General features: G+C 44.0%; 2 protein-coding genes across 3 annotated transcripts; one reads left to right on the top strand and one right to left on the bottom strand.

Annotated features, from left to right (window-relative positions):
- Positions 1 to 2,861: 2,861 nt before the first annotated feature.
- On the bottom strand, positions 2,862 to 39,620 carry LOC117048787 (isopentenyl phosphate kinase-like). 2 transcript variants are annotated; one of them, XM_033153054.1, is made up of 6 exons: positions 39,407 to 39,620; positions 8,921 to 9,038; positions 6,320 to 6,379; positions 5,560 to 5,721; positions 4,520 to 4,604; positions 2,862 to 3,256 (listed from the first exon to the last, which is right to left on the bottom strand). In XM_033153054.1, the coding sequence occupies exons 1-6, from the start codon at positions 39,565 to 39,567 to the stop codon at positions 3,000 to 3,002; spliced, it is 843 nt and encodes a 280-aa protein (XP_033008945.1). In that variant the 5' UTR covers positions 39,568 to 39,620; the 3' UTR covers positions 2,862 to 2,999. The 2 variants fall into 2 exon arrangements, with proteins under 2 accessions (XP_033008945.1, XP_033008946.1); XM_033153055.1 differs by lacking the exon at positions 6,320 to 6,379.
- A 1,227-nt stretch (positions 39,621 to 40,847) lies between these two features.
- On the top strand, positions 40,848 to 46,299 carry TMEM9 (transmembrane protein 9). Its single transcript, XM_033153056.1, has 6 exons — positions 40,848 to 40,999; positions 42,592 to 42,694; positions 43,604 to 43,695; positions 44,051 to 44,159; positions 45,072 to 45,203; positions 45,912 to 46,299. Exons 2-6 carry the CDS (start codon positions 42,629 to 42,631, stop codon positions 46,059 to 46,061), a joined length of 549 nt encoding a protein of 182 aa, XP_033008947.1. The 5' UTR covers positions 40,848 to 40,999; positions 42,592 to 42,628; the 3' UTR covers positions 46,062 to 46,299.
- The last annotated feature ends 14,649 nt before the right edge of the window (positions 46,300 to 60,948 follow it).

Genomic DNA, 60,948 nt, shown 5'->3' with positions numbered 1-60,948 from the left:
GATAACTCTTGCTTGCACCAGCATCCTCTTGGCTGCTGACCTGGTCAAGACACTCGCAATTCTCACACAACCAAATCCAGATCTTGTGCATGCTCTCTTAGGGTGTGTCTAGGCCAACAGCATTTCACACAATCTGGTGTGTGAAATTGCATGACGGGGGCAATGCAGGTCTCACCACATGGTGAGGTCTGCCCCCATTTAGCACTCCCCATTTAAAGATACAAACCTAATCTATAGAGTTGTTTTGTACTGTCCCTCCCCCTAGCCTTGTCTTGTTCTTCTTTGAATCTTTTTCCATGTTTATATTTCAAAAGTGAATTCAGTATTTATTCAGGCGTGGGGGAAATTATGTGCTAGCCTGCAACATCTAGGAAAAGGAACCACACAGAGATTTGATTCTGGGACAGGGCAGGTCAACACTGAAATGAAATGTCAACAGGGTGCTGCAACAAGAGTACACGGAAAAGCGACTTGGCAGGTCAGACACTCAATCCCTCCTTCCTCACCCACTTCTCAGAGATTCTTTTCTGAGGCCTGTAGTTCCTTTAGCTGATCTGCCCTGACTGTCTCAGCTTCTCTGCATCCTACTGGCAGTGGGACTGTGGCAGAAGCAGCACTATGTAGAAATGGCATTTTGTCTAAGGTACAGAGCAGTATAAATCCCTGCTAAACTGTAGCACTTCCTCAAAGTGTGTGTGTGTGTATGTGTAGATATATAGATATAAGATTTATATACTGCCCTTCATTAAATATCTCAGGGCTGTTCACCGGCCCATACTTTCTGGTTGCAAACCCAAGTCCTACCTTTCAGACTGAAATATGCCCAACTTCACTTCCAACTTGTTATTCTATTTGTATGTTAAAATATTGATATGCCACATTTTTTAACCAAAAGCTTTACAGTATTTTTTATTTTATTTTTAAAGCAGAACCCTATATACATATATTGTATTAGCAGCCTTGACTGCATTGCTCAGGAATTCTAAGAAACAAATGGATCAGTGCAGTTTTGAAATCGGTGGTTAATCAATGCAGTCCTGAAAGTTACAATCCACCATCTTGATTCAAAAGACTGTCCAGGTTTATCCAAACGTACGTGAAAATCTGCTGCTTGATCTCAGGCACCATCATGAATTGGGGGGTGGGGTGGGGGTTTAAAAATCAGTATAATTTTGATAGATGCAGTCTGCTGTCTTGAATCATTTTTATTCAAACATAGATGAAAAACTGCTCCTTGATCTCAGGAACCGGGGAGAATGTGGCAGGTGAGGACTCTGAGCCCAGCGTCGAACCTAGTGGGCTGTTATTCCCTCAACCATACCAGTCCAACCCCTAGCCACAACACTGCCTCCTGTGTACCTGGAATCTCATTCCATTCAGCTCCCACAGGTAATCCTCCACCTCTAAAGGAGACATCAGCTGCCAAGGTCAATTCTAAGCTGGCACTCTCTCCTCCTTGGCCATCTAGGACACGGGAGACACCACTGCTGGCATGAACACAGACACAGAAGAAAGAGTTCCTGTTTGCTTCCTCAGTCCAAATATGCACCCGCTGGCTGCGCTAAAGCCATACCTGCCCCACTCTATTATAACAGGGTTCCAGGGGCGTATCAATTGTTGCATCAATGTCTCAGCTTTGCGCCTGTTGCGCCTTTGACTCTTGCTTTGTTTATGTACCATACTGATTAGAGCATTAATGCTTTTGGTAGAAACCGTAATCTGAGTTCAGGCTCTTCAAGTAGTGTGAAACAGGGCAACAACTGAGCTAAGGTCCATCCAGTACTAAATGGAGACTCAGTATGGTGTAGTGGAAAGAAGAGTGTTGGGCATGGGCCAGAGAAACTTGTGCTTGAATCCCTGCTTGGCCAGGAACTTCACTGGGTGATCCTGGCCAAGACAAATACATTCTTCTTTTCCTTCTCAGCCTAAACTACTTCACACGATTCTCATGAGGTGAAAACAGGGTAATTGCCGTGAATGCTATCTTGCATCCTTGAAGGAAGGGTGGAATATAAATGTGACTGCTAATTATTATTGTTGTGACTAAAGACCATCATTATCTTATTCTGTTTCCAATGTTAATATGCTTTTTATTCCTATTTTGGCTATTTGGAACTGTTATTATGCTGCCAATTTTTATCTTTATTATAGTACGTTATAAATATATATAAATTGGCTTATTATTTTGATGAACTCCCTGGCATCAATCTGGAATGGAGAGTAGAAAGCAGGCTTTATTTGGATATGGGATAAAAAATCAACAAGGGATCTCCATCTCTAAGGCTGCATTAACAGGCCTGTTCATTCTGTTTTCCTGATGTTCCCCTAACTGTTACTTTCCACATTATATCTGAGCTTTCACGTGATGTAAAAGCCACTTCCAGAAATCCAGCAAAATATAGAGCAAGTTCAGCACTCGTTTCTGTGATATTTGCTATTTTAAAAAATCTGCTTTCTGTCCCAGAAATCTGGAAAATTGTCGGAGTTTTGCATAGGACTGTGGACTGGATCCTTTTGGAAAGCCGCTTGTGGAGCATCACACACACCAGGATTGCCCCCTCCCCTCAACAGCTGTTGAGGGGAGGCGGCAACCCCAATTTCTGACATTCCTTTCACACTGTAGTAGCTTCTGCTGTGAACAAGAGTGAGTGCAACACAGCAATATATAGGCACTGAAGTGTGAAAGGAGTATCAGAAATGGCTAAAACTAACACAGTGAATACAATTTCTGAGTGCAACCTAAGTCCACCGAGGCTTGTGCAGTCACATAGTTGTAAACCATTTTGAACACTGAGTTCACTGACACAGAAAACAATATTTCGCCACAGTAGAAGATGGTGCCATTATTCAATGCTAATACATTATCAGTGGATCACAGATTTAATTTAAGATATCTGACATCGACTATGACAAGTACAACAAATAGATCCTGAAGTCCAGTGGTAGCACCTCAGTTAAATTCTTCTTCCACCTCATTTAAGGCTCATGAAGAGATGTCTTCATGATTCTGCGAAGGAAAACGTTGTGCCTTCGCCTTCCTTCAGCTCCCCAGTCAAACAAGCCCTTTCAGCCGCTTCACTGTCCAGTTTGCAGATCAGAACTGGAATGGTTCCGTGACTCTGGGAAACGATATTTACAGCAGTTTGCAGCTTCAAGGACACACCTCCAGTAGTATCATGAGGCAGCACAGAACTGAGCACAGGTGGCTCCATATTTCCATCAGGGCCGACGACAATGGAATCCACAAGCCTAGCTCCTGTTCCAGAATAAACACATGGTTCAGAATTGCTACCAGAAGGATATATGTCTCAAAACACAACATGAAAAAGTCAACCCCAAAGCATAAAGACACTGCAACATGGAAACAGTTAGTTTAATCCAAGTGTTTGCCATTTCCCTGTGCAAAAGGAGGAAGCCTGGATGACATAATGGTTAGGAAGATCACACAGAAATTTAGAGGTCCAAACTGCCCCTCCTCAAGCTTTCTTTAATGACTCGCCACATCACTTAAGGTACCATTTTGTTACTCTATAAGGGCATGATTGTACTCTCTCAAGTCACACCTCTGTCTAAAGACATGTGCAAACATGGTGCATGGAGTGCAACACTAATTTTCTGTGGTGTTTTGAAAGGGCAGTGGGAATATTAAAGCAGAATTCAGGAAACATATATAATAGGCACCCCCACGCCACCATGATCTGAGCGTCATTAATTCAATGGCTTTCAAAATAGGAGGTGCAGATAGGTTCCTAAGATCTCAGAATTGGTAAGGATGAGCCTAAAATTCTCCCTCTGTTTGTCTTGAATGTAGCAATTGATTTGGGGGGGGGGAAACCAACACTTAATCCTATCTACTTTAAGTAGATAAGGTGCTACTAGAAAGAATTTTCGATTTTGTTTTTCCTATCTACTTTGTGATTGCTGCTACCATTTCTTTCTTCTGCTATCCTAGCTCCCCATTTTATGCCTTGTTTTGATCCTAGCTAAGCAGGAATCGCATACTAGACAAAAGTCTATGTAACTAATCACATTTTATAGTGTGCAGACAATTCCAAGGGTAAATGAAATTTAAGTGAAAGCAGTACAAGTTTCATGGATCATTCTAGCCAAGCGGAGATCACTCTAACAATCAAATATTTTTTCAGCAACTCTTTTAAATGTCGCCCAAAATTTGGATTGTTGAACATTTTCAAGATGCCCATTCACCTTTTGGTTCCTCCCCAGTGATTGGCAAAGTCATCTAGGATTGCCCCTGCAGCTACAATGTGAGAAACATACATTGCTTCTCAGTAAGAGGCATGAATGAAGAGCATGTTAAATCTGCTGAAAGATATATGTAGAACATAAATACTTCAAGACAAGACTGCATGAATAATTATGGTTATGCTTATTAGAAATTGCATAGTTCAATCACTAGTTCTTCATGCTGGTCTGGATACTGGCTAGATTTGTCCCTCGTGCCAATACTTCACACCTGTGCAAAATAAATTGTCCTATTTTATACATGTGTATTCTGTACCTGGGGTATCAGGTGGACAGCTGTAAATTCCACTGACATCTGTGAGAAACACAACTCGCCTAGGAGAGAATTTCTTAGCAAGAACCTGCAAGAGGAAAAATTGAACAGGGCCACGTAAATCTCCTTTATGCTGAGTCAGGTCTGTCTAGCTCAGTTAGATTCTGCTCTCACTGGCAGCATCTCCCAGTAACTCAAAAAGTGGCCTTTCTCAGTCCTCAGATGACAGAGAGGAAACAAGGGACCTTCTGTACTCAAAGCATGTGATCTACCATGGAACTACGGTTCTGCTCTAATTGTGCAACTTAAAATCTGAGGGCCACATCTTATATTAACCTTGTATCTGAAAATGCAGAAAACGTATTATGAGAATTTGTCTACTTCAGAGGAAGAGAGAGAATAAAAACAGCAAAACCCCCTGCAGTTTAGGCAATAATTTCTTTAAAACTATTTGCTGATGTTCATACAAAATATTTATGCACAGTTACAAAAGTGACATGGAGAATTATATACAACTTGTAGAATGTAAATGATCAGTTTAGGGGTGCTTATTAATGAAATCAAGAAAGAGACGTATAGCACATTAAAGACTAAGCAATGTATTATGGCATAAGTTTTGGAGGACCACAGTTTGCTGTATTCAGTGCAGTGGACCATAGTTCACAGAAGCATAATAAATTTATATGTAATTTTTGCATACTATGCACATTTTTATTCCCCTAAGGCAATGCATTTGTATGTTATTTTCACAAATATGGGCTTTTTTGGCAAATGATATCTTAGCAATGCATTTTTTTACACATTCCTCGGCTGGAGAACTACATTGCAAAATTCAGAGAAGTACAAATTTCAGAGGATGGCTGTGTTTCGGTTTGCATATGGTTTTAGAAAGTGATAGGTTCACCATTAAAAGCACATTGAATCAAATATCTTCCCCATCCCTAGCTGCCAGCTGAACTACCTATCAAAGGTGGAAATGACCTATTAAGGATAAACGCACAGTGCTATTTATTGGCATGCATGAAATTGAACTCATCTCTCACCTCAATGATTTTATCTCCAGATAAGATGCAGCAGTGCTGCTCCGAGTCCAGAGCACAATCACCATGTAAAACTGGGACATAGCCTGAGTCTAAAACATCCTTCACTGTATCGATACCAGTCTGGATGACATTCTTGCATGATGTTTTCCAGGTTCCAAAAGGCTGTGAGAGGAAGACAACAAAGGCAAACAATGCTGCTTGTCTCACTCATTCAAGACAGCCATTCCCCAAAAGCTGTTTCCTATGATCCACTGAAATAAATATAATTAAGAACCCTGGCCGGAGGTTTCAACCAAAAAGATGTGTTTACTCATGTGTAAATACAAATATAGTATCAATCCTGTTAAGAATTACAGTCTTAAATGAAGAAATAGTTTCACATTGAAAAATCCCTTGAAAGTCTTTTAGAAGTTGATGTAAGGGCTTCTACGATGCGTGTCAGATGTATAATGAGACAACTGGAGACCAGGACAGGGCCCCATTTCGGCGTAGACGCCTTCCTCAGCTCGTTTTTTTGAGAGAAGTATATAAAATATATATGGTTTCTATTTCTTTGATTCTTGAGAAGATATAGCATCTTAGAGAAAGTTTTCCTGTGTTTTCAAAAACTTTTATCTCTTGCTCCAAAAGGGGGTGCACCTCTCAACAAGTTAGGCTGAAAGAATTCACCTCTGGACCATTATTATTATTTTTAATTGCACACTCTTACCCTAGAAAAACAGTATAACCTAAAAAAAGGAGAAACAACAGGTGCCCTTACCGAAATGCCCACAGCTGGAATTCCATGGCTTACCAGTTCTTCCGTCACCAGATGGTTTAGCTGTGAGAAGCAAAAGAGTGACTTTGAAACCCCAAAAGCTTTCCTATCTCAGTTTCCTGTACTCAGTTTACAAAATGAGTTCTGTAACAGTATTCTTGGATAACAAAGGCTGGACCGGGTAAGGAGGTGGTGGCAGCAGCAGTGGTGGGAAGCAGGAAAGCAAAAAGTATGTTTCTTAGGTCTTGCCTCAGATCCTTCACACAGAACCCCATATCACCTTACCTGGTATGCAGTGCTGTTCTTAAACTGTTCTCACACCTGGACATGCAGGAGATTGTTGTAATAACCAGTAGCAGGGATATCCAATAACTGTGGATATCCTGGTTTTCATTTAGCATTTTCTTTTCTTTGAGCACAAAGGACGGTTTTTTGTTTTTGTTTTTGGCACCAAGGACATCATACTTTTTCTAAGCGCCAAAAGGCAAAAACACTACAGTAATTAGGCACACATTCACAATGCATTGGGGAGAGGGGGTTGCCTCTAGATTTCTGAGCTAGAGGGGCACACCACAGCATTGCTTTGATTCTATGCCAGGTCTATGGGACCCCCTGCCTCTGTCCAGAAGTGGGCACCAACAACCAAAGTTGGTGCCAGAAGGAACGACGCTTCAGGACCTATGTTTGGATGCTCTCGTTTCCAACACAACTAGATCTGCCTTTTGTTACATTACATATCAAAGAAACCACAGGATGCCTACAGGCATGTTTCAGGGAGCGGGATGGGGAGGGGGAGCTTGTTCTTTAGCCTTTGTCTGAAAGTAAATAGACCTCAAATTGGCTTAGAGATCTCTGATATCCTGCACACATGCTAAGCCAATTTGGGGCTTGGATGGATGAGGTTTCAGCCCTGCTCTTTAATGCCTGCTTGAATGTAATGTAACCATTTATGGCACGGGAGGAGCCATGCCAGGTACAGGCATTAGATTCCCCTGGAATGTTTGTCTGAGGCTGGACAGTGAGCAATTGCTCCAGGCTGCAGACACCTTGGACTCCAGTCAAAGTAGCATCACTGCTATGATATGATGCAATGGTTCCGAATGGAGTTATCATTCAGCACCACCCTTGACATCTTTTCCTGCTTGTTGGAGCTGGAAATGTGTTTGTTTTTGCAGTCCAAAAAAGGGCAATGCTGAAACTCTGCACAGAATCAGGATTTCTGGAATCTGCTAAATTTCAGTGTTCCTTCTCCATTATTTGAGGGTAAGGGACAAAGTACTTTGCAAGCAGGGAAGGGGAATTCTATCCATTTTAGTTTCTTTCCATTTCTCATTTTTCCAGTCTTAAGTTCAGTTCCCCACATTTTCACTTCAGTTTGTGATTATTATTATTTTAAGTCTTCATGAAAATTCATTAGCATTGTGGTATAAATTTCTCACAATATACACATTTTCGTATGCAATCTTGCCCCAAACACATATTTTTGCAGAGCAATTTCTGCTAATATAATGCATTTTTGTATGTCATTTTCACTAAAGCATGCATTTTCATGCATATTTTAGCCTAACAGATGCAATTTTGTAAGCGTTTTTTCATTGCAGAATTGTACTCCAAAATTTGGAGAAGTGAAAATTTTGAAGGTTGGCTATGTTTTTATTTGCATATTGATTTGGAAAGTGTGAATTGATTAGGTTCACCATTAAATGTAAACCGAATCCCCGTCATAATTTGTATGTATTATTAAAGTGATCTTTGTAAGTCCTGGATAGTGAGTTGCACAACACTACTGTATGTTTATTGAAGATTAATCTCCTTTAACTGCACAAACCTAAAGTACCAAGATGTGTGTGAATCCCACCTGCAAAATACAGGAGGCACCCTCAGAGAAGTGGCTTGGTATCATTATTACTCTCCATGCATTTGAAAGGCAGAAACATACTGGAAGGGATGGACTTACACCACAAAGGCATAATAGGGTAGGGATTACTTCTGAATAAGAGGCTGGCTTGAATTTGCAATCCACAGGTTACAGAGCTGAGCTCAAATTAGCCCAAGAGGGGAACAACAGATCAACGTTGCAGTAAAGTCATAGACTCCCCATTAGCACAGAGCTTCAGATTCAGATTTCTCTCTCTTAGTTTAAGCACACTTTGATCCAGAGAGCAGTGGGCTATTAACGGAACAGTGGGAGAACAGGTAGATTTCACCCTCTGTTGTTCCATGTAAGAGATTACTAGAAAAGTTTGGGAGAAGAGAGCAAGAGCTGTTTATCTCTATAAACCATCATGAATGAGAAGATCTGTTCTGCATTAAAGAAACTAGCTATCAGCCATGTGCACGATACTCTGGTTTCTCTTCAGATCGCAATCAGCTATGTGCACTGAATGTTGAAACATACTCCTAGCAGCACATCTGACAGCAACTGATTTCATTTGCTTTGTGAAATCTTATCTCGTTTAACAACTTGACTACCACACGATCTCGTCTGGTCCATTTGCCTCAGGGCCCCAGCAGGAGCTGCAGCATAGCACAGGGGTGGACAGGCGATCTGAGAACATTTACAAGGCTGCTGAATGAAGCTGTTGGATACCAGTTGCAGATTACCTTGGTGACAGAAAGCCTGGTCAGACACAGCCCACATCTCAAATTGTCATCATCAGCTGATCTTGCTGATGTCCCCGAGGCAATGCCATGTTCCTTTGCTTGGAAATGCCCAAAGGAGCTGGAATGAAAAAGAAAAAGTTGGAGAACGATGTTGTCTCTTTTCATCTATGAGGCTACTGAAAGGCTAAATGTATAGTCTACTCCTCTAAGGCACTCAGAGAATAAGGAAAGGTCTTGCCCCATGAGGGAAGAAACTGAATTAATGAAAGGCATGCTCACACTTGTTGTTTATGACAAGTCTCTGCTGATCTGAGGCATCTGCAATTCCTTTCTCATCCACCTTTGTCAGAACTATGAAATGTAGCTGAAGTGTGTGACCCATCCGTGTATAGTATTAAATGTATTGAAAGGTAGGTAAAGGAACCATGGATGGTTAAGTCCAGTCAAATGCGACTATGGGGTTGCAGCGCTCATTGCGCTTTCAGGCTGAGGGAGCCACCGTTTGTCCACAGACAGCTTTCCGGGTCATGTGGCCAGCATGACTAAACTGCTTCTGGTGCAACGGAACACCGTGATGGAAACCAGAGCGCACGGAAACGCCGTTTGCCTTCCCGGCGCAGCGGTACCTATTTATCTACTTGCACTGGCATGCTTTCAAACTGCTAGGTTGGCAGGAGCTGGGACAGAGCAACAGGAGCTCGCCCCATGGCAGGGATTCGAACCGCCGACCTTCTGATCGGCAAGCCCAAGGGGCTCAGTGGTTCGGACCACAGCGCCACCCGCGTCCCACTTAAATGTCTTGAACACCACAGCAAACCCTCAAAAGATACCTAAAACGGTGATGTGAAAACTTAATCATGTATACCAGGCAGCGTCTGAGCCACAGGCAAAACCAATATTTTGTAATCTCATGTCTAATGGCTGTATGAATTGACTCTTAATCTTTTGCACTGGGCATAGTTTACTATTATTTGTCCCGATAGGCATTGTCATAACTATGTAAGCAGTCATCGCAGCACAACAATACAAATTCCAGAGAGAGAGAAAGAAGGCCATGACTAGGGATGGATGAGAAATATGATTTAGTTCACATTTAAAGAGCATGGGAGCTCTCACTGTTGCCATGCTACCCTGCTCAACAGCTGTTGGACGGGAAGCTGAATGTACTGCAGCGGGCTCCCCACTTACACACGTTTTACTTAAATGTGTGGGGGCCTGGAACGTAAGTGGGGAGTCACCTGTATAGCTAAACAGGTACTCTGAACTGACCACTGGAAGACACTCAGGTCTAAGAATCCTGAGCTGACGTATCATTTCAGACTGCTGGTGAATTCAACCTTTTTAATATAAAAGCCTCCCCACAACGAATAAACTAGCAGAGCAAGACATAAAATGGGTTAGTATCTCCCTGTTGTGCGAGTATTTTATTTGTAAGGATTTTTTTTTTAACACGGGAAAACATTATAAAAATTGCAACTCCTCTTGCAACCTAGAATAGTTCAGTCCAGTATGCCACCTTGTAATGACTGTACCACTTTCATTCTTCTCCCTATGCAGATCAGGTATGAACTGGAGTCCTTAGAAAACCACATTCTGGCAGCACAGTACTACATTTTATTTCATATTTATTCTCTGCTCCCCGCCCCCCAAAGTAATAAATAAACAAATGATTTCTTAACTGCTCCAGTTGTCAAAAATATAAAATGCAGCATTCCTTACACAACATGCTACAGGTATGTATGGCCTTTTATAGCTGGGAGGGAGAAGGAATACAACCATAACAGGAAATGATTGTCCACCGGGATTCTTCCAGGAATTATTTTATTCTAATCTAGCCCAAACCTGATTGCAGAATCCACTCCCACGTGTGAATGTAAAGGAACACTTTCCCTACTACTGTGGTCTAAGAAATCTTAGACTGATAGGAAGAGAAGCTGCTTCACCTTTTGGAGTTTGCCAGGAGACAGTGATTAAGAGTAAAGGGTATATAGCTTGGCCTTTTGCCAGTGGAAACAGTTGACTCAGGCCTGTCCAATTTAATAATAATAAAATAAAGAAAACCAATCTTAAACACAACCTGGATGAACTAATTTGCAACCTCCTCTGTTGGCCTGAACAACATCCTGACCGCAAGATTAATCCCTAGGGACACAGAAAAAGGCAGGAAAAATGAGTAGTGTGCAGGGATCTGACAGCAATATAGATATGAAGCAGAGTAGAAATTGGGATGGGACAGGTACTAGAAATGTAATTATTTGTATGGCAGGGCACAAAGTACAAATGGCTTCAGTAAATGTGTGGAGGCTGTGGTGGATGTTGAAGTTGATTAATAGCCCAGGAGGTATAAATCAACCCATGAAAAAGCAGAATAATGCTGAGTCTCCTTTTTGTTGTTCAATTTTAACCAGTGCAAATCCACGCCTTTGAAGTGAAGATAATGGCCAGCAAACAGTTTTCCGCCTTGGGCATTAATGAAGCCCAGCAGGCTCCTGTCAATCTCTTTTAGTGGCAGATCAGGTATCCCCAGATGGTCCAAAGGACCGTCTGTGACATGTTTATCTTCATGACAGTGAATGGATAATCTCCCATTCCTTAGGCCAAGTCATGTGCTTTTTAGATTCATTCAGCATATTTTTCCCCAGGCATATCTCATTTTACATTCTGCATCCTTGAACTTCCATCTTTTCATCTAGCAACTGCTTTCTACTTTGAGGGGAACATGCCCAATTTGCAGCCCAAATCACCTATTCCTGATAGGACCAGGAAAGGAAAAAGTGCAAGAAGGCATGGCTGATGACACATTTATGTTCAAGCGAGGCCTATCCTGTATCCAGTGAGTCCATGAAAATCTTGGACAGCGCCCTTCAGTCCCTGAGGGGTCTCAAAAAAAGGTTCGGCTCACTCTTCATGAAATGAATCCCCTGCCACATTAAAAAGGTGCTTCATTTGGATGATGTCATTAGCCACAGGAAGAGATAAAAATTGACAAGAGGCAGCAATTCTCATTCCCCCACTCCCAGTTTTAAACTTAGTCCTCCACATTTCCATATCAGTGTGCAAAGCAATTTTCCTAAATATAAAGCATTTTGTATGTTACTCTCATTAATATATGTACTAATATGCACAGTTTGGTTATGCATTTTTGTACACTTTACTTGGCTAGAGAAGTGGCATTGCAAAATTCGGAGAAGTGCAAATTTCAAAAACATGGGTGTATTTCAATTTGCACATTGTTTCAGAAAGTGGGAATTAGATAAGTTCACCTTTAAGCGCAATCAAATTTTGTCTCCATCCCCACCAACCTGTACTTAGCTCCTCACCCTCAACAGGATTTTGTGCTTATGTTTCATGCTTTTGAAACTGAGGCAACACTAGGGAAGCCTAAATCATGGGCATACCTAATATAGCCATATGGATCCCCAGGGTTTTTTTCTCAGCTGTTTATGGTTTTCTTTTAAAACCATAAAATTTGCACTGGTTTTTAAGGTGTTCTCAAGGTAGAGCAAGAAGAGACGGCAATTGTAATAGATTAGGCTTTCCTAGGTGCTACACAGCTTTCAGGTCACTCCTAGGGATGCTGTGATGGATGGCCACTGTGGGTATACGGCTGTATACAAATTTAATAAATAATGATAATAATAATAGTAAGTAGGCTGTCCTAGTCCTTCCCCTTCTGTCACACAACTTCTACATACAACTAGTGCAGCAGACTCCAGCTCTGCAGAGCTGCCAACAAGACCATAGTTTTCTTATGCAAGATTTGACAGTTGTAGATTCCAAACCTCACTACGGCAGAAAGGGGACAAAATAAGCTCCTGCCTGTTTTTGTTTATTTTATTTTATTTTATTTTTAGAGTATGTTTATTAATGTACGAGAATTTTAACATACATTGTATAGTCTCCGTCAAGTATTAAATTTCCCATATAATTTTTTCCCCTTGCCGTTCCCACCCCCCTCCCCACCCAAGGTCCATTGAGAGGGTTCAAACAATAGTCCTCAGCCACAGGCATAATTTCCACCGTATGTCTTTTGTTCCAGTAGTTATTATCCATTGAAGATAGAAGTTCCATCTGGTCTATTGTTTTTTTTTAAAAAAAACCTATGTAAAACAGATTCTCAAATTTGGTTTAGACTTGATGACAATATGGAGCCACATCAACTTAAGAGACAGGAGTTCCATAGTGTAAAGGCTGCAAAGCGAAAAGTGAGCTCAGAATAGGGGAGGCACTGAAGCAATTCGTCAGCAGAATGCTCAATTCCTAACCCCTGCTGGTATAGATAATCCACACAGCACTTGGCATTCCTGAGGGAGCAATCCCACAGAAGCTGCCCTTTCACACTGCCAGCAGTAGTATTTGTTTACCGTCAACATCCATACCCTTTCCATGGTGCCAGCTCTAGTAAAAATTCTTTCACTTCAGGCTTTGGGTGTATGAACAATTTTGATTGGGAAACATATGATGACCTGTGAGATCAGGCCCACAACCCACCATACATAAACAGAAGTGGAGAAGCCAAGGGTGCGTGTGTTTGACATTGCCAACATTGGAGGTGCTAGTTTCTATGCACTGGCACTTTTGAAGGGTGAATTGGGTGAACAGTGTAAATTACCCCAATGAATGTTTATCACCTCTTTACATAGTTATTTATAAAAGAGTCTTCAGGCCCTGTAGCTTCTGGTTAATAACTGCTTGGTACATAGTCTTGGGAGTCTTCCTCTCCTAGAAAGGAAACGTCAGGAATAATAATAATATACCTGGAATTAGTCGTTCAGACTCGGACATGTTCCCTCATTCTTCAGAGAGAAGGTAACAAAATGGGTTACAGGCTGTCACTGACAGACCTCCAAACAACACTGAGGAAAAATGATAAAGGTATACCCCCAAACTGAACTCCTGCTTCTATTATTTCTACAGCAGTATCTGGGATTTTATTATTTCTAAAGCAATATACTGTCAAGCATCACTGAGCTATTTCTCAAAATGTCTTGTTATCTGATATATGGAATAAAAAGGAAGAATTTTACCAGCACCTTTTGTATTTTCCTCTTCCCCTCAAAGTATTACCATGGAAGTCTGCAAACCTAAATTACACGAGTGATTAGAGACAGAGTATTTCCCCCCCCCCCAGGCAGTTGAACTGATGTAATAGCATCATTATTGGGCACACTAGTCCTCTTCAGGCATTCACTATCTGGTTTGAGTAAATACATGAAGCGCATGCTATCTCCACCCCCACTGCCATTCCAGTTACTTTCCATGAGTTTGAAGGCAACAATCTGAACACGTTTCAGAGCCCTGGTTTTCCAGGGTTCAAAATGTACAAGGAGTCTCCGCAGGTACAGGACTCTCCACATTGCAAACTGCCAGACTCCAACTTGTGTAGAGCAAGCAGAATAGTGACAAGGCATGGAGCTAGTAGCATGTTTGTCCCCACAGTCTTCTGTTTTTACAATCATGCATCAGAACAACATAAAAGGTATGAATTCTGGTGCTCGGGTGATGTGAGTGGAGTCTAACCACTTATGTAAAACACAATTTACATCGTCACTAACCATTGGCCATGCTGGCAACATCTGGAGGGCCACAAGTTTATTGCATTTATTAATTAAAAGTACACCCCTCCCTTCCTCTCAAAGAAGCCCAGGACATAAAATAACAAGTGATAAAATGATAGGTAAAGGTAAAGGGTAAAGGGACCCCTGACCGTTAGGTCCAGTCACGGATGACTCTCGGGTTGCGGTGCTCATCTCGTTTTATTGGCTGAGGGAGCCGGTGTACAGCTTCCGGGTCATGTGGCCAGCATGACTAAGCCGCTTCTGGCAAACCAGAACAGCGCACAGAAACGGCATTTACCTTCCCGCCGGAGTGGTACCTATTTATCTACTTGCACTTTGACGTACTTTCAAACTGCTAGGTTGGCAGGAGCAGGGACCGAGCAACGGGAGCTCACCCCGTCGCGGGGATTCGAACCACCGACTTTCTGATTGGCAAGCTCTAGGCTCTGTGGTTTAACCCACAGCGTCACCCGCGTCCCTGATAAAGCGTATTAAAAACCATTCCAGTGCAGATACAGACTGAGAAAGATCTCATCTTAAAAGGCTTATTGAAACAGGAAGGACTTCAGTAGCCACTGTAAAGACAACAGAGACAGCACATCTGATCCCTGATCCCTGCTGCACAGGATCATTGATCCTTAAGCACTAATATTGAAGTTGCATTCCTATGTTTGCCTGAACATGGAAATGCAGTACTCATGGTTGGGAGTAGGAGTGTGCATACAAATCCCACCCCCTCCATGCCTATGCACATCACCCTGTGAGCTTAGTCCCCAACCTTCCCTACATTGAGTTGGAAAGGCCTGCAGGGGATTTCTACTCATGTTTGCTTGAACACAAGTAGAACCTGCTGCATGATTGGGGATCCTGATAAGCTCAAGCCAACGTGAGTAGAAGCCCCCTTGCAAATTTTCCCTGTGCAATGTGGGGAAGGTAAGTTACTGTGGGTAAGTGTGTAATCTGCACTGCGACATGGAGGGGAGCTCTGGATGCAGAGTTCGTGTGTTGAACCAAATACCTGAATTCACCTGAAGTTGGAAAGGATCCAGAATTTGGTGGCTTCAGCAAGGGAAAAAATAGTGCCACAACTCCAGAACTCCACATCCCCTTCACTGTATGTGAAAATTCATGTGCACACTGCCCTACACATAGAACAACTGATGTAGCTTATTCACTTACAAATGCAAGACTCCCATTCCACAGAAAACATAGAGTCTAAGATAAGGACTAGTGAGTCTCAGCTATTGAGGCTGATGTCATACTGTTTTTGTTTACTTGACTGGGTGGGGTGGGGTGTTTGTGGAAATACTGTGCAGATTCTATTGACTGTAACAAACGAACTTTCAGTTTAAGAGTTTCTTTCTGAATAAAGTCACAGAAGAGCTGATTGCTTAATCCTGCAAGGACATCTCCAATTTAGCTGCTAATCCTAGACCCCTCTATCCAACCAACTGCAGCCAACCCAAGAGTGCATCTGTGCCAACCCTTTCCCTTGAGAAGGCTTCCACAAAGAGGCCTTCAGATAGCGCCAGACAACTGATTCTCACATTGCCAGGGATTTTTTTTCCAGCATTAAAAAAATAGCAATGCAATCAATTACTAAGACAATGTAGCTATTCAAATGCAGATAATCTTTTCCCTTCCTGGGACCACACAGACTGTGCCATCTCAAGATTCAGCTGTGGCAGTGATTTATGCCACACGACAGTGAGTGCCCCCCATAAAAAAGTCCCACACTGACAGTGTCGGGGGAAACTTCAAGTGTTCCAGCACTGACCACTCTTTTCAGCCTCGGTCATTAAAGGAGGATTCCATTTCCACTGCTGCCTTAAGTTTTCCCAAATCACAGGAAGGTAAGGGGGGGGGGCAGATAGCAAAAACCAGAGACAATGAGCCTTCAGATGTTTAATTTTCATTATGTCTGGCAATATTGATGCCACATCATTATGAAGTTATGGGGAGAGATCACATCTCAGTGGCTGGGCTCATGCTGCAGGAAGTCCCAGGCTGGTTCCACCCCTCACATCTACATTTAAAAGGATCTCAGGTAGCAGGCAATGGGAATCATCTGTTCCCGAGACCCCCAGAGAGCTTATGATAGCAAGAACAGAGTCAGTACTGGGCTAGATGGAGAAATAATCTGACCAGGTATGAGACAGTCCTATGCTCCTATTGGTTGTTGTACATAATATAGTGCTTAGTACACACATCAGCATTACTGTACATATTCACCTTTAGCTTTTGTTGCCTCCTGATTTCCTCACATCAGCAACACAATTATCTGTGAACCGATCCCAAGCTAGTCGCTTTTTTATTTTCTTGTGTGCAATCCCATGAAGTTCTGAAAATCCCAATTCAGAAACCTACTCTGGTGCATAGGCCTCTAGGTTGCCTTTGTCCTTTCTGTATTTTCAAGAGCTGCTTGCCTTCATTTCATAGAAATACAAGGAAAGCCATAACAGCTTGAGTAGCTACTAGAACCAATCAAAGTGACCAAGAGGCTTTTCCTGTGGGCCACTCAGCAATGGGAAGCAGTAATTCTCCTGTTTATTCCATATATTCCTCCCCAAATGTTCCACTAATCATCTGAGACCCTGCTTCAGATTCCTTGGCTATCTGAGGACTACCAGACATCAGTGTGAAGGACCTTTCCAGTAGAGATGCCCATCCTGTGGAATGTCCTCCTGACTGAGATTCACCAAGCCACAATATGTTATGGTTTTAGGCATTGTTATTTAGGAAGTCCTTCAGCTAAGACCTTATTGCCTCCTCGCTGTGGCTATGTCAATGCTGCTTTCATTTCTGTTTCTCTACATTGGTTTTATGAACTGCTGTTTCTGTGGATTCTGAGGTGTATGTGTGTTGTCTGTGTTTTAATGAGTGGGCTTTTTTGATGGTTATTGTTTTTTGTGGATTTGAACTTTGATTGTTTTGGTCTTTGACAATGCCTGTTTTATTGCTGCAAGCAACGTTGAGTTTCTTTTGGGGAGGGAAAGAAGGATATAACTTTTCTTTTAAAAAATGGCAATAGGAGCTGTTTGACAGTGGAACGGACTCCCTCGGGTGGCAGTGGACTCTCATTCACTAGAGGTTTTGAAGCAGAGGTTGGCTGGCCATCTGTCATGGATGCTTTAGCTGGGATTCCTTGTTGTACATACAGGTTAACAAAGGGTTAAGCCTGGCAAGGATGTGACGTCCCTCACTGGATATATACTGCTGATGTCTTGAAGCTATTGTACTTTCTACTTTCGTTTTCAGTTGCTGTATGGCTTTACTGCTTTCGGTTTCGTTTTTCTGAGCACCATGTTACAGGAGTGTGCTCCGGGCTAAGCTGTAAATAGTTTATGAATAAAAGTAGTTTGTAGACAAAATACTACAGACTTCTGAAGCCTCATTCTTTGGGACGAAGCTGCGCTGCTCTGCTCTGCTACACAAAGAACTGCTCTGCTGTGAACTGTGAGTTTAATCGCAGGAGGAAGCGCGTGGACCCAGATAGTAAGCGTCCGAAAGCAGCCCAGCCTGCGGCCGCTTATCTAAGTAACTAATTATGCTACAGGTTATGGGTGATTAATGAGAGCGCTTTGATGTCCCTGGAAGAATGTTGACTTGGCTGCAAGGTCGAGCAGCTTGTGAGCTCGTTAGCTACGTTTGTTTGCCTTTGTTTGCCTTTCGCTGCTGGCTGCGGGCGAAAAGAAAACAAAAGCTTTTGGAATGCTAATACTGTGAGAAAAAGCTGCTAGAAGCTGCTGCTTTGTTTGCTGCCTGCGAGATCGAGTTACAGTCGGTGGCTTGAGAAACTGAGGGGAAGAGAAGAGCGTTTTTCCTGCGTCTGAGTGTGAGTACGCAAATCCCTGGAGTTGGGGAGGGAAAATGGCTGCTGCTGAACCCCATGAGAGTTTTCAAGTCCCATTTCCACGTCTTAACGGTGCTAATTGGGCCGACTGGGCGATCCGTTGTAAACTTTGGTTGCGGGCACGAAATTTATGGACTTGTGTATTAAACCCCCCGGCTGTTGCTCCAGATGGTGCTGCCGATGATGTTGTGGCTAGAGCACAAAGAGAACAGCTTCGGGATGCCAAAGCAGCTGCTAGCATTTGCATGGCCATAGATGAGAATGTGCTTCCTCATATTGATCCTGATGGCACTGCACAGCAAATTTGGCAATCTTTGGAACGCCTTCACGAGAGAGATACAGCAGGTTCGCGCTTACATGCAATACGTGAAGTGTTTGAGACGCGTTTGTCACCTGGAGGGGACATTCAAGCCCACATCACCAGGATGCTATCGCTGTATACTAGACTGAGGCAGCTACATGTGCCTTTTACTGCTGAGCAGCAGGTTTATATTTTGCTGTCTTCGCTGGACCCTAGCTGGAAAACAATGGTGTTAACTTTGGAGTCAGTGCCAGTTGACGATTTATCGATGAACTACGTAACTTCGCGACTGCTGGATGAACAGAATAAACGTCTTAGAGAGAAAGGAAATGTTGCGAAGGGGGGCTTTGCTGTTCCCAGGAGTGGGGGTGCAGTTGGTGAGCCGTTCGTAAAAGCTAATCTTGTTAAGCTTTGCCACAGCTGCAACTCCCCCCACCATCTCCGTAGAGATTGTCCTAAGCAACGGGAGTTCTCCTCCTCCCACAAGGCCGTTGCTAGGGGTGACGGACAGATAAGGAGAGGAAAGAAGTGCTACAAGACACGTAGCTTAATTGCTGGCAATTCAGAGACTTCCCATGTGTCTGCTACATATGCAATGGTGGGGAGTGCAGTTGCCAGACCAGCTCTTAAACTAATTATTGATTCGGGAGCCAACAGAAACATTTTTCCTTCAACAGCTGACCTGCTGGAATGCAGAGATGTTGAGAATGGACAGACTGTTACTTTGGCTGATTCTTCCAAAAGACATTTACAGACTACTGGTGTTTTCTTTTTGGACTGCTTAAACACTGAGTTAGATGTGTATGTTTTGCCTGAGATGCCTAACGCTTTGCTTTCTGTTTCAGCCTTAGATGCAGCAGGTTTCAAAGTGGAGTTTGAGAACCAAATCTGCTCCATCTCCAGAGATGGGAAACTGCTGGTTAAGGTACCATCCAAGAATGGGTTATATGTCTTGGAGACAGGTAAAGAGTACTCAGCTGAGGCTCAAGCTGATGGTGCTAAGGAGGTAGCAACTGCAGAGGTTCAGGCGCAGTGTGCTAACGCTCCCACGCATTCGGATTGTGCGCACTTGTGGCATCGCCGCTTCGCACACATGAATTTTGGGTATGTACGCAAACAGGTAGACTATGCTGAAGGCTGCAAGATGAAGCCATGTTCTAAGTACCTGGATTGCAACGCTTGCAAACGTGCAAAGACTCACACTTGCACTTATCCAAAATCAGACAGGGTCACCACTCAGGCTTTCGCGTTGATTCATGCAGACCTCTGTGGACCCTTCCCTGTAGAGAGTCTTGGAAGGAAGAAATATGTTTTATCTCTGGTGGACGATTTTAGTAGAGCCACATGGTCTTTGATGATAAGAGACAAAAGTTAGACTGCTGACACAGTCATAGAATGGGTGAATGCTGTGGAATTACAATTTGACACCCGTGTAAAAGCCATTCAATCGGATCGAGGATCCGAGTTTTTGGTGTCTACTTTGCAGACGTTCTTTCGTGCAAAGGGCATCAAACACAGACTGAGTGCTCCCTATTCGCCTCAATGCAATTCGGTTGCGGAGAGAAGGAATCGCACGATGCAGGAGGCAGTAGACGCAATACTCTTTGATGCAAATTTGCCTAGACCATTTTGGGGGGAAGCTTGGAAGTTTTGTACCCATGTCTTTAACAGGACTTACAATTCTGTGATTGGAACCACGCCTTATTTCCTGCTATATGGCAAGAAGCCCAAGGTGCACTACTTCAGGACCTTTGGAGCTATTGCCTGGGTTTTGATTCCCAAACAGAAGCGCAGAAAGGGTGGTCCTAGAACACAGAAAATGATCTTCTGCGGCTATGAGCCAGCGTCAAAAGCGTGGAAATTTGCTTATCCACAAGGTGATCGTTCACGCTTGTTGCTGAGCAGAAGCGCTGACTTCTGTGAGCAAGAGGGTTGGAAGAGAATCCACGGTAACCCAGAAGTGCTCACAGACGTGTTCTATGAACTGGATAATGACCCTCAACTACTTGCACCAAGCGCTCCGGTTGGAGCGGACCCAGGTGGTGCTGGACCCTCAGGAGGGGCTCCTCCTAGTGGTCAACCCTCTGTCCAGAACGGATCTCCTGGAGGTCAGGGGCGGACGCCCGACTCCAGACAGGTTGCAGGTTCAGAGGGGGCAATTCCTAAGAGGGTAGTGAAGCAAGAGACCAGAAGTGCTTCTCCTTCAGATAGAAGCAGGTCAACCAGATCACGCAAACGAAGTAGATCTCCTGTATCACCCACGTTCAGACCAGGTCAACGTGGAGTGAGTAAACATAGTAGGTCACTAGGTGGCGCAACCAGTGAAAGAGATTCTCAGTTAGAATCTTCAAGCTCAGCTAGCTCTGAGAATGAGGCTGCCGTGATGCCTAGGCGTACAGGACGCATCACAAGACCTCCTGATAGGTATCAAGCCTCAAATGTGTTTGTTGGGTTTGCAAGGTGTGAACCAGAAAGTTATGCTGAGGTACAACGCTTACCTGCAGCAGAAGCAGAGAAGTGGGAGCATGCCATGTTAAAGGAACTGGATGCTATGAAGTCTTTGGAAGTCTTCACTCCCACACCTCTACCAGCACAACAGCAAGCTGTAAGCTGTCGCTGGGTGTACCGGTTGAAACCCACTGCTAATGGTACACCACAGTACAAGGCCAGACTTGTCGCAAGAGGTTTCGCGCAGAGACCTGGGGTGCATTACACACAGGTGTATTCACCCACTGCCAGGTGTGAAACCTTGCGCATGCTACTAGCTGTTGCTGCACAGCGAGGGTACATTGTAAATCACTTTGATGTTGATGTGGCATACCTCAATGCTCCATTGCAGGAAGAGATTTACATGATTCTTCCGCCAGGTTTTGAAGATAGATGGCCAGGAAAGGTATGGAAATTGAAGAAGTCTATTTATGGATTGAAACAATCTGCACGCAATTGGAATTTTACTCTTAATGCAGCTTTGGTCAAGCTAGGCTTTAAAAGGAGTTGTGCAGACAGCTGCCTGTACCTGAAAGGGGCAGGTGTGCACCAAACATTGGCTCTAATTTATGTTGATGATGTCATTCTGGCTTGTCAGTCAGATAAACAGGTACAACAGTTCGCTCATGAGCTAGGTCAGAGTTTCAAGCTAAAGGACCTAGGCCCAGTGAGCATGTACCTTGGTGTGGAGATCACCAGATCTCAAGATGGAAGTTTTCTTTTGAGCCAACAAGGTAAAATCGCACAGTTACTAGAAAGGTACAATATGTCTGACTGTGCAGGGTCAAAGACACCCATGGAATCATGCTTTGTAAAAGATATTCAGGTTGAAGGGACACCCAAGTTTCAAAGGCCGGAAATCTATCAGTCTGCAATCGGCATGTTGCTGTATTTGTCCCAGTGGTCCAGACCCGATATCGCCTATGCGGTAAACCTACTCAGTAGGGAGACTGCAGAACCCAGTACAGTTGCCTGGAATGGTGTAAAAAGGGTTCTGAGATACTTGCAAGATACTAAAACGTTCAGACTCAAACTGCCAGCACAGGGTGACACTACGCTTCAGTGTTCCACTGATGCTGACTGGGCCAATTTGGCAGATAGAAAATCTGTTTCTGGTATGATTGTTAAATTTGGAAATGCTGTCATTGGATGGAGATCCAAGAAACAAAGCCTTATAGCGCTTTCGAGCACAGAAGCAGAGTTCGCATCACTTTCAGATTCAGTTCGGGAACTTGAGTTCTACAAGTGTTTAGTTCGTGAGATCTGTGGGGATTGTCCATTGCCCATTACAGTTTGGGAAGACAATCAGCCTTGCCTGAAACTCGCTGAGTCAGGACAGTTTAAATCTCGGACAAAACACTTGGACATACGCTTCAAGAATGTTTGTGAAAGTATCAAGACCGGGATGGTTAAGTTGCGATACTGTCCCAGCCAGGAGAACTTGGCTGATGGATTCACCATGTCAAACACAAGGTGTTCTGTGATGGGATTGGTTTGGGATGAACTGTTATGTTTATAATATCCAGATTTCGGTACGAGAGGGGGTGTTGTACATACAGGTTAACAAAGGGTTAAGCCTGGCAAGGATGTGACGTCCCTCACTGGATATATACTGCTGATGTCTTGAAGCTATTGTACTTTCTACTTTCGTTTTCAGTTGCTGTATGGCTTTACTGCTTTCGGTTTCGTTTTTCTGAGCACCATGTTACAGGAGTGTGCTCCGGGCTAAGCTGTAAATAGTTTATGAATAAAAGTAGTTTGTAGACAAAATACTACAGACTTCTGAAGCCTCATTCTTTGGGACGAAGCTGCGCTGCTCTGCTCTGCTACACAAAGAACTGCTCTGCTGTGAACTGTGAGTTTAATCGCAGGAGGAAGCGCGTGGACCCAGATAGTAAGCGTCCGAAAGCAGCCCAGCCTGCGGCCGCTTATCTAAGTAACTAATTATGCTACATTCCTGCATTGCAGGGGGTTGGACTAGATGACTCTTGGGCTCCCTCCCAACTCTACCATTCTAAGATTCTATGCTATAAAGCCTATGCTGGATGGAATGGATGCTCCTGTTTGCCTTCTGCCTTTGCTCACCATTTATTTGTTTGAATGCCTTTTCTACATTCTTCCCTGCTAATCTCAGCAATGATTTGTGGGAGCTTCAGCAAGCAGGAGTCATGCAAACCTGCCTGGCATGTGGTAAGGAGAGGAGGTTCACTCCAGACGTTGGTTCTCGGAGGAGGGGCTACAAGCATGCACCTGTTGCGAGTGAGCGGCCAAGGCTTATGTCAGAGTGCCACAAATATTCTCCCTTCACGAGGGGCCTGACCTTTTCAAGCATGTTTTATGACAGTGTGCAACCATTAAGTGCTACTTGATCCTCTGCTAATGCAGCAATTACAAAAGGACCATGGGGGCTTGCTTGACTGCTTGTCAATGGGATAAACACCTTTGCTAGGGGAGGAGGTTGCTGAAAAGGTGCACGTTCCCCATTCTCCCCAACCACAACCCTGCCCTGATTGGTCTTCTACGCAATCAGACAATCTGAATTTTAACCATAGCACTAGCCACAATGACCCTGTGCTAGAAGTGGGATTCCCCATCCCCCCCCCTTGGTGGGGGTGCAGGGGGCAAGGATAGCCACACTGTTATTTCCTAAGGATTTCCACCCCATCAAGTAAATGTTCCTCGATTTACAGTAATAAAAAAAAAATCAAGTAAGTAAAAATTAAATTAAAAGTTCTTAGGATGACTGAGCAGTAACTGGGAGCAGGAGACTGCCTTGATGATTTGGGAGCATTGATAATTATTATTTGCAGCAATAGCAATACCTAGCACATAGTTCAGTTGGTAAGAATGTGGTGCTGATAATGTCAAGGTTGCAGGTTCGATTCCTGTAAGGGACAGCTGCATATTCCTGCATTTCAGGGGGTTGGACTAGATGATCCTCAGGGTTTCTTCCAACTCTACAGTTCTACGATTCTATATGGAGTGCTTTGGAATGTCCAAAGGACTTCACAGAATTATCTTGCAATCCTTACAACAACCCTGTAATATCCAGGGAACCTGAGAGAGCAGAGTGGAGGAGCCACTAGCCTTTGAGCCCAACACTTTGCCTGCCCTCCTCAGAACCTCATCCTGAGGCCAGCTCAAACCAGATCATACCAGGTTGATGAGAACGTGGTCCTGATCTACCACTCTCTAGCAACAAAGAAACAATGCATGTGGCAAACTCATCATTCCATATTGAATAGCATCTGGGATGAAGACCATCCTGAAAGGGAAAGACACATGTTGGACAGGGCCTTGTCAGTAGAGAAGTTAGTGGAGTCCTTCATGGGTCCAGCACCATTGTAGGAGCATTTTCACCTGCTGCATAACTGTTTGTCATGCCTGGAACAAGTAGCTTGTCAACAGCCTGGAGGAATAACTGAGAGCTTCCTGGTCCCTGTGGATGGTCATGGGGTAGGCCTCCCACTTGGTCTATACAAAATGTGTGAGTGTGGGGATCCCCAGTCTGTGGAACAGCAGCCTGAGGAGAGCAAGGCAGCCTGAATGCATGGTAGAGAGCAAGAAAGAAGAGTGAGTGGTGGCACTTGAGTGACAGCTAGTGCTTGTGCCTCAGCCTCCCCACCCCTGGGGGCAGGGAAGGGAATGACTGAAGTGACTGTGACTATAGTTATACGTAACATTTCCCCATTGAGGATTACTGTATAACCCTATGTGTGTGGAAACAACGTGTGTTGTTGTGTAAATTGCCATTGTCTGTGTTTCCATCCCAGGTCTGGAATGCAAATCAATCTAGTCAATATGAAAAGTATCCATCCAGTGAATATGACTGGTATTTGGTCCCAACTTTCTGATTTAATTAATCAACTGATACATGATTAATGACCTGTATTCCTTTACGCTGAAAGGAATAGTGTGGAAATTATGTCATTAATTATGTTAAATCCGCAAATTACATAAATTATGTTGTAATTTGCGTTAAACAGCAGAAAAAGATGAATCATTTAGTGGAAACTGAACTGCAGAGGAACAGAAGCAGTGGTGATTGTGAGGAAGACTGGTCAGAACAGAAACTGCTGCAAACTTACCTGCCTGTGGGGATGAGGGTCTCGCCTGTGTAGGGAACATTTCTTCCCAATACTGAGGGGAAAGAGTGCTCAAGCAATACAGTACTGGGAAGACACAGCATTCACATATAGAAAAAGTAGTGATGGTGGTGAATACTTTGCAACATGGTAATCCTCTTCTCTTGCTTACTTGCAGTGGGCTGCTCTGTTCTGGCGCACCCAGCTGTTGGAGTGGGGTGAATGACAATGTCAGAGTCCCAGGGTGAGGGACCTATTAACAGTTCTAGGAAGAGAATATGCTGAAGTTGCTACAACAGGCTGTTTGTGCTAAGTGTTCCCTTTTTTTGCAAGCAATCTTTCTTCTTCATTCACCTCACCAAAGTTCCCCTTGTGAGCCTCAACATCAGGCCAGAGAAATATATTCCTATTCCATGTACCATATCATCTGGGTTGTGGCCTTCCTCTGTGGGATTATATAGACTAGTTGTGGTGTGCTGTGATTGGCTGCTGAGTTACACCACATTCTATGCTCTGTTGTGGTGATGTTGGCAGATTGCTCATCAGTATTAAGGTGGCTATTTAAAATCTCCATCCCCTAGGATAGGAATTCTTTACACCAGGTCCAAGGCTGGTGGAAAGTTGACCCCTCAAGAGGAGCATGGTCTTGAGTAAAGACATGAAGGCCCAGTGCAGGGGGAACCTAGCAACATTTGGCCCATTTTTCCCCTCTTTTTGCCCTATTTTTCAGAAGCAAATTTTTAAAAGCTGGAAAAATTGGGAAAAACAGCACATACAGCACCCCCGTTTTTCCATTTCACCCCTGGAACTTCATACAGTTTTGGATTTAGGATGGTGTGGGCCAAGGGGGCACAAGAGAAGATCTATAATTGTGAAGATCTATTTGGGGGTGTCAAATTTTGGCCTCATACAGGGCACACCATATTACAAAAGATTACCCAAGTCCACCCCTGCCTTATAACTGCAGTGGAAATGTGCTCTGCCCCCTCCTTATGCCTGGTTCAATCCTGTTCCAGCCATTTCTCTGGTATTTTTTGTACCTAATGTGTGTCTTGAGTTCTGTCAGCATAGTAAGGATTCTACAGCTGCTCAGCCAGTATAACTTGAATACAGGATTGTTCTGTTACCTAGTTAAAATGTATATACTGTATGTGGATGGGGATTCAATACTTCCCATTCTAGAACTGCCAACAAGGTCAGGATACTTAAAAGACACACTTGCCTCCACATCAGCCTGTCTGTTCACCAAAATTGTTATCCAAGACCCTCCATCTTCATCAGGAGACTTGCAACAATGCAACGTGCCTGGGTTGTGAGCTTGCAATGCCAAACAGATGCCTACAACTCTTGTGCAACTCCATCACAATCACAAAAGCAAGAGTGAAAGACATTTCCCCAAGGTACAAAGTCTCACTATTAGAGATTTAATTTAAAGACACTCCCCCCTCCGATGATCCTAATGAAGAAAGATTGTAACGAGCAACTTATAAGAGCCTAGCATTTTCATGGGAGAGACCAGGTTGACAACTGGTCTGAAAGCTGTTTGGCAAATGAAGGAACAAGTGTGTGTCCAAGGCACATTCCCAGCCAGCAAAAGTTGGCATTTAGCATAAAGCAGGACAGGTAATTAAACATTTTCAAAGTGGGACAAAAATGACCGGCGGAGGCCTTTAGAAAATGAGGTCGAACGCAAGGTAGAGGCCAAAGAGGGAGAGAGAGAGGAATGTATAAGCAACGGTGGAAAAGTCTGGGTGGCGGCAAGGGGGATGAAGCAGCGATTTCACATCCATGGCTTGGGGATCATTTTGAAAAGGGTGGAGATGTTTGTTTGAAAACTATTTTTAATGTAGCATAGAGATGGGATGAGATCGCCACAAGCCCCCAAAAGACTGGCAGGGCGGCTGTTGCGTTCTCTCCTGAAAGGTTAGCATAGGAAAGGCACAAAGAGATGAAACCAAGAGGAGGGGATATTTGTAGCCGGCTCCATAGGCTCGTGCAACCATATACAGGCATGTCCAGTGACAACATTGCAACCCTGACACCAAGTCGGCAATAAGCAGCATCCTATATATCATCTCTCAGAGTGCATTCCATCTAGCTATTCCTAAGCACAACATTCCACTAGGTAATTCTGTCCACTTTGCGATATAGGGGGGTGGGGGGGAGGCAGGAAGGCTGACTTCCATGATGATACTCAGCAGATCAGCACCAGAACTTATTTGGGATTAAGTTCATATCCAGGAGCCAGGTTTGGGTCAACTGACTAGTCTAACTGGTGCATCAACTGAACAAATGTTATTTGCTATTGTCAACTATTCCATGAAGTCGGCAACCTTAGCAAAGTGGTTAGTCTATTTTTATTGCACTGTGGAGTCAGTGACTGCACGATGGCTATCAACAGTAGGGCTGAGGGTACCTTGCTCCTGAGCCCTGCAGGAGTGAGAACTTCATATATCATATTAGTTTACGAGCCCCATAATCTTCTCCAGGGAGCATCTGCCATCAAGTCACATGCCTTAGCATCTCTTTCTGATCACAGGATCAAGCCAACATTATGTTTGGTTTAGGGGTGGCTCCCAATTAGGAGATCTCTCTCTCTCTCTCTCTCTCTCTCTCTCTCTCTCTCTCTCTCTCTCTCTCACACACACACACACACACACACACACACACACACACTGTTTTCCTGCAAACATCAGTCTCTCTCCTCAAGCTTCTCCATATCACTATGTACTACTAACATCACCGGGTGGCAAAACACTTTGGCAGGGTGGGGAGAATCAAAGCACAGGGCATAATCCAGATGGCATCCCCACCAGCAACAAGATACATTAGCAACCAGAGCAGAGAGGACACACGTGAGGCAAGGACAGAGACCGAAGTGTTTCCAGACTCGCAAACCCTCTCTGGCATTGCCTGCAGGCATGTAAGTGAAGGCACTTGCCATAGAAAGATGCTTCTCAGCTGGGGCACCATACTGAGAAGCTTTTCAGAAAGGCGACTCTATTAGAGTGGAACCCAGTGGAGAGACTCTGAAGGATTTACAAAATAACAGGCTCATATTTCTTATGGGGCAGGAAATGAATGGCAATCGGCATCTGCCTCAATGTGAAAAGGGCCTCCAAAACTGTTATTCCCAAATGATAACATGGCACCCAAGTTTGTGGAGATGTTCCAACTGGCAGAGAAAAAGGTTATGGCACACAATGAGATTGTGCCAGTCGCTTCAATTTCTGACAACTCGTTACTTATTTAAAATACCGTCTCAGCTAGTGTACAAATGTTGTTTGCATCACATTTGTAGATAAAGTCTTTCATTGCTGAAGTCATGACCATGGTTTGGAGGCTCAGAAACAATCCATGGGCTTCAGCCCTGCTCACACAGAGTGGCCACCTCCTGAAGGTCCCATGCCAGAGGTGGGCAGAACGGATGTCAATGTTACCTTTGTACAGTAAGTCCACACACAATCTTCTCTATCCTCCACCCAGGCAAGCAAAAGGCAATTATCAGAATCCAAGGACAGATTTCAGCCTGGCAAATGCACTCAAGGAGGATATGGAGCAGGGATGGTAAGGGGTGTCACCAAGGAAGGATCTCAAAGGCCAGATAGTAAGGCTCGGAGGGATGCATTTGGTCCCCAGGCTTGAGGTCGCCACTCCTGATCTACATGATTATGCCGCACACGTGAAGAGGGCTCTCCCCTTTCCAAAATGAGGATGGTGGGAGCCCGAAGGTGCTTTTGTTGATACAGGAAAGAAACCGAAACCATATCTCTAGAAATAAATCTAGCTTTGCAATACCTCAAACCAGTTTGCTATGATGAGACTGTGCTGAAAATCTGTCTTCGGAACAATATTACAGATGCACCTGATGTATCTCCTGAATGCTGCAACTGGTAGAGCCACTCATCCTCCAAGCAAGGTGCATTATATGGTGCTATAGGAAAGCCTGAGAGCTGTGGTTTCCTCCAATCCTCTGGGCCAGCAGCCTTTACTTGACTTTCCTAACTGTTTGGGGTTAGCTGTCTCACACTGGAAAACTCTTGCTTTCATTCTGAATACGATATCCCATGGATACCGCAAAGATGGTAGCACCTTGATATTACATCTTAATATATTACCTCTTAATTTTATCTCACATACGGTAACGCTGTAAACCTTGCTAAATAACTATCAGGCAGGAAAAAGAATTAGCACCCTCCAAGTATTCCTAGACTGCTCTCATATCTCCCTGTCTCATCACTTAAGCAAGCTACAAATATTTAGCTCTTTTAACCTTTCATCATGGATAAAGCCCTCTCTGGGTAATGTCTGGTTGTCTGGGTAAAGCAACAATCAACTAAAGAAATTTCTGACAGATACTTGACTCCTTGTCCAAGATGAAAAAAACTTCAACCGCCAGGTTCTCAGAAGCTCTTTTTTGTGTTATTAAGTTCTGATTGAAGCTTGAAAATTTGCAACATGGCAGCTTTTATAGATGCACTTTGTACAAAAAAGATTTTAAAGGATTGTGGATTTTGGATTGCTAAATCAATGCAAATTTGCCATGGTAATTTATATTAATGCAGATTAATGTTAAGCTTTACTAATACTCATTAATTTTAACCTTTAATTTTTACCTTAAAATGGTCTTTTAAAATTTTTTCTTAGTTGATATTATTTGAATGGTGAGTTTTAACAATTTGATCCAATTTTAAATTTGATCTATTTTACCAGATATCTGTGATTTGTTTAATATAACTATTTTGCTTTTTTATGTTGTTATGGCCCATGGTCACACAATAAAATTCCATTCCTCCCCCTCAACCTAGCAAAAAAGTAAGAGCGTCAGTTTACACATCTGTTAAGTGCAAATCATGCCTCTGATTTCCTGAAATAAGTTATCATTTGAAGTGGAACATATGTATCTCACTGGCAGCAAGGTCACAGGTCTTAGTATGCGTGAGATTTATGAGACCTGCTTCAAATGTTACGTTAATTGCAAGGAATCAGAAGCACGAGGTACATTGGCCTCTTTGAGCTGCACAAATAGAAGACTGTAATGTGTGTTTACTCAGAAAGAAGATCTACTGCGTTCAGTGGTGCTTTCTCCCAGGTAAGCGCATGTAGGATTACAACCTTGGAATTATCACTTTGAAATTTTCACTCGCCTCTAGAAGCTGCTATGCTGTCCTCCCACATTTCTGGTCACATAATTTTGACAAATGTAGGAACACTTGACAAGAACCTGAACGCGTGTCAGTTTATAGCATATATAGTATATATGAAACATCATGTCCCCGTTTTGCAAGTTTAGCCATCAACCTAATCTACAAATTGGTTAAGAATCGGTGCACAAAGGACAGCTTCAGATGTCATGACTTTTCCTTGTGCACATAAACATGCGCTGAGTGTAGAACATGAGCGACCAACACACAGGTGCCTATTTCCCTCTGTGCACATGCACAGGAGAGCCATTGATTGCATCTTCCCCACACATTAATCACACATGATGATCTGCATTTGGTTCTCTTGCTTTTCCAGAGAATGAGTTTCATGCTGGCAACTCCTAATGTTCAGTATGACCTTCTCGTTTTGCCATAAAGTCAGAAACATTCAAACCAGTTCAGACCGTAAATTGGGGGGCGGGGCGGGGGGACAACCTGTTTGTACTTTGCAACAGGAAGCATCCTTGCCTATCTAACTCATAATATGATTCAGGAAAGCAACTTTAAGACAGTTTTCCATTGCTAACAGTCCCCACGCCCCCAAAACTAACGTGAAATATAATACAGACATCTATTTTTTAAATGTCTATAAGTCGCTTTCAGTTCACCTTTCTGGGGGGAAAGCCAGAAATATAATAATAGAACCTGTGGCCTTCCAGATGTTTTTTTGGATTGCAAGTCCCATCAGCCCCAGCTATTATGACCAATGGCCAGGGATGATGGGGTTGTAGTCCAGCAGCATCTGATAGTGACCACAGGTTTCCTATCACAGATTTGCAAAATGTGTCTTATGATGGGAGGGGTGTTTCCAGCTGCCCCCACGGCTGCAGGAGAGTGACTATGAGCAACATCATGGGAGGGGTGTTTTTAGGACCAAGGTGAAATGTGAGCATTTTAGCGTTCTTTCCCCCCCTCCCCAGGAGTAACTTATTCCAAACAATTTGGCAACTGGCAGCCTCTCCCTCGGGAAACTGTCTGCTTAAATAGGAAAACAAATGAAATTATTCCCGTTCTCACACCATTTCTAATCTTGGGAGTTTACAGCGGCTAAAGGGATTTTATTTTTTTACAAAAACTGCTGAAGCCTCCTGTTAAAATGCTGCCAATATTTACTTCCCATAATGCATGGTGGGAGCTTGCATAATTTGCTTCCCTTCTCAACTGAAAAGGGGCAGCTGTTTTGCAGTGTGCGACAGCTCTGTCTAAATGGGTCCCATAACCCACCGAAGAACATGTGGGGATTTCAGAGGTGCCAAATGCAACTGGCCGAGTTGGAATGCAGCCAGATCGCATGAGCTAGCTAATTCCCCCTTCTCCTGCAAAATGCCTTCTGATAACCACAAGAACTCGAAGATGGGGAGCATATCTAGAATACGGTGCTGACAGCAAAGAAGTGTTCCAGGAATACCATGCCTAAGGGCCACTCGAGACACTCAACGCATGAAACAACCACATTTTGCTCACAGCTCAATTTCTTCTTCATAAGCTTTAGCTTGATCAGAGGTAATGGAACTCCTGTCCAATTCCTTTTTATACAACACCATCAGCCAAAAAGAGGGTGTGTGTGAGAGAGAAACAGAGACAGACCGAGAGAGAAAGAAAAGGGCCCTTCCTTTTCAATCAGGAGTGGGGAACTTTCTTTCAGCCAGAAGGTCACATTCCCTTCTGAGAGCCACATGCTACTGCTGGGCAGAGCAGAAGCAAAAATGGATAGAGAGTAATTAATGCAATTTTTAGCTTTGTGCAATAGGCTAGTTTCTACGCCAAAAGCAAGTAATGCGGGCCAGCAGCCAAAGTTTTAAAAAATAAATAAATCAAAAATCCAGGAGAGTGAATAGAGGCTGTTGCTCACATCACCATCTTGGCTTTCAGTCTCCCACCAACCTACTTTCTAGGCAAACTCACACACTCCTCTCTATCCTCCAGGCAGGCGACATGACATCCTACCCAGCTGTTCCTTTCCCCCTCCAAGTGACAGCCATTAAGTGGAGTGAGAGCAAGGAATAACACTGCACACGTTTCTCTTATTGGATGGCACCAGGGAAGTGCAGGCTGGCAGTAGCCATGCCTCCCCTGTAACGGCTAGTTAGGCCCAGAGGTGGTAAAGTGGACGCAAGAGAAGAATCGATCCCTAGAAGGAGTCGCAGGCGGACAAGAAGGTCCTCACCTTGCCTCTGATCTTCCTCCCCAGCCCTGAGAAACACTACTCATCCGTGCCATCTTTGCATCTCCCCTCCGCTCCAAAAGGCTTTTAAAGAATTGGCAAGCGCTGCAGCTGCAATTCTTGAGAGTCAATGCTGAGTTCCAGTGCTTAAGATTTATTTGGTCATGGCAATTAAGTTAATGGCTGTTCGCAGCCTAGTGCTGCTCCTATGGGAGCTGTCTCCCGACACAGGCCCTTCACATCGCCTGTCTGTCTGCATGTAACTAAAGGCCAGTCACGGATACCATAGCTGCCCTCTGTGCTGCATACTGGGAAAGCCACTTTCCCCCTCCCACTTCATGAACAAACCACCTGCTCCTGACCTTGATTAATGGCAATTAAGCGTTAAGAGTTTCTAGGCAGCCTCTGACGGAATAATAGGCTTTGAATATCTCCAGGGCCTTATGCCACAGAAACACAAAATGCCTTAACCAGCAGTTATTAAGTAAGTCAGTCTCTTGGTAGCCCTAAAAACAATGTTCAGCTGGAGGCAATTCTATGGAAAAATTCCGGTGAGTTGACCACAGCTCTACAATGGGACTTTCACTCGGCTGTGAAGATGGTTGGTCTCAAACTTCAGAGCAAATAGGCTTTCATCTTTGCTCAGGACTTTGCTCAGGAGTGGGGAACTGTTGGCCTTCTAGATGTTGCTGAACTACAGCTCCCATCAGTCCCAGCAAGCATGGCCAAAGGCCAGGGAAGATGGGAGTTGTAGTTCAGTAACTTCTTCCCACGCCTCACTTGGCTGTTGAACTGATACACCCATTCCAGAAGGTCTATTGGTCCCACATGGTTTTTAGCACCCAGAGTTGGGCTGGTGATGCACCCAACAAGATTACCGTACCTGTGGACCACTGATGAAAAGTATTCTTTTAATGACTAAGCAGGAGAGGGAAAAGATCCTTCAATAACTTGCATGATGCAAAAAAGTGAATTCAGCAGCTCCTACACATAATCTCTGTTCAATCCTGAAGATGACATTGAAGGGAAATGTTAAAATCAAGGCACAGTGCTTCCCTAGCAATAAGTGGAGGAAATAACCTGGAGGAAAGTAAGCTTGCACAAACTGCAGCAGAATCCCAACTGTTGCACAATCCCCACTTCTTCACAAACACTAGGGAGGGGGCTATTCCTAGTACAGTGGTACCCCGGGTTGCGTACGTAATTGGTTCAACCCGGAAAGTACGCAACCCGAACAAGCGCGCGAAAAACCCAGAAGTAGCGGATTGCACATGTGTGAACTATGCAGAATGCTTCTGCGCATCTGCACGTTGTGCGCACTCCAGGTTGCACTTCCAGGTTACCGGAGTTCGCAACCCGAAAAGTACGTAACCCGGAGCGTACGTAACCCGAGGTATGACTGTAATTGCTAGATCCTATATTTCCAGTCCAACAATCATCATGTTTTCAATGGCATTTTAACATTGCATACTAATGCAAACTCAGTCACTGATAGCGAGCTGTATCCTTGAAATAATTCCAATCAGCCATTGTTCTCCTTCACCAGCCTTACTGTGCATTGCCAGTAACTCCACTTAAATCCAGCCGTTACCTTGGTGTAAGCCTATTACTGGAAGATGGTAGGAAGAAGAGAGCATCCTTCCTAGTGCTGTAATGAATAAGGTAAGCTTGCTGTCTATCCCAGCCTTCACCAACCTGGTGCCCCAAAAATATTTTGTACTACAGCTCCTGTCATCATAGATGCTGTGCTGTTTGGGGCTGATGGGAGTTGGAGTCCGAGGTGTCTGGAGTCAAAAACATCTCTACCGGGTTGGTGAAGGCTGATGTAGCCTGAGTGGTTTCTTGCCAACAGATCACAACATATGGCTGGCAGAGATACGCTGGATAGTCAAAATAGGCAAAGCCTCATTTGTGGCAGATGCACACTATGACTTGAGTCGCAGTTAGAGAGCCCTCTTTGGCTCTCAAAACCTTTGAAAGGTTTTACAGGGCGGGTGGTAATTGAAAGATCTTCACACCTGTTCATGAGACAAGTTCAGAGATTTGGGCTAAGCCCTTGAGCATCAAAGCACATTTCTCCCAAGCCCTGCATGTTACAGATCCTCTAGCTGGCTCCAATAATGCTACAGATGCTTCTATTCCTATGCAGATCCACCCTCTGCATACTAACCCTCAGAGTAATCCAATCGCACCAGACAATGCCCCGCTGGTCCCCATACCAACAGCATGCCAGTCATCGCAGGCCTTGGAGTCTGGCTAGGCTCTTTCCAGAGCTAATCCACACTTATCAGCAGCAAATGAGAAATGGCAGGCTGAGGACGAAAAGCTGGAGAGAGGGTGTAAAAATAAGATTGGCATGGGAGACAGAGGAAGAATACTTGCTGGGAAAGAGAGTTTAGTCAGCTTCAGCGCATCCTGTGTTACCAGACATTTGAGACAGCGCCAAGGGAAGAAAATCCAAATGGCACTGTTCTGGGATGTAAACATGAAAATCAGCTAATTGACGGCTTGATGCCCTTTAATGCAGGGATGAGGCATCTATGGCTTTCCATCATCTCTGACCACTGACCACTCTGGCTGGGGCTGATGGGAGGAGGAGACCAACAAAATCCAGAGAGCTACAAGTTCCTGCTTTAATGATATCACACGCAGCCTCAGCTGCTACCTCAACCTTTAAAACTAAGGTTATTGGACTCCAACTCCCATCATCCACAGTCATCCTGGGTCAGGCAAACAGCACCTGGGGAGCCACAGATTAGCCACTCCTGCTTTATAGTATTAGTGCCAGTCCTGCCAGCAATCTGTGTGCAGGTTTACTAAACGAGAATCACGTGAGCTGAATAAAGCAGGCAATTCTGAGCTCATCCACCATTGCTGTCTACCTGCTCCTGATGCTGCAAACGCTATGAACTGATATAAGCAAGACTTCTGGCGGCGGACGCCATTATGGGTGGTCGTGGGTTGCTTCGGCTGCGAGGCACCCAGTTCATCCCGGGGGTCAGGAGCCCTGCAGCCGCATAGCGGGGCTCCGGTTGGGGTGCGGGAAGAGCGTCCCGCACCCTGGGCTCCCCGGCTGTGCCCGTTGTGGCTCCGAACCCTTCCCCCGCGCCCCCTGTAAAGGGGGAGTGGGGGTGAAGGGACGACGGAGCCGGGCTATAGGGGACATGCCCCAACCGGGATGGAAATGCAGCGGCAAAGCCTGTGATGAGCGTCTAAGTTCTACCTGTCATTAAGGAGCTGATAAGAACCCAGAGGCTGTGAGTAATTGATTGACTCTTTGTATTCCTGGAACGCTCTGGGGGAAAGAAGAAAGGCAGCCCGCCTCCCTCCCTTCGAGTGGGGAAAGAGATTAACCCTTTAAGTGACTGCTGCTACAACAATCAATAGAAAGTACTTGGAATTTGAAAACTGAGTCTGTTGAGATCTCCCTTCGGGGGTTAACTGGGGAAAAAATATCTCCGTTTGAAGTTTTGGTCTTTATACTCCGGCTTCGGAGAAATGGCGGCGACTTGGTTTGTCGTGGGAAAAAATTGAAACAAAGGAAGGAAGAGACAGGAACTGAAATCTGATACTCACCCTCTCTCTTAAAATGCTGGACTTTGTGATTGCGCTGGCATCGAACTCTGATTTAAGGGATGAGGAAATGCTCACTATCTTGCAGATGGAATTGCTTAATCGGAAACTACAGGTCTTGAGTGGAATTATTCATAAAAAGGATGTACTTTCCACAGAGGAGGCCTTTCAAAAGTTTTACACAATGGAATCAAGCCTTGGCAAAGAGCTGGGAGGGGTGCTTGGAGAATGGTCTGAAATGGCTGGGCGAACCCGACAGGAAAAGGAACTTGAAACGGGAAAATTTACAATATCCAGACCCCGAGGTGGCAGCTCGGGGGCAAGGGACATGGAATTAAGATTTTTACAAGAAGAAGGAGGAAAAAAATCGGAGGAGCCCAGATTGGAGATGAGGAACGCCCTGAGGCTCGATGCTGGGTTTGTTGTGGACGTTGCCTGGATCTGTGGACACTCAGAGGAAGACAAAGGGAGATTTGGCTGTGGAGAAAGACAGGAAAAGACAATGGATAGAGGGGGAGTGGGTTGAAGTACTAAATGTATAATTTAAATGGTCTGCCATGGTATCCGAAATCGGAGTGTGAAGTCTGTTAATTACAAGTTTATTTTAATTAAGCAAGGAGATATTGAATTTTAAGTTAAAAGCAGCATGATAAAGGACAGAAGAAATAAGTTTAGCTATAAGAATATTTGGTTATGATTTAGGTTATAATGCAAAGATTGAGATAAGTATGTTTTCTTTTTTTAAGTAAAGTTAAATCTTTTTATAGAGAAAAGTTGTTAAGGAAATAGTATATTGAATTAAAACCGAAGGTGAAAAGGCGGGGGAAGTCAAATGTCAAGATTCAGAACTAGAATTTTTTTTTTTTGTGTAAGGTATATAAGCAAGAAGAAAAATCCTGACTTTATGTGTATTTGTATTTGTTTTTGTATTTGTAGGTGTGGGGTTGGGTTTGTGTTATATTATGAAAATGCTAATAAAATTTTGTTTAAAAAAAAAAAGAACTGATATAAGCAAAAGACTGGCACAGCAATGGAGTCGCAGGCAAGTGAAGAAGAAGAAGAAGAAGAGTTTGGATTTGATATCCTGCTTTATCACTACCCGAAGGAGTCTCAAAGCGGCTAACATTCTCCTTTCCCTTCCTCCCCCACAACAAACACTCTGTGAGGTGAGTGGGGCTGAGGGACTTCAAAGAAGTGTGACTAGCCCAAGGTCACCCAGCAGCTGCATGTGGAGGAGTGGAGACACAAACCCGGTTCCCCAGATTACGAGTCTACTGCTCTTAACCACTACACCAAGCTGGCTCTCAGGTGGGGACTGCGGACACTGCATATGGGTTGGGTGCTTCTCCATCCCCAATCACACCTATCATCTAATGCAACATTTTAAAGATAAAACTAAGTCCAATTTTGTACACGTAATTACAAAACATTATTTATTTTGCACATTCATATATATATCTCTTCAACCCAGACTGTTACAGCAACCATTATGAAGACCACATTGATGGCTTGTTGCTCCCACTCCCACTAAGTTTACTGTGATGTGCGAACTGCTTATGGTAGGGAAGGAGTGAAGTGGGACCCAACTGCACATTCACAGTAAACCATTAACCATGGTTTACTGTGATATGCAAACACTGCCCTTGGATCTTGGCTGTCTGTAGAAAACACTTATATATTGGGATTTTGAATGATAATTTTATTAATGCTACTGCATTAATGTCCAGACAGAGAGCAAACACAGCTTATTGAAGCCTATCCTACACAACACTTTCATAAAGTTTAATTTCCCTCCCTGAGCTCAGACACTGCCATTCCAACTTAATAGATCCACCTTGGTCTTGACCTTTCAACATTTCACGCATATGCCACAGATTCTTACCCTGCAACTGAAGTTGTAATATTCAGGTCTCTTTCTCGCTTGTTTGGAATCAATGGAATGAACTGAACAAATAAGATCAATATACAGTATTTTTGCAAATGAGAACTACTGCCACCTGCTGGAAATTTAAGATGCACACTTATAGATACGATACTTTTTTTCAAGTAAACCTGAGTAGGTAGAGAGCAAGATCGCCACAGAGAACGCTTTAAAACAGAAATTTTCACACAGAGACTTTGTAATCTTCCTCTTGTCAAGAAAAGACTACAGATCCCCTGAACACAAGACCAAATACAAAAGGTGAGTCAGCTGGCAAATGTTTCTCGCATCCCTGGCTAAACATAACAGGCAGATTAAAAGAAAGAGATGGAGCAAGTCAGGAGCATTTATGTTTTCAGATCCATGAGTTGACAACTCCAAGGAGAAAAACATTTCTAAGAGAGGAATGGAGAATGTACAGGGCTTGTTCCAGGGCTCCTGCTCAGAACTCGCTGTTCACACTTAAGAGGGCCACAGATTTACAGAATTCTTTAGCCCTATAAGAATACCATTGTGATAATCCCAGTGGGCTCAAAGCCTAGAAATTGCAGGTTGTGCTGCTGCCATCAGAGTTATTATTTTCATTTTCCATGCAAGGCAGAGTGCAGAAAGTGACTGTTTATATTTTAAAAACCTCATAGAACTGTTTTTCTTTTATTATAGGATCTCTACGGGAGGGTCATCTATTCTAAGTATACAGCAATGTACAGCATAACAGATCACTCAGGTCCTCCACCCTAGATTATGCAATACATACTAGAAGAAATTTCCAATGGGGTGAAACACAAGAAGCAACAAACATATAACATGCTTCAATGTAACTCGAAATGACTGGCAATCCACGATTTAATCCTAGCAGCAATAAATACAATAGTAAGCAGGGCTGGTTCTTGTCATTAGGCAAAGTGAGGTGATGGTTGTTCTCTCCCGTTTCCACTGCTTGATAATCTGCCATACTGTAAATAAAATAGTGGGCAATGGAGAGAGAGGAGAGGCAATCGTTGACAGCGGAAGGGGGAAATGTGGAAATATTTATTTATCTTATTGAAATGAAGTTCCTTTGCAGTTTGTGAACGGTTTAAATTCGTCTCTAGGGCCTAGGCATGAAGACCGCATTAGATGTGAAGTTTACTAGGAAATCATCCCATTGATAATCGTGTACAGATTTGCCCGTTAAGGCGGCGCTTGCTTTCGGGTCAGCACGTGGGGGCACTGCACTGCTGCGTTTCCCTGGTGGCGGCGCGCGCCTTTGGAAGGGAGGGTCTCCTCGCCACGCGACCGTGGGAACAAGCCCTGCCCAGTCACCGCCCGCCAGATCTGCGCTGCTGCTATGTTCCTACCCTGCGCCGTGCACGATTATGCACCGCCTCTGTCCAGCCCCGTGGAGCTTGTGCACAAGAGCTGCAGCCCCGCGCAAGGACTCCGCTCTCAGGGTCTCCAGCTGGCTTTTGTGCGTCAACGCGCTGCCTCCTAGCTTCAGGACACAGTCCACCGTAGCCATTGCGCCGGCACAGCCTCATGCCCACCAGCAGGGCACACTTCCCACCCCTGGAGCCCGCCTTCCTCGGCTACGCCACTTCCTATCTATTTCATTAACACTTTGCTCCTCGAGCAAGCAGAGCGGCGTTAAAACGCGCGGCATCCTCTCCCTGGCCAGCTGCAGAACTCGCGGAGCCAAGTGCCTCTGCTTACTCAGAAGGAAGACCTACCAGTCCGTGGTGGAAGGGTGCGTAAGTTTGCGCCCCCTGGTGTGGTGCGTTGCCTTCAATGCGGCGCTTTGACATGTGCCGCTCCCATCATCCCTGACCACTGGTTATGCTGGCTTGGTGCTGATGGGAGTGCTGGTATCCAACAACATCTGGAGGGCCACATGTTGTTCCCTATCCCGTTCGATTAGACTAGAACCATAGAATTGTAAAGTTTGAAGGGACCACGGGTGTCATCTTCTAGTCGATCTCCATGAAATGCAGAAATCTTTTGCCCAGCGTGAGGCTCGAACCTACAACGCTGAAATTAAAAGAGTCTCGTGCTCTTACCAGCTGGGCTAACCACAGGTCTATAAGAGGCTACATCAAAAGGAGGAGGAACAGGGTTTGATAAAAGAAAGTTTCGATTCCTGTGGGGCGAAAGGAACCCAGCACTTTTAAAAATTACCATCCCATTAGACTTTTCTGCAGTGGGTTGTAAATAGCCCGTTTTTCTACTCTCCATATATTCTCGGTTAGACGGCGATTCCTTCATATCGTTAAAAGCAGAGGGGGTGGTGATTCCCGTTACACAAGTGCAGTGAGCTCTGTACATGTTTAGAGGCACTGCTTCCTTAGGCTGCGGAAAATTATGGAACTGAATTATGGAACTGTGTTTGCGTAGGCTACCTAATCTCTTTGTGCTGTGATTCTCTTTCCTTCTACTGCCCTGCTGTTTTCCCCTTCAGTCGAAACCTAGACTATAAATTGCCAGGACCTGGGAGTTTTTTTGTGTGGTTTTTGTTTTGTTTTGTTTTGTTTTGGTAGATGGGTGCTGAAACTACTCTGTCAATTGCCATGCATATTGATGCTGTGTCGTTGTTGAGGCGGAGTAGACTGACATGGTTTTCCAAAACTGCAGGGTCAATCTGCAATCCGCAAAGAAGCCAGCCTGACCACCTTTTCTTGCCTTTCGAATTCGTAGGCAAATGCGTACAAACGTGCAGTCGCCTTGAGTGTATGTCTGCTGTCGAATCTTTTAATCCACAAGATCGCCTCTCTTTTTTTCTTCTCCTTTTCTTGTGAACCCAAGGTTAGGAAATTATGAACGATCCCTCAACGCGTCCTCTGGGACAAGGCTTTTGGTTGGTTGCGAGCAGTGTCTGTTATGATGATGTCAGCAGGGGGAAAAAATACCAGTGGAGATTAGCGTGGATTCTTCTGCCTCTAGGAGCTGCTGCAGCTTCGGTGGGTATTATATTGCATAGCGAATAATTCCTCGCCCCAGTTATGGGGGGCAAGCGGGGTGGGGGGAGAGCTTCGTGGCTTCGTTTGCATCCTCCAGTCGCTAAATTTGGGGGCCGCCAAATTTCTGCAAACTGGTCGGTTTTCTCTATGCTGAGAGTGAATGTGCGGAAAGGCTCAATGAAGGGGTTTTAATTGCCGGAGAGAATATTATCTGCACGCAGGATGTTGCAGATTGATCGCTTTTCATTGCATTCCTTCGGGAGGGCATATGGAAATATATCCCTGCTTAGTCATACGTTTCCTTTTGTTTGACCTCCGCACCAGAGGTATACAATGTCCGAAGGTGGAGGTTCTATTCAGCTGTCATCTGCAATAGCCCTTGACAGCACAATCCTCTGTGAAGCCTTTTTTTAAAAGCCACCTGAGTCAGTGGTAGCAATCATCACATATTGTACTGATTAATTTTACATGGGAATTATAAGCAGGGTCTAATTCAGGAGCATGAGACTCTTAATCTGAGGGTCGTAGGTTCAAACCTCATTTTGGCAAAAGATTCCCTGCATTGCAGGGGTTGGACTAGATTATCCTCATGGTCCCTTCCAACGCTACAATTCTATGATTCTATGTTTCAATGTGATATGAGTGAACCTTGGCCTTACTTTTCTCTAAACCAGTTTAAATAGTGGGAAATCTGGTTTGTAACAAACCCGTTTGCCATGGAATATACTAAACTAGCAACCTGTCATTTACATTTGCCCTGCAAACTGGGTTCCTAGAAGCCCAGGACTCATCTCAACCATGGTCTGGCATTACAGGTGAAGAACTGCCCCAGATGACTCATTTGTGTACTATTATGAGTGGCATAATAATTCCTCACTTTCTACATTCATAATTTCATATGCAGTAAGCCTGCAGGTTATGCAGTTATTATTATTTTTTACAAAATTGTGCACATTCAGCTTTACATGCGCGGCCAAAAAAACCACATAATTTTGAACTACGACTCCCATTGTACAATAAATACAAGGAAAACAATATATATCAGCAAAACAATATGAATGAGCGAAGTCACAAAATGGATGTGTGTTTGTGAATTGCATTCGTGCTTTCACTGTAGATGCTCCCAGGCTGTCCACCTGCCATTTTGATGTCAAGTTAACTGACATTTCCCTCCTCCTGCCTGTAGCTCCCCCAATCTCTCACCTGGGAGCAAACCCAAATTGACTTTCCTATTGCTGGGTTTTATGCTACTTTGTGTTTATAGGCCTGGTCCCCACATCTGCACCTAGCCTGAGGTGGTTGGAGCTAAAATATAAAGAGGAGGCACCTCTATGATCTGTGGTACACTGAGAATTAAGCAGAAAAGCAGGGACAAATGAAGAGGCCTTGTACTGAATCAAACCACTGGTCCATCTCTCCCAGTACTGTCTGCTGACGGGCAGTGTCTCTCTAGGGTTCGAGGAAGGGGACTTTCCCGTCTCTGACATTCTACATTCTGGCACTCTGTGTCAGTGAGATGCAGCCTCTTCTAGGAGTTACATGCGGAACTTCAGAAAGAGTTTGCTGACTTAACTTCTTCCTTTTCGTTTCAGGTTCCTGCAATGCTTATGTGGCATTTCTGAGGAAATCATGAAATTCGTGTTACTTGCAGCTGTTGTTTGGTGTATTGTAATACCACCATCAGAGACCAGCAAGGTGAAGGGGGTGGGCGGCGGTGGTGAAAGCACTCCATGCGAGTGAGAAATGAGAGACATTGCATAGGGAAGTAATTGCACGGCATTCCAGGCTAAGTTGAGAGTCCCTTTGGCTTTGGTAGTAGAGACTTTGCATGTGCATCTCTTACACCTATGTGAGTTCATCCCAAAAATGTTGTCTTACCCATTTTGTATATGCAAAGTTAGGTTAACTTGATTGCTGATGATATTATATGTGAGGCTGAGGTTCAGGACATTTTTATTTGGGAGTAAGCCTCATTGAGCTCAACAGTACTTTTGAACAAGCATCCTTATAACCATGCAGTAATACTTGGATTTTTGTTGGCTGCTGTCTAATTGTATTTTGGTTAACTAAGTTAACCAAGAACTGCTTTCTATCAGAATTTTTGACATATGGATTGCAAACCACTTCCATCCGGCTATTACAAAAAGATAATTTGCATTATTTACGATTATTATTGGATTTGAATACTGCTTGTATTCCATAATGGCTTCCAAGTGGTTTATAAGCATAAAACCAATTACAAAATTCATACATAATTAAAATGCACAATAAAACTATTCCATCAAAATATTAAAAACACTGATATTTAAAATATACAATAAAACAAGCCCGTTAAATAGTATGAGAATTAAACAGTGAACTATAAACATCAATTAAAACAATTGGATTAAGAAGTTCAAATTCAGGGGAATGAAACAGGCATGACTTCAAGACCCGGCGGGATATCAGTGCGGATGGGACCTCTCATATTGCAGTTATCAGATAGGAGAGAAAGCTCACTAGTGAAGTCAAGTAGTGACCCTGCTGCAAATCTCATTCTCTGGTGGGGCGGGATGTTTTGCCAAATACTCTTTATTCCATTCCTATCTTACTTTGCTTCTTTAGAGCTTTGAGGACATCCGCTGCAAGTGTGTCTGCCCCCCATATAGGAATATCAGTGGACAGATTTACAAGAAGAATGTGTCGCAGAAGGACTGGTGAGTCAATCTTCAGCTGAAGTTTTACATCCTCTAACTGCATAGCAAATGACTGTACAGCATAGTTTCTTAGGGGACTCTTCCAGAAGACTCTGGCTCAAAACCAGCTACTGCAGATAGTCAGGATTTGTAAATAGCTGCTTCTTACTGAGAATTAGGGCCTCCCAAAGTGCTACAATTCCCTGTTCATATTTTGAAGTCATATGGTAGGGAAGCAATGAAGAAATGGGAGGCCCTAATTCTCAGTAATTGGAAAATGGTTGCAGATGTAAGATGTAAATCTCAGTAAGAAGCAGCTATTTACAAATCCTGACTATTACTGAGAAATGATGCTCATTTCTTGCCATCATTGCAGCAACTGCCTGCATGTGGTGGAGCCGATGCCTGTGCCGGGGAACGATGTCGAGGCATATTGCCTGCTGTGTGAGTGCAAGTATGAAGAGCGAAGCACCACCACCATCAAGGTACAAGACGACGAGCCTTTGCACTGCCCCTCCTTCTCATTGTATAGAACAGAATTGTGGCCAATAGCAATTTTGGAGGCAGGGATGAGTAGGGTTGAGGGTCTACCCATGAAGGACATAGCGCTAATGGTTGTCCCAACCATTTCTGCATTTCTGAAGGTCTAGTCCACTGTTTCTCATGTGGCTTTTACAAACATAAGAGGAGCCCGGCTGGATGAGGCCAAGGGCCCCTTTTTCTCCAGCACTCGGATCAGGCAGCAGCCTACCAGGTGCCCGTGGGAATCCTGTAAGCAGGACCTGAGTGCAGCTCCCCACCTGTGATTCTCAGCAATTGGTATTTCGAGTTACACAGCTTCTGACAGTGGAGGTAGAACATAACCATCATGGCTGCATTGCTAGCTTTATCCTCCACAAATATATCTGATCCTCTTTTGAAGCTGTCCAAGTTGGTGGCCATCACTGGCTCTTGTGGGAGCCAGTGTTTAACTGTAAGGTGTGAATCAATACTTTGTCCCAAATCTTCCAGCATCGTTGGATGTCCCTGAGTTCTTGTATTATGAGAGAGAGAGAAAAAAAAACTCTATCCACTTTCTCCACAACTTGAATAATTTATAGCTGGAGGTACATGCATGGGTTTAAAGCAGGAGTAGTGTGTCCTGCACAAGTCCATGGAGCAAGCTTGTGCCTCTGTGGCCACATCAAAAGTCCCTGGTTCTTTGAAAATTGTAGCTTAGATTAACCCTGTTGACATTAAGGGGGTGGCGGCGAAATGAGCTGGGTTTTTTTCCACTAGTTGGGAGTTGGCTTCTAAATCATTCCGAAGAGACGTATGTTGCAATATAGGCTGTGTGACTTGCAGAACGTGATGGCTTAAGAATTGCTTCATCCAGCTTCCTTGCTGACCTTTGGCAGGTCATCATCATCATTTACCTCTCAGTGATTGGAGCCCTTCTGCTCTACATGGTCTTTCTGATGGTGGTCGACCCTCTCATCCGCAAGCCGGATGCCTACACCCAGCCCCTGCACAATGAAGAGGAAAGCGAGGTGAGCATAATGCATTCCTCTTGATAATGAGCAGACTGAGGCGAAAGTAGACTGCATGAGGAATGAGTCCTAGCCGCAGCGTCTGCCAACTTAACCAGCACTCTAAAGGGGCAACAGAATAGAGGGGGAAATTCCATCGCATTTATGACTCATCCGCCAAAGGACAGACAATATTCTTATCCAGTCCTTTGAAAACCCCAAAGATAAAAGTGCTCTGCTCCCTGAAACTCAGAGGCCTTCTCCACCTTACTGTGGCTTGCAATCCTTTCCCAGACATTGGCCAGACCTTTTTAACTTCCATGATGTGCCAGATAACTGTTTCGCGTGATGAATGCTGAAACTGCAGGCACACGGTCCGTACAATCCCAACTGTGCAAAACTGGAAAGGTTTCATTGAAATGTTATCTTTCTGGCCGCAGAGCTCCTCCAGGTGGTTTTTCTCCATGAAGGCTTGCCAAAAGGTGTCAACACTTAAGAGGAATCCAATCAGACTCCCCCAATTTTGGGTCTCCAGATGTTATTGGACTACAAGCCCTAGCACAGTCAGGGATGATGGGAGCAGTAGTCCAACAACATCTGGGGACTGGAAGTTGGGGGAACCTGCTTCAGGTTTCCTTAGATGTGTCACTGTTGAACGTTGTTGCTATGCTTCTGAAATGCATTGCCCCTTTGTAGATCCTTGAGGCGTTTATTCTTTCGGTGTTGCAGGACGCCCATTCACTGGCAGCAATACGCCCTTCGGCCGCCACCCGGGCAAACACAGTGTTGGAGAGAGTGGAGGGAGCCCAGCAACGGTGGAAGCGTCAGGTGCAGGAGCAGCGGAAGACGGTGTTTGATCGACACAAGATGCTCAGCTAGATCTCACGGAAGGTTTGCAGTCCGGGAGGGAGCAGCAGCTGCTGGTTAGCTGGGCAGGTGATTTCTGTTAGCCAGTGCAAACCCCGAGACCTGTAGCTTAAAACTTGTTGCACTTGCCCTTTCTAGTTTGTTTTGCTTGTTTCCCCTCCTTAGAAAGCAAGCTCAGTTGAAAGAAGCCACTGGCTGTGCATCCCAATCTTATTCTAGCCCATAAGGTGATGTCTTCCCCATCATCTGAAACAGGTGTGAACTTGTGACCCCCAAGATGCTGCCTGGCTACGTCTCCCATCCTTGGGAATCAGCCATGTTGGTTGGAGCTGATGGGAGTTGGAGTCCAGAGATATCTGGACAGCCACAGACAGGTTCCCCACCCTCAGCCTCAAACTATATTTCACTCACCAAGCAGTGAGCGTTGAACCTGAATTTAAATGTGAGCTGTGGGAAGTCCAAAAAACAACAACCTTTCACTTCTTTGTGAAAAGCTAAAAATAGCAGCAAATTGTGCTGTGTCTTGTAATTTGCCAGGCGAACGTCTAGTTTAACTGTGAAAAACGGGGCATTATTTTGTTGTTGAACTTTCACTATTGCAAAAGAAGAAGAAGAAGAAGAAGCTGACAGTGAAGTATTCTAATCTTTCAAAGAGAAGGCTCTGGCTCTGATCATTGAAAGATATCATAAATGAAATGCATTTAGCAAAGGGACCTATTACATCATGAACTTTCAGAAGCACTTCCTTTGGGGACTTTAAGACTGCTTAACTTTGCACCAAACAAGTAACAAAAGTTTTGTTATGTCAAGTTCCTGGTCTGGAAGTCAAAAGAAATTGTGGTTAATCTAAGCCAGGAAGGAGATGCTTGTAATCTCTTCATTTGATCCAGAGGTACAAGATACAGGTAACTTGCAACTTAGGTGCATTTAACTTGTGCACATTCAGCTTTATGCACTTGGCAAATTTTGAATTAAAAAGAAAAGAAAAGAGGGCACACATGGAGGGGGGGAGAGACTTTGGCAATGCCACCTGCCATTGCAGCCAATGTGTTTTGACTATAAACAATTTTGGCTTTATGTGCTATCCTCAAAACTCCTGCATAAGTTGAGAGTTGTCTGTATTGCTTGTTGGGGTAGGTCTACGATTTTAAACTGGGTTCCATGGAAGCATGAGTGGGGAGAATAAATACTTGCTCACACACTTCTAGTTGCAAACACACAGTTTCCCACACGTTAATGAGCTTGATTTGATGTATCCCCTCCAAGAATTGTGCATCTGCATACAAAATGGACCCTGCTTTTATTTATCTATTTATTTTGTACTACCCCTTGAGGTAGTTCAAAAATATGACAATCTTCACAATAAAACAATACCTTTGCATTTGCTTTCATGTGTGTCTTGTGCAAGGTGAATTGTCATTCGGCTTGTGGGAGTCTGTTTCAGTACGTAGAAACTGGACTCTCGATCCCAGTGTAAAATGTTGCTTATAAAAATATTGGGTGTAGTCAGTCAAGTTTTACTCTGAGTACACCCACTGAAATTAATAGGCCTGCCTTAGTCATGACCATTAATTTCATTGGGTCTACTCTAAGTAAGATTTAGTTGAATACTACCCTTTGGATTTCAATTTGGCCTCACAAGGTGCCAATTCGAATATGGGTAGTTGTTCATATTGACGTTCCAGGCCTCAGAAATCAGTTTTGTTTTGCTTGGTCCACAGTTGACAGCCTAGCTATGTGCAATAGCCTTCCCCAAATTGGTGGCCTCCCATTGTTTTGGACTTCAGTTCACATGAGCTGGTAGTACAAGTGTCTGGAGGCTGGGGGAGACTGAGATACGCTTCCGTTTTCATGGTACCCACAGCAGGTTGCCCTGTCAGCATCGTGCCACTGGTGAAGAGGGCATAGTTTAAACCTAGTGCATTCCTGTACTGTCATGTAGTAATAATGGTTTCTCCAATGAAAAAGTCAACAGCAAAAGATGTTTAAGGATGACCATTTTTCCTGCTGCATGAAAGAGATGTTTATGTATTAAATGACCTGTTCTGTTCATTCCCCTTAAGGAATCTCTGGCAGATTGGGCAATCCTTGTTACTATGCAGCATCTTTTCATTAAACAAAGAAACTGGTGTGTAACCCGTGTCTTTTGTCATCCATGTACCCATTGCACTTCTGCTAAGCAATAGGATCTGCCTATAGTCTATCCCAGGGGTCAGCAACCTTTTTCAGCTGTGGGCCGGTCCATTGTCCCTCAGACCTTGTGGGGGGCCGGACTATATTTTGAAAGGGGAAAAAAATGAATGAATTCCTATGCCCCACAAATAACCCAGAGATGCATTTTAAATAAAAGCACACATTCTACTCATGTAAAAACACCAGGCAGGCCCCACAAATAACCCAGAGATGCATTTTAAATAAAAGCACACATTCTACTCATGTAAAAACACGCTGATTCCCAGACCGTCTGTGGGCCAGATTTAGAAAGCGATTGGGCCGAATCTGGCCCCCGGGCCTTAGGTTGCCTACCCCTGGTTTATCCTCTTGTATTTTCTCAATGATGGCCTCTGTATGGTACCTTTCTGCAGCCATGCTGCACGGATCTGACTCAAGTGCTCCCTCATGTGGATTCTGTTCAGATCTCTTGAAATCTTGGTTTCACCATTGGTATGAAGGCCTTTTGTCATTTTAGGCCAGCCCATTTTCTCAGACAAATATTTAATAAATCAAAGTGATATTTAGAGAGCACCCCTTTATTTTTTGTACCTGAAAATGCAACACTTTCCCAATAGAAAATGTGGCAGTGCAAGGCAAAGTTATTTTAGCTGCTGATTCTATGAGTGCTCTGAGTAATTAAACTGGGAAGCAATGCATTCAGAGAATATACGAGCTTTGATCCTACGCAAAGAAGATCCCTCAGACTTCCATTGCACTTACTCTCAAATAAGATTTCAGAGCATTGTGGCTGCCAAATCTGACCCATTTTAACAGACATTCTAAGATTGTACTCTCCAAGCCTCCAAGGTGGATGCAGGGCTTCAGGAAGGGGCCAATTCATTTTGAGCCACTCCTGAGACACCTTGCTTCATCTTGGACGTAGCCCAGATCACTTCAGTTCTGGATCTGGACTTCATCCAAAGCAAAAGCACACACCTAGTTTCAATCATCAGATTCATTTAGCTTCTATTCGAACCATGGCTTTCAGCATAGCGGCACCAGTATTTTGGAATGCTGTTCCTATTGAAATCAGACAGGTACCTCCAATTCTGATGTTTCATCTGCCGAAAACTTTTTTTTTTGTTTTGTCAAGCTTTTTTATAGCATTCATTGCTGTTAATTTGGGTTTGCGTTTTAGGTTTTTATTGCCTTTTTGCTGTGCACCGCCACAGTATTTTTCTTGTGACTTGGTGGTTTGTAAATACCCAGATAAATAAACCTCCTCCCTCTGTTTCACAATAAGCCTTTATTGTCCTAATGGGTGGTAAAGATGTTAATCAGACATCTTGAGATGCAGAAGGGATAAAGGGGAATGGAAATTGCAAGAGAGTAGGGAGATCCTAACAGGCTCACCTCTTCTTCGGAAAAGTTTCCAGATGTTGCTCTTCAAGCGTGTCTTGGCATGTGCTCCTAAAGTTTCTCTTTGAGGCATAGCTGGATTCTGTCCTAATGTTTCACACAACCCTAGTAATTCAGTCCTTAAGCTCCTAAAAAAAGTTATGTAGAAAGACCTTTTTGCACACACCCGAAAATTACCACAGATGTTTATAAGACAAGCTTGGCATTGTTTTGTTTAAAATGATTTTTTAAAAGCTTGAGAAATAAAATTCCCATGTGGATGCCAGATATCTATTGCATTTCGATTAGATAATGGCCACATCAATTTTAGATGCTTTCATTGTGAGGTCCTAGGCACACACACAAACACACACAGAGAGAGAGATGGGGTGGTTCTCTGCAGTGGTAAACTTCAACCATCTGCCACCACACTGGAAGAGAGAGTGACAATCTTGTGAGAAGGACACATACACTGTAACTAAATGGTATAGGGCAACAGGCAGTAGTGAATGTCTTGGTGGCACTTACTTGGTCTCCCGACAGCTGAGTCACCGCTGCTTTCCAAGGAGGGAGAGGGCCAAAGTGGCAGGGAGCTTTAGCGTGGTGCAAACACAACACCAAGAATACCATATTGGCTCTGTTGCTGTGTTTGCACTGTGCTGGCCTCCCCACCACCTTGTCCCTCTCCTTCCCAGTAAGCAGCAGTGACTCAGCTGTCAGGAGGTCAGGTGAACACTGCTGCCCCACCACACCATCTGCTATTGACTATAGGGGAGCATTTGTCAGGCACCTGTGTGTAACTGCGAACAAAGGTGTCCTGAGGCTCCCTCTGGAGAGAGAGGCCATGCTGAAATTCTACCATTCTTCAAGAAGTGGGGAGAGATTTTGCAGGCAGAAGATACCAGCTTCAGTCCCCAGCATCTCCAGGCAGGACTGAGAGAGACTCCTGCCTGAAACCCTGGACAGCCATTGCCAGTCATTGTCGGCAGCACTGAGCTGCATGGACCAATGGCTTGAATTGGTATAAGGCAGCTTCCCATGGTTGGGAAAATGGGGGGGGGAGGGAGTGTGGGTAGCCATTTTTGAAAACATTTTTTATTTTTTTGGTCTATATTTGGCATTGTTTTGATTTATTTTAATAATACTTTCATATTCCACCCTTCAGGGATAAAAGCACCACTCAAGGCAGCTTACTACTTTCAAAAATCAAATAAAAAACAAACACACCAGTAATATAAAATAAAATAAAAATTCCTTCCAGTAGCACCTTAGAAACCAACTAAGTTTGTTATTGGTATGAGCTTTCGTGTATCTGAAGAAGTGTGCATTCACACGAAAGCTCATACCAAGAACAAACTTAGTTGGTCTCTAAGGTGCTACTGGGAGGAATTTTTAAATTTTGTTTCGACTATGGCAGACCAACATGGCTACCTACCTGTAACTACACCAGTAATATATACAACAACCAACCATGGAGACGGGAAAGGCAGCTAGGTCCAAGCATGAAAGCATTTATCCGCCACATATAACAGAAACTTGTCAGAATAAGTCTGTTACCTCTTCAGCCTCTGACACCTCCTCCTCACAGTCTTCTCCCTCTTCTCCCTCTGACCACTTATTGTAATCCCCACCACCAGTCCCCTGGCTCTGAGGCATCTTTCTCTGGGAGTTCCCCAGCTGCATCTTCCCACCATTCCTCTGTATCCAACCATTCCATGACAGAAGGGCTTTATAGGTCATAGCCACTCCTTTGAATTGTGCCTAGAAACAGACTGGTAGCTACTGGAGCAGTCCCCTCCCATGTGGCTTGATCTGTGTGAGTTTGTGTCATGCATGCATCCTGTCTTATAGCTATTGCTACTGGTGGGATCCTGAAGCTGAGGCTCCAATACTTTGGCCACCTCATGAGAAGAGAAGACTCCCTGGAAAAGACCCTGATGTTGGGAAAGATGGAGGGCACAAGGAGAAGGGGACGACAGAGGACGAGATGGTTGGACAGTGTTCTCAAAGCTACCAACATGAGTCTGACCAAACTGCGGGAGGCAGTGGAAGACAGGAGTGCCTGGCGTACTCTGGTCCATGGGGTCACGAAGAGTCGGACACGACTAAACAACAACTGACGGGGAAGGAGACAATGAGTTCAACAGAAGGTGGAGCCAGAGCCAATGGCTGACAGTCAACTAATTCTAGTTTTGTTTCCAATCTCCTCCTCCCTGCTGAGTCCTAAAAGGCACAACACTGAGACAAAGAGGAGGAAGCTGACAGGCAATGCCACTCTCTGAACGGATTGTAAGTAGACAGGCCTGTGGTAGCACACTGAGGGCAGACTAAGGATGGTTGGGCAGTGCCCCTTTTGCCAATATGGACCAGCCTCCACCGCTTATTCCTTGGCCAAACAGGAAGCATATAACTAAATATGTAGGAGGTTTGGAAAGGCCGCCATCTAGGATCCTACTTCCCACATTTCTCTCACTTCCTGATGTTTCTGGCTCATTTCCTAGTGTTTGGGGGAACTTTCTAGAATTCGCCAGGGAGGAAAGAGAAAGAATGCCCAGATTGACACCTTCACATTTTGCTAGCAACTATTGAAAGGTGTGGACAGATGCTAACTGTCCAACACTGCTTCAGGGCACAAGATACTTTGAATCCATCCAATTTCGTTTTATCCAAAGGAAACCATGCATTTATTATTGCAGCTGTCAAAGGATTCTGCCAAGATCCAGTGGAGGCAGGGGGCCGGTGTCTCGGAGTTCAAGATTATTTCCTACAATGTTGCTTATGATTTATTATGTTTTTTTCTCTCTACATCTAAAATAAACCCATTAAATACTTCAATGCACATAAACTAAAATAAATTTTAAGTGATAAACTGGGAACAGAGTTCAGTGTTGAAACGGTGATATATATAGATGAGGGGAAGGAATCATCTAGGTTACAATCATACACAGACTCTGTCTGAGGGTAAGCGCAGCCAAACACAGTGTGACTTCGGAACAGACATGCATGGTACTGCACTGTGAGTTCTGCTTTCTCTTGTATATTTCCCCCCTGTTAAATGTCAAGATATCCAACTTGGGAAGTCAATCTCAGGGCCTCAGCAAGGGCATAGTCTTATTGCACAGAATGAGACAGTGTTAAGAGGTCTGTAAGCATCCATCTACCATTTTAACTCTTGCTTTGCTCATTGTGCTGTTTTCTCTCCTTGGTATCGACTCCATACCAGGATGCACATTATAAATGACGAGACAAGATTACCATTGGGATCTGCTGGGGGACAAGTTTCTTCCACCAGGAAAGAGATCTGTCCTAGAAGTGGTATCATTTGGTTCCCATCTTTCTCCTAAATGCTTCCAAACATCATCGTCGTCGTCATTCTTATTATTAATGCATATTAACAGATTCCCATAAGATATATATGGGCCAGATGCTTTTTTAAGGGTAGCTTCTTGAAAAATATTGTTTCTACAGTTGGTTCCGATCACAATCACTCATGAAAATATATTATGGCCACCATTATATTTTAAAAGTACTATGGTAGCCAGAATATATTTTCTAAAAATACTGGCTCGAGAATGCCCTAGAGCAGCATATTCCTGAATCTTTCAAAAATGGAAAATTTCATATAAGCCAGTAGCAATTAAATAGGAACAATAGAGATGTTGTCCCTTACAAGTAAACATGTTTATGTGCACAAAGTGGAAGTCAGTGGCTGAAGTCCAGACCACAGTTATGCATGAGGCCCAAATGAAATCAGTGTGAATCCAAGGTGGTGCAATTATGGGATGGATTACAGACACTGACCTTTACATTTAAAGCAGTAGCTCTATTTAGGGCTTTTCCCCCAGGTGGAACTCACCGGAACTCAGTTCTGACACCTCACAGGTGGGAGCCATTGTCATTATAAGAGAGCCTTCCTCAACCTCAGCCCTCCAGATGTTTTTGACCTACAACTCCCATGATCCCTAGCTAGCAGGGTCAGGGATGATGGGAATTGTAGTCTCAAAACATCTGGAGGGCCGAGTTTGAGGAAGCCTGTTATAAGAGAACAAGGGAGGCATTCGTGATGAGTTCCAGCACCTATTTTTCTAGAAAATTAGCACTGGCTCTATTTTGTATAACTTTATTGATTACTTATATGTTAAGGCTGGTTTTCTGTCTTACGAAACAGCATGGGCATGTTACTCTTTAAAGAAGACCAGCACACAATTATGATACCTGTAGCTTTGAGCTTTACAAAAGAAGCAAGTTTCTTCTCGGGGGTCCTCTTATTAGGCAACTGGAATTCTGGAGGGAAAACACTCCTTAAAACAACAATATCAATAACAACAAAGTCCCAACAAGGTGTTCACAAAGCAATCTGCAAAATTTTGTAGAGTGTCTTAACAAAACATGGAAAGCTCATATTTTATTCCCCCAAAGACTTTACCCATCCTTTTTAAAATAAAATAAAATAAAATAAGTCTTTATTAAATTTGTGTTTCTTTAAAAGACTTTACCCATCCTAATAATAAACTATTTAAATAAGGATGGATTCCTGTGCTGGTTACTGAAGCACCCCCAGAAAGAATCATGGGAACTGTAGTTTGTTACAAGTGGTGGGACATGTAGCTCTGTGGTGGGAAAACTACAATTCCCAGGGTGTTGTTGGGCTCCAACTCTCATTAGCCCTAGCCATCATGGTCTATGGTCAGGGATGATGAGACTTGTAGCCTAACAACAACTGGTTCCCCATCTCTGCCTCAAAACCTGCTTTTCATTGCTGTCCCGTCAAGCTTCATTCTCACATCATTTGCCACTTAAAAAGTTGCAACTGGTGCAGTGCACTTTGCTTTGATTTAGGTACCACTAATTGTATATACCGTGTTTCTCCTAAAATAAGACACCGTCTTATATTTTTTTTCGCTCAACAAAACACAGTATGGCTTATTTTCAGGGGATGTCTTATTTTAACTGCGTTGCATCGGTACGCTGCATAGCCACGCCTCTCCAGGCTGTTTTAATGGGAGGTACCACGTCACTATGGCTTATTTTTGGGGTATGGCTTATTTTTGGGGAACGGCTTATATTTCGCAAATGCATAGAAATCCTGCTATGGCTTATTTTATGGCTATGTCTTATTTTAGGAGAAACAGGGTAACATGGCAATCAGGCCAACATTGATGCCAAAATCCAGCATTGCCTGAGCTCTGCGAGTGCAGCTTTCTCCTGACTGAAGTGCAGAATGTTTGAGGACCGGGACATTCTCAGGGAAACCAAAATGCTTGTTTACAAAGCTATTGTACTACCAACCTTTCTGTATGCTTGTGAAACACGAGCCACTTATAAACACCATCTTCAACTCCTCAAAAGATTCCATCGATGGTGTCTCCAGAAAATTTTACATATCATTTGGGAAGACAGGCGAACTAATGTCAGTGTACTGGAAGAAGCAAATATCACCACTGTCGAAGCAATTATTCTTCAACATCGACTTCGTTGGAATGGTCATGTTGTTTGGATGCCTGATTATCATCTTCCTAAACTCTATTCCGAAATTAAAAATGGAAAGCATAATGCTGGTGGTCAGCAAAAGAGGTTTAAAGACCCTCTCAGGTCAAATCTAAAAAAATGTAGTATAAACACCAACAATTGGGAAACACGGGCCTACAAGCGCTCCAACTGGAGAACAGCCTTTACCAAAGATGTCGTGGACTTTAAAGGTGCTCGAACTCAGGATGAAAGGGAGAAATGTGCTAAGAGGAAGGCATGCTTGGCAAACCCTCACCTTGATCAACTCTTGCCCAGAAACCATATCCCCACTGTGGAAGGATGTGTGGATTCAGCATTGGCCTCCACTTATGGACTCATGGAAGACAATCTTACTCAGCTACAAGTGATTGCCAAAAAAGAACATGGCATTGTCAAGATGAGAACATCAGTGACTCAATAGATTGGCATTGATCAGGCTAGTAGATCTAGTACAGACTAGTCTATTGATCAGACTAGTAGATCTTGATCAGACTATCTCGTATGCAATAGCTCAGATGGTAGAGCATGAGACTCTTAATCTAATGGTTGTGGGTTTGAGCCCCACCTTGGGCCAACAATTCCTGCATTGCTAAATTACCCATGTGGTCCCTTCCAACTCTACAGTTCTATGATCTTTGTACTCCTCTTATTTTCCACTAGCCAATGTGATTAAGACACATGAGAATGCAATTGCTCTTCAAAGAGTAAACACAAGCACAATGTAAACAGTGAATGGACAAACAGCTTTTCAAAATCAAAATATATTGTTGATTTTGACCTGAAATTTCATTAATGGATTCATCTAATAAATAACAACTTTTGGCCATTGTTCACCCCAGTGAGGAAGCTGGCAAGACTTTACATTCAATTAAATATGTAGTAATCCACCCACTTCCCACAGACTCTCACTGAATGCATTCAATCATATCCTCAAATGCCTTAGATTCCATGTAGGTCAAGTAAATTTATTTGGCATATCCAGGATAATGCAGTCCAAAGAACATAGAGGAGGTCCATAATCAGGTCTCTATAGGGCAGGAGGAAATTGCCAGCACATTATTAAATCTGCTTTCCTAAATGGAAATACTTACTTTACAGCTACTGTTCATTATTGCTTTGAGTTTCTTCATGGAAGGTCCTAAAAAGTGCCAGCTTCCTCCAAAAACAAAAAAGGTCACATTTCACCTAAAAATTTAAAGGCAAATGCATATTTCTGCGAGTCAATAAGCACGTCTGGAAATGTGAAGATATGCCATTTGTAAATGATGATGATGATGATGATGTATACAACAAGCCATCTCAGAGAGAACATGTTCAGGAGAAAAAAACTTTGCAGATAAGTATTATCTGGAGACAACTCTTTCTAAACAACAAGAAATGCTGGAGATGTTTATTTGGCTGCATCATCCTGCTGACTATCTTGGATCACTGTTACTCCCAGATCACTGTGTATCTCAGTGGAATTTTAAATTTCATCCTCCTTGGCAAACTTAGCTATTGCCAATATGCAGTTTGCGAACGGAGCCGCTTGGCTGCCTGGGGTGGCAAACACAGAGGCACCCCCTGGGGTTGGGCGTTGCTCTGCAGCATGCGTGCGTCCTGACGCGTGCGTCATGCATTACGACGTCACGATGCATGCATCAGGACAAACGGCGCATGTGCTGTGGAGCCGAGGGGTGGGCCAGCAAAGCAGCTTCATGCTCATGGCTGGCATGACGCCCCTCGCTGGCCCGCCCCTCGGCTCTGCCCAGGGCCCAGCAGCAGGAAGGGAGAGCGCACGCTGGCCGAGAGAGCAAGCCGAGTCCTGACGCGCCAAGCGAGGTTTTTGCCAGGTGTTGGGGCTCAGCTTGCTCCTTCGACCGGCACGCACTCCCCCTTCCTGCTGCTGGGCCCTGGGCAGAGCCACGGAGCTGGCCAGCGAGGCGCGTCACACCAGCCACAAGCGTGACGCCCCTCACTGGCCCACCCCTCGCTTCCGCCCAGGGCCCAGCAACAGGAAGGGAGAGCGCGCGCTGGCCGAGAGGGCAAGCCGAGCCCTGACGCGCCGAGCGAGGTTTTTGGGCTCGGCTTGGGAGTCGCCAATCACGGGGGCGGGAGCCCGAGTGTCACCCCCTCCAGGGCAGAAGCTGGGGCAGACCACCCCAACACCCAGCCCTTGGTCTGCCCCTGCCAATATGATCATTAGGATGGAATCGGATGACAATTTATTGCAACGTGGCTGCTTAAAACTAAAACTCAGATTTAATAACTTGGTTTGTTTGTATTCCATCTGTAAAAAAAATGGTTAGCTGCTCATGATGTCATTGTGATGCCCTGTGATTGACAGCTGTACAACCTCGCCCACCTGCCCAATTTGGCCTGCGAGGCCAGTCCAGATAAGGATCTGGCTGGTGGAGTGAAAAAGCCTTCCCCATCCCTGATTTAGTGCTTCTGCCAGTTTCCTTCCCATTTATTCAGTCCTTCCCTTTTCTCTATGCAGTTTCCAAACCATCTTCAAAGGCAGTACTCTAACCTAGATATAGCCAGAGCATAGGCTATAGGAGTTTAGCTACCCCTTTCCATGCAGAGGCCAGCAGTCAATTCTCCATGTCACCAATGCAATTTGTGTATGAAGCAAAAGTAACGACTCCAAAGGTACCCCAAAGCCACACACCAGCTCCAGAATGGTCTCAGCATGTTCTTGACTCACAGCATCTATGTGCCATCTCCTGACATCGATGTGCACCCATAAGTATGTCGTAGTGATAAATAGCAGAAGAATACTCACTGTGATGGGGACTGGGCAGGGGTAGGCAGGAGCGAGATTGGGTTTCATGAGTGCATTGGCAAGAGCACTGGATTTTGCAGCCCCACCCTTACCACCCCAGCCCCACTGAAGTGAGCTCCAGCAACTCTGCATCTCTGTCCTACTCCACGGGCTGCACCACAAAGAATACAAATGACTGGTAAAGGGCTCCCTCCACCTTCCAGTGGCAATTTGTTTAGCTGCATTGAATATGCTTCTTTTGAAGTATATTAATATCCAGCACAGGCATGCTTAAAATGTTTGTGTCTGGTTGATCTCAAAGCATGGAAAAGCCCCCATCTGTGGACTTGGGATGAACCTGGCATTACTGCATTTCTGCAACTTAATCTCCAGATCTTAAAAAGATGCTTCCATGTCTGGCAATGCTTTGCTTTCCTCACGCCTAGGTCTTACAGACATGTCAATCTTCGCATGATGACTGATTGAGTGATGACCTGATTCACCCTTATTCTAGGACCAAAAAGTCTAATATGAGTCAAGAACCCTGGCATTTTACTGCCAGGTGTTACATGACTCCTTGTCAGCTTCCATCAAGCTCACTTTGAACAAGCAAAACAAGAGCAACAACCCCCTAGGGGCTAAGGTCAGCCACAAAATAATTATCCTTGATCAATGTAACTGGCCATGTGAACATGCTCCTCATCCTCCCATCCCTTTTGTGTCAGACAAGGGTTAAGATTTACCTTTGAGACAGGGCTTCGTATTTTTCTCCTCTCCTTCTCTTTTCCTTTTCCTCCCCCCCCCTTTACTTAGATTAGTTTTTTTATTATTATTATCCCGTATGAGGAAAACTTTCAATAATAAAATAAAATAAACTAGTTCCCTTGGGGTCCCTTCCAAGTCTACAATTGAGGAATTCTAAGTTCCTCATTCTCTCCACAAGGAACTCATGCAAAGGTAAAAGTAGAGGTAAAGGACCCCTGGGCAGTTAAGTCCAGTCAAAGCTGACTATGGGGTTGTGGCATTCATCTCACTTTCAGGCTGAAGGAGCTAACGTTCGTCCATTGACAGCTTTCCGGGTCATGTGGCCAGCATGACTAAACCACTTCTGGCACAACAGATCACCGTGACGGAAACCAGAGCGCACGGAAACACTGTTTACCTTCCTACCACAGCGATACCTATTTATCTATTTGCCCTGGCATGCTTTCGAACTGCTAGGTTGGCAGGAGCTGGGACAGAGTAACAGGAGCTCACCACATCGCGGGGATTCAAACCGCTGACCTTCTGATCAGCAAGCCCCAGAGGCTCAGTGGTTTAGATCACAGTGCCACCCACGTCCCACTAACAGTGCTCCATAAAGGTGGGTATCCTTCAGTGGCCTTACTTCTGAAGAGATGGAATGCAAAAGCACTAAGGGACATGATGATTCCTTAAAAAATTAAAGAGGGCATTGGAATGCATATCATAGGACTAATCCACTCACAACATCCTTAATTTGTTATTAATTTGAAACATTGGGGGGGGGGTGCTAAGAATGTGCATGGGAAGATCTACAAGTCATAACACACAAATTTATGCACTGGTGATTAACACTGTACATGAACCCCAGCAAAGCACTGGCTTAGTGAAGTAACTTGAACAACAACAAAAATTTAGGGAAATTTCTGCTCTCTATTTTTTTATCTCCCACTTTACTAACAACACAAAAAGGACATTGTGATAGACGTGAAAGTAAAAGCCAAATTATGACTGGCTAATGTGTCTAATGAAAGACAAAGAATAAAGACAGAACCAGTAATTTTCTAAACGACCCCCTCCCCTCACCGCAAATACAATTACTTCATTTTTATCAAGCCCTGTCATCAATCCCTAATAGCAAGACTTGACAAGTATTTTTTGAAAGATTTTTTCGTTTTTTTGCCTGTTAGGGCTTTTAGGGGGCTATTTCATGGATGTTGATAAAGCTCGCAGTGTTAGGAGATTAATGCTCACTGTTCGATCAGTGCACTGCAATTTAATTTGAAGAAATTAGTTCCAACAATTAGAAGACAATGAGTAGAATGATATCATTCAGTGGTTGCTATCTGGATGGCAAGACAGAGCAGAATAAAATCAGTCTGGAAAGGCTCCTGTTGCAGCCTTGATGATAGCTGTTATTTGCAAAGCACAGACAGTTTCACACATTGCACAGTAAGAAAACTAAGCTTGCCGCCAACTGTACCCTCAAAAAAGAAGTGTGGCCAATCTTGGCTCTCTGATTAGTATCTATATATGAGGCACATATTTTCAAACACCTGTTTGTAACATATTTAAGAAACGCTTAAAAACTTGATGCAATCACCTAAGCAATGTAATGTATGAAGATTCCTTCAAGAATTGTCATGGCACAGAAGCGCCAGTCAGAAGGTTTCATGTCCCTAGGAGTGCAGCATGGCATCTGGATTTTCCAAAAGCAAGAAGTCCAGGGCTTCTTTCTGATTGTGAACTGAATTCCATAGAGAAAATAATTTCTGAATAGGGCTAAAATGAGAAAGAAAAAAAAAACCCAGGGGCAAGTTATCTTAAGGATCACCTCTGCCTCTATGAAGCTGCCAGAAACCCGAAAGCAGCATTTATAGTTAAATACCAATTCCACTCTAGCTATGAGATTCATGGGCTTAAAAAGGCATCTTTTTCATATTCTATGCACTGCTATCCTCAGATTCATAGGATAGCAGCAGCAACAACAAAATGTCCACTGTCCATCATAGAGAAGTTGCAGAACTGGATTCAGGACCAATTTTTAATGCCATCTGCTGGTTTATAACTAACAATGCAGAATCTATTCAATGTGTTGTAATCTGATGGATGAATGCGCTACATAGGCAAGTATTTCATTAGGGCCTGAAAGTACTCCCCCCACCACACCACCCTTTTGCTCCCACTACCAAAATATTCAGCAGTGCTTTCAAAGAAACAACACCACTACCACGGCAGAGGTGAGGAACCTCCAGACTGCGAGCCTAAGCAGGCCTTACCATTTTGGTCAAGCCATGACCACCTGATGTCATGTTCTGAGCAGATAAGGACACAGCTGAGTCCAAAGGAGGT

This window comes from Lacerta agilis, chromosome 6 (assembly GCF_009819535.1).
Source record: "Lacerta agilis isolate rLacAgi1 chromosome 6, rLacAgi1.pri, whole genome shotgun sequence".
Lineage (NCBI taxonomy): Eukaryota > Metazoa > Chordata > Lepidosauria > Squamata > Lacertidae > Lacerta > Lacerta agilis.
The sequence above is the reverse complement of the archived record's forward strand: the minus strand, read 5'-3'. Positions and strand labels throughout refer to the sequence as shown.

What these genes read in the sequence shown, in the direction of transcription:
- LOC117048787 (XM_033153054.1), bottom strand. Translation starts at nt 39,567, where the DNA reads ATGGCTACGGTGGACTGTGTCCTGAAGCTAGGAGGCAGCGCGTTGACG. An exon ending in CCAGGCTTTCTGTCACCAAG is followed by an intron (nt 6,380 to 8,920) that starts GTAATCTGCAAC and finishes TGCTTCTCACAG; the next exon opens with CTAAACCATCTGGTGACGGA. An exon ending in CTGTCCACCTGATACCCCAG is followed by an intron (nt 3,257 to 4,519) that starts GTACAGAATACA and finishes ATTCTGGAACAG; the next exon opens with GAGCTAGGCTTGTGGATTCC.
- TMEM9 (XM_033153056.1), top strand. Translation starts at nt 42,629, where the DNA reads ATGAAATTCGTGTTACTTGCAGCTGTTGTTTGGTGTATTGTAATACCA. An exon ending in CACCATCAGAGACCAGCAAG is followed by an intron (nt 42,695 to 43,603) that starts GTGAAGGGGGTG and finishes TTGCTTCTTTAG; the next exon opens with AGCTTTGAGGACATCCGCTG. An exon ending in ACAATGAAGAGGAAAGCGAG is followed by an intron (nt 45,204 to 45,911) that starts GTGAGCATAATG and finishes TCGGTGTTGCAG; the next exon opens with GACGCCCATTCACTGGCAGC.